We start from the raw sequence: 70,441 nt of genomic DNA on the forward strand, positions 1-70,441 counted from the left end.
AGCTTCAGCATCCCTGCTGCTGACGACACACACCTGGTGAGCTGCACAGCACACACACACACACGCACGCACGCACACACACACACACACACTTTAACACAGGTTCTGTCCTCTGTGTGTGTGTCTGTAGCTCGCCCAGGCTGCAGCGGCTGAAGGTCAGAGTTCGAGTCCACTCCTCGTCTGTCGCAGCCCAACAGGTTCACTTCAACACACACACACGCACGCACGCACACACACGCACACACACACACACACACACACACACACACGCACACACACACACACACACACACAAACACTGCACTGACTTGTTTTAATAAAAAACACATAATGTTTAAAGCTTCAAATCACAGCAGCAAACAACGCCTCATGTTGTATGTTGCTATGGCAACACCAGTGGTAGAATGTAACTAAGTACATTTAACCTCCTCAGGTTGGATACCTGTTGTGTGTGGGTTTAGGTTATTGATTGATTATTGATGGATTAGTAAAGAACATGATTATATTTCATATCTTGTTTGTTTCATTTAATACATATATTTTTGTTCAGCTTTAGAAATAAATCAGGTATTAGTAAAATTATTAGTAATAAAATAGTATATAATAAATAAATAAAATACATTCATTATATTGTGAGCCAACTTTCTTCTGATTGGTCAACTTCTGCAGCACACAGGACTCTCTGATCACTGTACAAAAACACAACTTTGTGACTTAATTCACTGCTCTTGCTGAAACTGGATTATTATTTATAGAGAAAATAAATCAGCGAGTTTCCTGACGGACAGCTAACTGCTGCTAACTGTAGCTGCTGTTAGCTCAGATAGCTGTGCAGCTACAGGTCATATTAGCTGGCTCTGCTTGGAGCACTGGTGTTTACACCGCGAGCACAGGCTGCTTCCTCCATCGCCATGTTCATAAGTTTAGTAGCTCCGCCTCTTTTGCTACCTAGCCAAGATTGAGGACCGTTGAGGGTGAGTGTGTGTCCAGCGTTCCATGCTCAACTTTTGTGACCATTTTGAGTTCAATATCCAGGTACTCACAGTGCAGTCAGACAGGAAGTGTGAGTACAGAAGTATGTGAATTTTGTTGCTTCATGTCAGAATGAGAAGTTTTGTTTGTTTGTTTCTTCTTTCAGAGTTGAAGAATAAAAACTCTCCCAGATCAAACCTCAAGTTTCGCTTCGACAAGGTGAGTCACTCTGCTGCAGTAAGTCTGGACTGTTCACTGATATGAGATTATTGAGATGATATGACAGATTTTAGTGAAGGAAAATTCACTGATTACTGATGTGATGGCTGATACAGTTTTATCATGTTTGAGCAGGAATGAAAATTCACCTTTTTAATGTGGATTTTGCACCAATTTAATTATTTTAATTATTTAATTATTTTATTTAAAGGTATTTTCTGTTGTGTGCGTCTTCCTGTAGTTCAGTTATAAAATCAGCAGCATCACCTGCGCTGCACGCTGCGCGCTCTTTTACTCCGTGAATTAAGGATTTATTTGGACCGAACCAGAGTTGGTGATTGTTGGACAGTGGAAAGATGAACCAAGATGTTTCTGTTGAGTTGTCTGAAGTTTCTGTAAAGTTTGAATGAAGCTGACGATGATGCAGAAGGATTCTGGTGAGTTTGTTGAGATCAATAAATCAGCTGTTTCTGTTTAAACCAAACGTCTCTTCCTCTTTAAAAAAATCTCTCTGACTGTAGTGATCCTTTCCATAACAAGAACAATCTGAGCCTGTCAGACAGAAACAAGTGTCACTGTCCTGCGCTCCGCGGTGCGCTCTGGTGAAGCGTCTGACGGCGTGTCACTGTCCTGCACTCCGCGGTGCGCTCTGGTGAAGCGTCTGACGGCGCGTCAGCTGCGCTCTGTTTCTATCACTCTTCTCTGCTTCCATCACTGTTAGTTTTGTGGTTTGTGGTGATTTAGAGACCCGGTTTGTAAAGTTTACAGTCTGTCATGATGTTGCATTGATCTGTGGACAATGATGCAGATAAAAAAACAAGAAACTTGTTTACCAACCACTCGTTTATCTTCTCTCATCAGTCAACAGACACAACATGTTTTTAATAAATGCACCAGCTAATGTAAAAATATATTTATTAATTCCTTTTAATTCCTCATTTAAATGTTCTATCTGTGCATTTTTGTATCTTCTACCTGTTTTATCTTGTAACTGTGTCGCACACTGACTGACTGGCTGCTCGATTAGAAGATTGATGACTCAAACCGTTGACTGTCAGAGAGCGGCCATAAATTTAACAAACATCACCAACCAACTGTAGAAATGAAAAAAATAAGTAAGAATATATTATAAAGCGAACTAAACATCAGTATTGTTGAGTATCAGCTGAGGTTCTCTTGAATGTTCTGGTCTCTGATGTTCTCTGACTCTGGTTCTGTCTGTGTGCAGCAGGGACACTAAGCTGTGAGGAGCAGTGGGAGGTGTGTTCACTACAAGGTTTGTGTCATAAACAGAAAAACACACCTGCAGTTTGTTCAGAGCGAAAACCAAAAGGTTTTAATTTACATGCAATACATACAAGCTGCCCTGAGCGTCTTCTTTTTTTAACATTCTGTTTATTGAATTTTGAATTAAAAAAACAATAACTCTTCATACAACAGTAACATAAGGTAATATAAATCCAACAAACAACAACACAGAGAACAGCTTATATTTTTACTCCACTTTGCTGCTGTAAGACTGAAGCTGAGAGCTTTGTTTTTATTTTTCTCTTCTCTCACTTTTCATTTTATAGAATCACAACCAGGAGTTTCAGACAAACATCAGCCTCCACACAGAGAGAGGAGGAGGAGGAAGAGGAGGAGGAGGAGGAGGACGAGGAGGAGGAGGAGGAGGAGGAGGAAGAGCAGGAGGAGCAGGAGGAGGAGGAGGAGGAAGAGCAGGAGGAGGAGACACTGATGAAGATAAAAAGGGAAAACTTCACTGCTGCAGAATCGTCAGAGGGAATCAGACCTGCAGGACTGTGTTCATGTCAAGACACACACACTCACACACACACACACACACACACACACACACACACACACACACACACAGACACACACACACACACACACACACACACACACACACACACACACTCACACACACACACACGGAGGCTGAAGCTTTTACACTGAGGAAGATTAATTCATGTCATTTAAAGGGTCACTCCATCTATTTTACATGTGACAGTTTACTGTCGTTTCAAATAACTCGGGTGATGTCACAGTGATGTCATCAGGGGCCTCTACCTTGGCGTTGGTGCAGAACGCAGAGTCACAGCAGTGATATTTCAGAATATTCTGCTCAATTCACCCAGGTTTGGTCCAGAGTTTTAGACTTTTCACTTTGATCTGAACCAGAATTGCAGCTGTGAATCTTTCAGTTTGGCCTTTCAGAACAAATTACAGGAAGTTCTGTCTGGATATCATCAGAACTGGACACGAGGAGAGGAGGAGACCAGGTGCACGACGTCTACAAACCAATCAGTGCCAAGAAAATGACAAACATTGTGTAGAACAACATGTCCCAGTCCTGGTCCTCAGGACCCGCTGACCCGCATGTTTTCCATGTTTTCCTGCTCCAACACACCTGATTCAGAGGTTTGATCATGAGCTGATCAGTCGAATCAGGGAAACATCTCAAACATGCAGGACGGCGGCCCTGAAGACCAGGACTGACAAACGGTGGAAACAAGATGTTAGACCACTTTTTAATGTGTTCGACCAATCACTGTACACTGACTCACTCGAGGTTCGTCGAGCGCTGCGAGAAGTAGAATCTAAAGAAAGTCCCTCAGATATAATGAGGTCTGAGATGGTCACAACAATCACCACTCTTAGCGTCGTGTTTCTGCTCCCACCTCGTGTTCAGGTGCACCAGGTGATCTGCACCGAGTTCACGAACGTAGAGCCCCGGACACCGAACACGCGGTCTGTTTGAAACTGAAGGTATACCAACTCATTTCGTCCTCAAACGTCCCTCAGCTGCAGTGAGACTGATGAGTTGAATCAGCTGAAGGTTGATGTTCACTAAAAACTGCTCTGATCATATTTATTCACCTGATGTTTCATTTCTGCTTTAAAGGGACAGAACATCAGAATCCAAACAAAAACTAATTTCTCCTCCGTCCTTTAAACGTGTTTATCCATCTGGACTGTTTTGGTGTGAGTTGTAGAGTTTTGGAGATTTCACCTGTAAAGACGTCTTCTCTTCGACTGATGTCTGATTTCACTGCAGCTTTTCAAAAAAATTGTGATGTGTCTTTGCAAGGTTTTTAGGCTTTTTTGTAGTCAGATTTCAGGAACGAGTGAAAATTGCAAAAACATTTATTGTAGAATTCATTTAAAGTTCTAAGTTACTTCACCAAAAAGTCTCATGATGACAAAAACTCTTTTTTTGCAGGTGAAGAAGGTCACCTGAGGCGTAATCCACAAAAAGACTCAAACTCAAAACCAGAACAAAATGATGTAAAAAATATAAGTTCACAGAGCAAAAACAATGATAAACCACAAATAATAAAACTTTGAGTTGGGACGTTTTTCTATGATTTTAACATGGTGGACTGCTGTGATTGGTCCAATTTGCAGAAAAGTTGCAGCAATTGGACAAAATTGCAGAATTCACAGGGATTGGTTGAATGTGCGTTAATTGTTGCGACGGCAGCTTCCTGGAGGGTCTGATTAATGGATCTACATGCACTGGTACAATCAGAACTAGAACCAGAACCAGAACTACTTTCTTTCTTTCTGATCGACAGAAAGTAGTTCCTCCATGAAACTGCTCACTGCAGGCTCTGTGGATTATCTTGAGTAACCAGGTCATGATTTGTGTAAAGAGTCATCACTGTTGAGTTTTTCAGATGTAGTTTTTGTCTCTTTGAGCTCCACAAACTGAGAGTCATCTCGTCCCGTTATACTGGAGAGAGAAACCCGCAGCTCAAAACTATCTGGATGGACGGACAGAACTACAGCAGGAGGAGAAATGTGTTTCTGATTTAGGGTGAACTGTCCCTTTAATCTAATTTGTATTAATACATATGAACCGATGTGAAGCTTCAGCTTGAGATCACCTGTTATTAACATCTGCAGATATTAAAACGTTTATTTTTCCTTTGGATATTCGCTCAGATTCATCTCTGCTGAAGAGTCAAGTGTTTCCTGTTTCGCTGTGATTCGCTGCTCAGAATTCTTTTGTTTGGCCAATAGAAACTCTGCTGTGTTTGGAAATGGAGACGCTGTTATCAGAGTCCCTCTTGTTATTGTCAGTCTTCTTCCTCTTCTTGTCCTCTCATGCATGAAAACTCCAGACTTTGCACACAGGTTCTGTCCTCACGTGGCTCTGTAAGAGTCCTGATGGTGGCGCTACAGCAATATCCATTTTTAATGTTAGAAGTCTTAAATAATTATCAGTCCAGACCCTCATGAATTTGTCATTTGTTTCCTCTTTCCTCTTCTTCCTCATTTTCCTGCTGCTGTGAATTCGTCTTCTTTCACTTGTTGGAGAAGTTCAGGTCTTCATCGTCGGGGAAACGGTTCCAGTCCAGATGAAACGGCATTTTCAGAGTTTCTTGATGTATTTTTGAATGGAAGTGAACGGGCGGGTGGAGTTCAGTCTTTATAAAACTGACAGCAGGGTTGTTGTTTGATCCGTTGAGTTTCAGTCAGACTCACCGCAGCAGATTCAAACGACTCGGACTTGAACTCGTCCATCTCTTCATTTTCTGCTTCTTATCTGAATTACATTCATTCGAGGAATCAGAACATGTAGAATTATTATCATTTACAGCTGAGAAATGTGATGTCGGGTCGGACTGATGGAAAAACTCTTAAAGTCAAAATATAAAGGAACAGTCCGTAGACACGCTGATCAGGACTGTGGTGAACATCTGACCTGACAGACCGCCTGCTGAATATTCTGTATTTATATTTCATATTTGTCACTGATGATCATGTCCACACACAAGTCTACACCCGCAGAACCTTTAGCCATCACATGTCCAACATTTTACTTTGTCCAGCTGAACTATTGATGAAATATAAACTCAAATCCAAAACTTCTGTTCAGATTCAGGTCTAATTAATCTAATCTAATTTATCTTTCAGCCCTGCTTGAGGTTGTTTTAGTTTACATTCTGTGGATTTTCAGTCCAGCTGCTGAAAACTGTGGAAAAAACAAAGATTCTGTTCAAGCCTCTGAATGATTCAAACATCTGGACATCGACTCACATTTACGACTGTAAACCTGCAAAACAGGAAACTTCACTGCCGTTTGATGCAAAAACCGACAGGAACCTGACAGATGTTCATTTTGCACTAAACAGACACGAAACTCTGGATGTTCCAGAACATGAATAGAAACGTGTTGTACAGTCTGAAGCAGAACACTGAATAATAACTTACTGTCTTGATTGCACTGAAAGCACAAACTCCTCTTCTCGCTCTGATTTCAGGTGTAAAATCTCTTTTTTTATGTGTTCAGATTTTTTGCAAAATAAGAATAAATAATTTATTTTAAAAGGGGGTGATGAGAAGGAGGAAGTAGCATAAATACAAAGATGTCGCTGTTTGTCTGTTTTCTGTTTTTAATGTTCTGATGAAACTGAGATTTCTGTGATTCTGACATGAAAATCTGATGTTATATAAAGTTTCTGCAGGACGACACGTTTCTACTGTGGGTTTTTTTTTGTGTGTGATCGTTTCTAATTCCTGAGAAATTATTTCTCGACTAACAGATTCAAAACAAAAGTAAAAATGAAAAAATTCAAAATTCCAAAGCAACAAACTTCAATAAAACTTTTGAGTTTGTCCAACTTTTCATTTTGTTTGTAATTGCTTGAATTGAAACAGTCACATCTGAGTCCTGCAGAGAAACAAATTAAATAAATTATGACAGTAAACTTCCTGGAAATAATTTAGTTCTGTGCATCTCACTGACTGAGATGAATCTATACACGTTCAATATGATTCACGATGTGAAACGTGTGAATCTTTACATCTAGACTGTATTGATGTGATATTTGTAGGGTTTTATCAGTTTGAAGAAGAAATCCAGATAGATTTACTGAATCCAGTGACAAGATATCAAGATTCAGTTTCAGTTTTGATGTTTCATATTTTATGATTACCTAAAAACTTGATTTTAAGAAGACAAGTATTTCTTTTAAAAAGTTTGGGCTGCAAGTAAGAAAGCCATGACGCCTCCGCGCAGGAAGCCGCACATCGATCAACCAGTCTCTCTGAATTCTGCACGACTTTCCTTTTGTCAAATCTTTTCTGCAAATTCCAGCGATCGTCGCCGCTCCTCACGAGTTCCATCGAACAGTGAAACCACCTCAAACATGAACATTTCACCGTCTGTCAGTCATCAGTGTTTCTCTGAGGAACAGATTTTTACAGATAAAACACGATAAAGTTTCAGTGATCTGAGACTTTACGGTGACGTCACTCAGAACACTGAGAACACAGTGAGGTTTTATTCTCCCTGGAACAAGCTGCCTTTAATTTGAATGAATTGTAATTAAAAAACAAAAACAAAATTCAACTTTCTTTGCATCTTTCTCTTCCTCCTGCAATTTTATTGTAAAAAGATGCCTAACGCACTTTTTCTGACAAGCTGCTGTGAAATCAGACAACAATCCTGAAGACAGGCAGTAAAATCAGATGTTCACAGCCAGAACCACCGATGTTACAAGAATTTATTGTAATTATTAAGGATATTAATGTTTATAGAGAAACTGACATTTTCTTTAAAGTCGAAAGTCAGTAGATTCCAGGGTCCAGAACTGAAACACCACAGAACCTGGAGGTTTTATTTTCTAATTTATTTCTTGAATGTGAACATTAGACAAAATCATTTCCGTGTTCGAGGTCTAAGTGAAGTGCTTTGCAGCTGTGATGTCATCATTTATCCAGAGCTGCTTTCTTGCTCAGGACTTCGACCTAACATGAAGACGTGTGATGGTCCTGCAGGTCCAGAGGTTCTGGGTGTAGCTGTACTGATGATCCACTGTGGTCTGACAGTCATATTTCTACACCCAGAGAAAAACAAGGTCCGAGTTTTCCCAGAAACTTACTGACTGAAGTTAAAAGAAGAGGTGATGTTTAAAAAATCTGTAGTGTAAATATTAATGGCTCTTAAACATGAATGTTGAAATCAACACAAAGAAAAACTCTGTCAAAATTTAAAACGAGGTTGGATAAAAATTCAGAATATTCTGTTAAAAAGCTGCCAGGTGGTTTTGGGGGCAATAAATTATAGCAAAGATGATCAGATGGAGAAAATTTCAAAGTGAGAACTTCAAAGGAAGAGAAATCCTCACAAGTTACCTGAAAACATTTTGACACTGACTGAACCACCACGACCAGTGCTGTGCCTGAACCGGTTCATCAAAACTGAACTGGTTCATCAAAACTGAACCGGTTCATGAACCGGTTCCTGTTCTGGTAGAACATGAACTGAACGTACAGTATTTTTGTATTTTTGTATGTAGCTAGTATTTTCTTTCTGCCTGATGAACGTTACTGTGAACGACACGCTCTCAGGGCGCCAGATTTTCACAGAGCCTTCCGGGCAAATCCCGGATAAAACACACCGTAAACAGGCCTTAATGTGTTAACGGAAAAAACACCCAATCTGGCAACACGAGCCACCACAGTGTCGCACCGCCGCATGCGTCATCAAAACACAAAGCAGCATGGAGGCGCCAACAACAGCAGCGTGTAGCAGCAGCGCTACGTCAGACTCTTCATATGAACATTTATAACAGTTTTATGAAGTCGTGAGGATTCCACTGGAAAAATCTTATATTTTTGTTCAAACTTCGGCCGCCGGGTTTCAAAAAGCAACTCCGCATCATCAGTTACGTCATCAACAAACCTGAACCTGCACGTTGAACTGAAGTCTGTCAAGGTATGTGCAAGCCAATAAAAAATCAAAAGACACTCCAACGTCAAAACTGATCAAATCATTTCTGTCTGTGGTTCTTTATGGACTGTGGCAATAATTTAGAAAAATAATAGCAACATATTGAAAAAAAAATATGAACTAGTTCATTTTTGGAACTGAACTGAGTTCAGAAAATTAGAATTATGAACTATGAACTGAACTAGTTCATTTTAAAATTTGTGAAGTGAACTTTGAACTAGTTGAGTTCAACAAGACGCCTGCGATCATTAGATGACAGCCAGTGAAGCGACATGAATGTGTTAGTGAGACATGTTGAGGATGTTCAGAGTCATGAAGGTGTCTCTCCTTTAACCTGCTAGATCACCATGGTAACTGATGCTAAACTCATAACCTGGTCAGGAGCAGGTTATGTTCAGAGTTTATGATTAAATCGTCTGTAAAAAGCGCCGTTCTTTAACTAATTATTGTTCTAACAAGGTTGTTTATGAGCGATATAACTTTTAAACTGAGTGAGGAGGTTAAAATGAAAAATGACTGATCTGTATGTTCATAATATCACTGAACGAATCCACATAATGTAAAAATGAAACAGCGGCACAAACTGTGTGCATCACGTTGTCATGGTAACCTCTGTTTGGTGATGCAGAGTCATTTTCCCCGTTTGCTCCAGATCATATTAACTCTTTAAACTGACATGGTTTATAATCCACACAGTAAAATAATGATGAAGCAACTACAGACACTTTGAAGACTTTTTACTGTTTTCTGTTTTGTCTGTGATTTTGCAGCTCAGATCACTGATTAGAAAATTGATCATCATTGATCACAGACAATCTTAAATCAGTTCCACTCATTTTACGTTGGTTTGGTGAAAAACTTCAGTGATGTCCTCGTCTCTGTCATCATAGGACAGAGTCAGACAGACTTCATCATGTTTAAATCTGCTGGATGGACTTTTATTGTTTAATGTTTTCATGTTAGAATAAACGGCAGCATTAAGACCACATTTAGTCCATCAGTCATTTTCTGACATCATTCTTCTTCTCCTGCTTTATTTGTCATGTATTTGTTTATTTTCCACAGTTCATAATTATAACAACTTGATGGTTTTGACTTCAGTAAGACGCTCGATCGCTTCATTTCATGAGGAAGAAGAGTCAAATGAAACAAACGTCCCTTTTATGTGAAACGAAAGCCTGGATTAACAAAGAGAGCTGATAACCACCATCGTGATCCCCGTTATCTCTGATCCAGGTTTTAGGTTTTGTCGATCCAGATCACACACAGAAAGCCTGGCTGTGTTGAGCTTGCTTCGTAGTATTACCCCTCTGGATTCTGCTAACAACATAAAGTCTAGGTTTGCAGATGAGATAAAATCATTTAAGATAAAAGACTTATTGGAAATGAATCTCACATTGAAAAATACAATTTAAAAACTGTTCAGTCTGAGAGCCAACGTTGGTTCAACTGTCTGAATCTTTAATGGATTGTTAATATTTCTGTGCGAGTTGTTTGTGGTTCTGTTGGGAGTTCTATGTGTTACAATAACAGGAACATGAGAACTGTGATGGATTTATAGGCCGAGTCTTCGCCCCTAAACCGTGGAACAGTTTATCATCAGATCTGTCCTCGTCTCTTCTCGTTGGCTTCTGACTCATGTTGAGCTGAACGTTGCTGATTTATGGACTGTTTTATTGAATTTTGTTCTTATTGTGCATTTTATTTTGTTTTCTATTGCTACATTTTTTGTGTACTGTGCACTCCAATATTGTACTTTCCATTACTATAGTTGTATTTTAATACTTTAGTGCTTTCTAGATTGTACAGCACTTTGGCAAACCTCGGTTGTTTTAAATGTGCTATATAAATAAAGTTGACCTCGACCACCTCAGAGTGTCTCTCACACAATTTCATGGAAGTCTCATGTAGACTTTCAAAATTAAAGCAGTCTAAGATGTCATATTTTTCCTGTTTTTGCTGCCAAACTAGACTGATATTCTAGTTTTAGTCTAAATTCAGCATTCTTTTATTAATGGTACTGCAAGATAGAAATAGGTAGAAATACTGAAAATACTGGACTTTTCCTCAGGGCTTTTATTTTGAAAGTCCACATCAGACTTTCATGAAATTGAGAGACACACTGAGGTGGTGTACGATCGATCTGCATTGAAATTTGTCTGTGGAAACAGGTGGTTTCTTTTTAATATCAGTCTGAATTTAGGTAGAAATGTTGGTGTGTAAGAGAATCAGGTCGACTGCGATACTTCGCACGTCTAACAACTTTATGACTTTGTTCACCGATTTTGGTGAAACTGGGTCACAGTTACTGTTCCATGTTGGTTTTGTTTTGTTGTTGTTAACTTTGATGAAAGTACCTTCATTACTTCAGTCCATTTTGACTGATTGATGTAAAACATGAGTGAAAAGTGAATCATGAGAATCAAACTGGATACAAAAACAGAAGAAGTCTTTATTTTGTGGTGATGTTTCCTGATCTGATCCGTCAGGACAAACACTGCAGACGTGACATTTTAATTCAGATTAACTGCTGTTTCATATGTGACACCGGGACGTGGACTGACAGAGCATCAGATGTCCACCGGTGTCCCCACGTGTCCAGTCACAGAGTCCAACCATTTAATGAAGAATGAGACGTACACGTGTTCACTCAAGATGATATTTTTAAAAAAAAAACTAAACAGGAGCTGATCAGAGGTTTTTAAGCATAAATCTGTTTGATCAGAACCTTTGACATCAGTTTGTTACAGAACTGATGACCAGGACACGTTTTACAGCGTAAAAATAAAGTGATGAAAAAGTCCCGTCAGTGACGACTGAAGTCAAACCAACCGAAAACTCAACAGAGACGCTTTAGTTCACACGACTGTCAAGTTTTTAAATCGTCCAGTTTGGTTCCAGTCACACAGAAAACAGGAAATTCTTTGAAAAAAAGAAAAAGTTAAATCAGAGCCCCAAAAATTCATCTGAATCTCAAAAACAAACAAACAAACAAACAAACAAACCCCTCTGCTGCTGCTTCTCTGCGTCCAGCTGCTGTTTTTCTTTAATATCTCACAAAACCTCTGAGGACATCACCGGGACACTGACAGACATTTTTCACTCCTTTTGACATTTTATACAGAAAATATCGAAGACAGATTAACAGTTAATTTACTACAGTTTTAACAGAATTAACAGATTATTCTGAGCTCTTCCTGTGCTGCAGGATTTTGACTTAACGAGACGGTTTAGATACAAAACAATCCAAAAAATATGAATTCATCATAAATACAGTTGTTTTATTTCATTCATCCAGGTGTGACTGCAGCGTCTGAGACTCTGGTCAACAACACACAACAAAACAAAAACAGGAAATGCTCAAATCTCAGATGATGGAGCTACTGAAGATGAATTAATAATGAAAATAATAATTATTTGCAGCTCTGATTTCAGACCTCAGAAATTATTCTTATTTTATCAGTGACTTTTTTGTCATGAAATTTTTTTTTTCATGTGTTCAGCTGATCCACTTTCCACTGAGTTTATGATTTAAGAACAGGTGAGAAAAAAAAAAGTTTGGCAGGTGAATTTATTTTTTTGTTGTTGAAATATTCTTTGTGGCCACAAGAGGCTGAAACAATTTTTTTTTTAAATTATATTCCATTAATTGATTAGTTGTTTGGTCCATAAAATATCAGGAAATTATGAAAAATTAATCCTGTCACAATCTTGTCAGTTGAAAAATAAGTCCAGACCTATTTTTAAACTAGTGATCAATCTGGCAATAATTCTTCTGCTAATCAATCAGTTGTTTGGTCCATAAAATGTCAGAAAATGTCTCTTAAAGTCCAAGATGACGTCCTCAAATGTCTTGTTTTGTCCACAACTCACAGATCATCAGTTTACTGTCAGAGAGGAAAGAAAACAGAAAATATTCACATTTAAGAAGCTGAAATCAGAGAATCTGGACTTTTTTCCAGAATAGTTGTCGATTAATTTAATAGTTGAAAACTTGCAGACGTGTAAAACTGAAGCGTCGGACAAAATTTCAGCAAATTCATGAGCAGCAGTGACGTCAGCTGACTCGTGTGGCCCCGAAAGTTTATATTAAAAAAAAACAAAAAACAAACAAACGATGTGAGTGGATGAAGTGTCCACGCAGAGACAGACAGACAGACAGACAGACAGACAGACAGACAGACGGACAGACAGACAGACGGTCATTTAAAAAAACGTAGGAAAACGTCCCTCAGTTCAGGTATTTCCCATCAGTTCTGTCTCAGAGTTTCTTCAGTTCTTTTTCACGACATGAAGAGACGCTACAGAAAAGTTGGAGTTCGTCAATCTGTCCTGCGGATGTTCGGGTCGATCCTCTCGTGTCTTTTTCCGTCCACAGAGAAGACATGACCGAACGTCACAGCTCCGCTCAGACGGGACCGAGTTAAAAACACATACATGAAGTTTGGATTTGATGAGGAGGAGCTCGAAGCGTTGGTCCCAAGACGAGACGCCGATATGACCAGCAGTGAGGAGGGGGAGGGGTTCAGTTCAGAGGACGCCGCGGCCTCGTGATGTCACACAGTCCAACAGGAATGATTTACTGATGATGGAGACGAGTTCCCATGATATTAATATATCATATTTAATATTGATGACCAGGAGCCTGGACGCGTTAGGAGACAGTTGAGACGCAGACAGGTGAGGCAGAGTTCTCAGGTGTTCCGCTTCATGAAACCTCAACAGAACGTACGATTCTGTAGAACCTGAGCTGCGACGATTTGCTGATCAGGAGTTACATATTTCACTGTCGCAAGAAAACGAGATAATCGACCTGTTTTCTTCTGATTAATGATCTCAATACTTATTAAATCATTATTACAAGAAAGCAAACTTTGTTTTTGAAATTTAATTATTTACTTGTGATTGAAAAATAATAAAAATAATTAAAATAATGAACCCTTGATCTCAAGACAAAGTGATTATTTCGTTTTCTCGATCTTGAGTTAATCGTTTTGTTATTTTATCTTTCAGATCACAAAGTAATGAATTACTTTGTGATCTGAAAGATAAAATAATTGATAATGCAGTAATTAACTAGTGATGTTGAGAAAATATTTATGAGATAATTAAATAATTAACACAAGATAACAATGAATAATTCATGATGTCGAGGTGAAGCAATAATTACTTTATGATCTTCAGATGATTATTATTATTAACTCAAGATAACGAAAAGATTAACTCGAGCAGAATAATGAATTAATAACCTCGCGATCAAGACAACAAAATGTTCGACTTGTGATGTTGAGAAAACAAAACGATAAACTTCACGTCATTAGAGATCTAACTGAACACCGACGCTCTCAGATTCTGGACTGCAGAGATGTTCTGATACCCGCCATCAGAAACGCCTCCGATAAAAGGTTGGATCAGGTTTCAACCATCTGATATGACGTCTGTCCTGTGTGTCACTCAGACCAGCGATCACATGACGTCCATACAGGCTTAGTGGCACACAGTAACTCGGTGACAATCATCTCCAGCTGCTGAGTAAAGTTCAGGTATCAGAACATCTGTGCAGGTGTTGGTTTGTGGTTTCAGTGGCGGCGAGCAGGTGCAGCCGAACGTCAGAGAAATTCATGCTGCTTCATCACATTTAGAACCAGACTCTGATCAGAACGTCTCAGGGAACCCGTGACCCGTTTGGGCCCCTGGACCTGTGAGCGGTGGACCCCTCCAGTGCCCCATCCACAGGTGGACAGTGTGAAACAGTAACAGAAAACGCAGCACACTGGCCTCAGATCGCATCCGTCTGTGATTGGACAGAGCCGTGTGACGTTCAGGTTCATATTCAGGCGTCCGAGTCGTCGCTGCTGTCACGGCTGATTTCGATCTGCAGCGACGGCAGGTTGTCCAGCCGGCTCTTCTTCATCTTGTGGGTCAGACGCTCCTGTTTCTGTTTGATCATGGCGCCCCACATCTTTTGCAGCGTCGAGTCGTCTTCCTCCTCCACCTCCTCTTCCTCCTCTCCGTCGCCTCGTCTACGCCGGCTGCTGCTGCCGCCGCCGCCGCCATTCCGGCCCGACGAGGAGGAAGAGGAGAAGAGGCCCGACGACCGGCTACTTGATCTGCGCTCGTGATGTCCGGCGCCGCTGTCGTCATCAGGGGCACCGAGTCTGCTCCACAGACCGCCTGCAGAGAGGAGGGAGGGGGCGGGGTTAAACACAACGTTCACACTGAGCGAGAGAGGAGCTGCAGCACCGACTAGTGGTGAGCAGCTGCATTACATCTCACAGGAAACAGTTAACTGACAGTCTACATGAATAAAATATCAACAGTTTGACTCGTAGTTCTGGTGACGACTGGAGACGAGCGATGACAGGTTGGTGCAGTTTATTTGCATACTTGTCTTTCTGTCTTTGGATGAGTTGGAGAAGACACCTCTGTTGTCTTGGCTGGCCACACCCAGTCTGCGGTGCACGTCTCTGATTGGTTCTCTGGCTGGAGGCGTGTCTCTGGGGGAGACGGGGGAGGGCGAGCGCCGTCTGTCTGGAGAGTAGCGTCTCTTCCCGAGTCGCTGCCGCACGTCTGCAAACACACGGTGACGGAGGAGTGACTGAGTGACAAACAGCAGCAGCTGGAATCGTGTGAACATCTGGCCTGAGCGCACACACACCTGTCTTTCCACTGGAGACCACCGGGGGGGGCTGTCTGCTGTGCTGAGACAGTCCCTGTCTCTTCTCCTCCAGCAGCTGCCGCACGTCCGTCACCTTGGTGGGAGATGTGGATTTGGGTCTGCTCTGTGATCCGGAACTCCCGATCCGGTTCCTGCTCACAGAACAAAGAGAACATGAGAAACAAACAAAACAACACAACGTTCTAACTGCTCTCTGCACACACAGCTAACAGTAACCACACTGGTGATGTCACAGTGATGTCACATATAACATGATAAAAAACATGAAGTCGATATTCTGTTAAAATGTCTCATTCACAAAATCAGTTTTCTAAGATTTTTGTCTGCAAAGTGGATTTTTTGGATGCAACCAACCAATCTGACGGCCTTGCTGCCTTTGGCCTTTGTGTCATTAAAAAACTGACCAACCAAAAGGCAGCGCCTCCAGGTGACTCTGACCTGATGCTCTTCAGGTGACTGTCCAGCTCGTCGGCGTACATCGTCATCTTCTTGCTCTTCTTTGGTGACGGCGTGGAGATCATCTTCAGCTCCAGGTCGTAGTCCATCTCGTCCGACTCCGACCACGGAGACGGAGAGCGCTCCGTCCGGCTGCGAAGCCCCGCCCCCAGCGACCGGGAGCCACTGCCGCCCCTTTCTCCTCCTCCTCTCTCCCTGTCTCCTCCTCCTCCTCGCTCTCTGTACTCCACCACCCTGTCGTCCGAGTCCATGTCCTCGTCACCCTCCTCCTCCTCCTCTTCCTCCTCTTCCTCCTCCTTGATTGGCTCCTCGGGCAGGTTGACCAGGTCAGCTGAACAGAAACCGTCAGATTAATAATCTGGTTTTCTTTGACCACATCGATCCTGATTTACATATTTTTTAGAACTTTGGTTTCTTTTATTCAGCAAAAATTTGTTCTGTGGAATAAAAACTGTTGATATTTGTCACAGTGAAGTTTCTGCTCGCTGCTGTCAGACCTGACATCATTTAAATAAAGTTTTCATTAATTGATAGTTTTTACCGGAGTGTCGGTGTGTGTACGGAGGTGTGTGTCCCATGCTGTCTCCAATCAGAGGCTTCTTGCTCTTGATGACGTCTCTCTGGATCCTCCGGTTGTGATACCTCCTCTTCCTGAAGAAAAACACCAGATTTAATCATCAGGCTGCACATCGTCTACTGGAGGCGAAGGGAAGAAATTAGATTATTAAATTTATCACAACACAGACGAGGACAATTCTGCATCGACTCACAAAACCCGATTTTCTAAATGGTAGAAGGGCTGGTTGACTGGAGGAACATATCGCCTCTCAATGATGGGCTGAAGCCATCGCTGGCTGTTTTTTAAAATTAATTGTTAATTTTTTTATTTAGCTAATGTGCTGGTCTGCAGAGAGACGGCTGTGTTTGAGATTTCATCACTGCATGATACCAAAGTAAAAAAACAAAACAGTCAAATCTCTTGATTAAACTGATCAGAGGACAGCGTCCGAGTCTCACCAGGAGTTGCTGAGGATTCCCTTCATGCCTCCATAATTGGGGTTTCCGTACTTCATGTAGTATCTGCTGCGGCGAGCCGCGCCCAGCTCCTTCTTATCATCTGCACACAAACACAGAGTCAAACCTTCGTTCACTCGTCTCGTCTCCACGAGCTGCCGTTAGCTTAGCTGTGTTTAACCCTGCGCTGTCTGAGTCAGAGTCACATGACCACTTCAACCGCAGCTGCTGAAGGTTTTACCTGCACAGGTCGCTGTGAGATTTAACTCACCGTATGAAAAACACAGACCTCCTGCAGGCGACCCCTGAACCTGCTTGAAGCCATTAACATAAAAATCAGAAATGTTACAGCTCCCTTCTTTTTTCTTTAATGTCATCACGCTGTTCGCTCATCATGATGTCATTACGGCACAATACTTTACTACAGAAACAGAACCGAGGCTGTAGTTTTGAGTTCAGGTTGCACAGATTTTACAGGTATGAATCATTTGAAATAATCCAGGAAATTACATCACAATAAAAAATGTAAAAATGCAAATGTGAAAATGCATCTAAGAACAAAGTGAAGTGCAGAGAGAGAATCCTGTTACTGAGCTACATGAGCAGGCAGCAGAACTACAGGAAGGAAGATTAACATTCATACTTTCACAATATAATTTCAAAATAAAAGTATCTGAATAAAAATGAAGAATTCATTTAAATCAATGGTAAAGAAAATGGTTAATGTAACTGCTTTGGTAAATTCTTAATATAAACATAAATATTTTTAATAATGCACCAGATCAGAGGTCAGTCTGAGCTGAACTGGTCCAGTGACTCAAATATCCCTAATCGAATAAATATTGAATTGAATTGATTTGGGAAATCTGAATCAATACCCCACCCTGTTACCTATGACTGTGTTTTATTGAGTGACCTAATATGTGTGTGTGTGTGTGTGTGTGTGTGTGTGTGTGTGTGTGTGTGTGAGAGACCTTGTGTGGCGAAGCGCAGGAACAGTTTGTTTCCTTTGAAGGCTTTGATGGCTGGTCGCAGGTCGTTCCTCAGCAGAGACGCTCTCTCCGCCCCTGACAGGTCGTCCATCTGAAGCACACCGAACATCGATCAGTTATTGGAGGCGATCGATAAACCCAATCAGTTTGTGTTTGAGGTATCGAACCCTACCTGTCTGCCCTCAGCCTTCGTCTTCTGCTCTGCCTCTCCATCGCTGTCCTTCGCCTCAATTTCCTCGCTGCTCTTCTTCACCTCCTCGTCGTCCTCGTCCACCTCACCCTCCTCCTCTTCATCGTCCTCATCATCGTCTGACCTTTGACCCCGACGACCTGCCAGGTGAAAAAAACATCAGTTTTCCACACATTCTGTTCACACACTGTTCCTCCCTGTTGGAACCCGCTGAGCTTCTTTCTGTGTACACACACACACACACACACACACACACACACAGAGACACAGAGACACACACACACACACACACACACACACACACACACACACACACACACACACACACAGAGACACACACACACACACACACACACACGCACACACACGCACACACATGCACACACACACGCACACACACGCACACAGAGACACACACACACACAGTATGCACACACACACAGAGACACACACAGACACACACACACAGACGCGCACACACACACACACACACACAGAGACACACACACACAGACGCACACACAGAGACACACACACACAGACGCACACACAGAGACACACACACAGAGACACACACACAGAGACACACACACACACACACACACACACCTTTGCTCTGTTCTCCAGGCTGGTTGGCGCCGCTCGTCTCTGTGGTTACCGTCTCTGGGTCAGGCATACGGCTGCTGTTGACGAGGGCTCGGACGGATGTGTTGTCATCGAGCCACACCACGTTACCTAGGAAACGACCAGAAGGAGTTCAGACACACAGGAGCTGTGTCTGACCTGCTCCTTCAGACGGTACGGAGACGTCCAGCCAATCACGAGGGTCAGTATGACGGCTGATTTCTTTAATAACCCATAACTCTGCTGCGTTCCTTTCCTCCACTGAGTTTTGTCTCAGGCTCTACAATTAATTGAATTTTTAGCAAAATTGCAACGTCTTTCAGCAATTTTCACATTGCAGAAGGTGCAATATTTGATAAAGGCGTTATATTTTAAATGAATGAATGTTGTGAGGCAGAGACGTCCTGTCCTACACATCAGATTCTACAAACTTTAACAAAAAATCATTTTATACAGACTTCTGTTTTAAAAAAATCACATCATTTTAACATGTTTTTCAATCAAAATAAGAAAAATTATGTCAAATTGATCATCACCTCTAATATCACAAATTCTATCACAACTTCAATATCAGTCAAAATAATTGCAATGAAATATTTTTTCAAAATCCTTCAGCCCTAGTGTGTGTGTGTGTGTGTGTGCGTGTGTGTCACACTCACAGGACGTGTCATCGATCCACTCGATGTGTGCTGGAGGATACTCCTTAAAATATCCAAAGACGTCCTGCGTGCTCATGTCATCCACGCCCGTCACGTGGATCGCCTCCAGACGAAGTCTGGGGATCGCTGAGCACCACAGAAGAAGACGAAGACAAACACACACAGTGAGTACAAACAGCAGCTGTAAACACCTGTAAACAGGTCAGGTGGGTGTCGGGGGATGACTCACCTTTCTTCATGACGTCTTTATCCAGGAAAAAGTTCCTCTGAGCGACGCTTTCCTCGCCACAGAAATGGAAACGTCTCGCTCGCTTCTCTTTTCTCTCGATTGCCTCCTGATGAAAACACACACACACACACAAACACACACTTTGAACACACTGTGATCCATTCAGCCCGTCAACTCACAGCATCCTCAATGTTTCTCTACATGTAGAGCTGCAACAATTTATCAATTATTAACTGACTTTGGAAAACACTTCATTTATAGTTTACAGACTGAACAATTAATTGATTAATTGAGAAAATGACTGACAGATTAATTGATAATGAAAATGATCAGTACAGGAAAGACTTGAAAAATAGGTCCAAACATGTGAAGCACACAGACGTAGTTTTCAGTTCTTTGCTGTACAGATTATTTTCAAAGGAAAAAAGGAAAATCTTTGGGTTGTGGACAAATCAAGACACTAGAGGACGTCATCTTGGACTTTTGGGAAACATTCACCATTTTCTGACATTTTATGAATCAAACAATTATTCAGTTAATTGAGAAACAACTTGACAGATTAATTGACAATAAAAATAATTGTTAGTTGCAGCTCCATCTACATGTAAACATCTGTGCTTTCCTCTGCTGTCAGTCTCACTTTCTGTCTGAAATCTTTATAAACTCACAAGATGCAGGAAAACGATTTTGTATCAGTTAAAAAAAAAATCTCACATCAGTTATTTAAATGTTAGTTAATAATGTGATGTTGATAAAAAAGAAAGAAGGTGGAGCTAAACTGTGAGGGCAGGACAGACAGACAGACAGACAGACAGACAGACAGTCAGACAGACAGTCAGACAGACAGTCAGACAAACAGTCAGACAGACAGTCAGACAGACAGTTAGACAGACAGGCAGTCACACAGGCAGTCAGACAGTTAGTTACACAGACAGACAGACAGACAGACAGACAGTCAGACAGACAGACAGACAGACAAGACAGTCAGTCACACAGACAGACAGTCAGACAGACAGACAGTTAGACAGACAGGCAGTCAGACAGTCAGTCACACAGACAGACAGACAGTCAGTCACACAGACAGACAGTCAGACAGACAGACAGACAGACAAGACAGTCAGTCAGACAGACAGACAGACAGACAGACAGACAGACAGACAAGACAGTCAGTCACACAGACAGACAGTCAGACAGACAGACAGTTAGACAGACAGACAGTCAGACAGTCAGTCACACAGACAGACAGACAGACAGTCACACAGACAGACAGACATTCAGACAGACAGACGATCTGGCACTCTGTAAACTGCAACAAGAGACTGGAAGCTGTGCCCTCCTTTTTTCATTCAATCAAGAATCGATTTGGATTCACAAGATTTCCCAAAGATTCCCACCCTGAAAAATTAGAAATCAGTTTATAAAATTTCTCCAGGAAAGTCAGATTTCCAGCTGAAATGATGTTTAGAAGACAACCTGCAGAAATTATGTTAAATATTTTTCATTTTGAAGTTTACCAGTCTCCTACTTCAGTGTAAAGACACCTGTCTTGTATCGTCCTGTGTTGTCATGTAATTTGTCATTAGTATGTAAAATTTGATGTACAGTGAGCAGATCATTATTGTGAAATAAATCCCAACACGCTGATGCAGGATTTATTTAACAACAAGACAAACTTCAATAAATCAGTTTTCCACGAGACCCGAAGTCTTTTTAATGCACTAACTTTACATCTTCAAACGTAAAACCTCATGAGACATCTCGTCTGGAAGACATCTGAGTGTGCATGTGTGTCAGTGTTGGTGTCCTACCTTCGAGTTGACGTCAATCCCAGTGATGAACGCTCCCGCCTTGTTCTCATACCGCCGACTCGTATCCTAAGAAACAGCAGCACAAACGCTTTTCAGTGTCGTTTCTCAGGATGTCATTTCTGTTCCCGTCCTCACTCATCATCCACCTGACTCTTTCTGACTCTCAGGGGACAAATATATCACTGGAGACCAATCTGTCAATAACTGGTAATTACCTGATTTTCATGGATGGTCCTGATAAGAGAATTGAGAATTTTCAATTTTTGTCCTTTAAGAAGCAGTTCATATAACCTACAGTTTATGTACAGCTGAGACAGGCTCAGATGTTTTTACCAAAGAATTCATATTAAATACTTTGACATAATTTGTCAAATCATAAATTATAATAGCTGAATTTAACCAGAAATATTTTTATTATTAAGATGATGAGTAATAATACAGATTTCCCCATTATCTGCAGATAATTTATAGCTCCATTATTTCTTGTCCATCCCTTTTTTAAGTTGGATAGTTGTCAAAATAAAAGCATGTGTGAACACAACAACTCCAGAGACATTTATTCAAAAATAAGGTTTAAAAGTAAATTTTGACACGTTTAAATCACATGAGTGAAGAGAGACTGAGGCTGACTAATTGATAATGTCACACCAAACTCCTATTCAAATAACTGCTATTTCAGTTCTAATTTGACAAAGCAATGTAGTGATTATACATACCCTGGCGAAAATAAATGAAGTATCAGACGAGTAACAGCAGAGGAATTAACTACATCTACAATCTGATTTTATTTATAACTTTTGTGTGATGAGGATCAGGCCGAACTGACCACTGACTGGTCAGGTATCAGAATAATCAACAATTGTTAATCGTTTTTAACCTCCTGCCTTCCTTTGCCCGTAAAAACATTCACTTTCCATTTTTTTAACTGGAATTTGGTGGCACGATCACTGCATACAAAGACAGCAGTAACGTTAAGAAGCTTCCAGCAACAAGTGACTGAAATAAACAAACAAACACCAGCTACTGAACAAACATGTCATTAATAGAAACCAGTCCGTGATAAAGGCAGTTAAACGTTTTTAACCGTCAGTCTGAAACGGCCACAGTGCAACCGACCAGCTCCCGGATAGAGATCCGGGAGTCCAAGTTACCACACGCCGACACTTCGCGCTGTTCTCTGACCCGCGAGAGACGCCAATCCCCGGTCTAATGAGGCCTCGTCGGGACACTTACCGGCAGCAGCTCCTTCAGGGAGCGGTTCACCGAGATGTCCTCCGCCTCCAGCTCTCCCTCCTCCACCTCCATCGGTTCGGCTTCGCGGGCATCTCTGTCCGACTCGGAGTCCGAGTCCGAGCGCTCCGACCCGCTGTCTGATTTCACCGACACCCGCAAGCTGCGCACTGCCGCCATGATGGCGCTAACGTTAGCTGCTAACAGGCTAACAGGATGCTAACAACGCCTGCTGCTGTTGCGGTTGTTTTCGTAACCCGGCTGTAATTCTCTTCTTCCTACTTCTTCTTCGTCGGTGTAATGGCGGTTACGTTACACCAGAGCGTCACCTGGTGAATGTTTTGTGAGCGTTTTTATCATTTTGACGTGCCTCAATACTTGTGGAAATTCATAAGTCAATAATTAATACACAAACAAACAAAACACAATCATAGTAACTTTATAGTATATTAAAATATATGAGTAAAGGTAAATATAAAAATATAAATTAGTCAGTATATTTAAATATAAAATAAATAATTAAATAAATACATTCATACAAAAATATGCCAATTAAAAAATAGGCACAAATTTAGGAATAAATATAAATATATAAATTAGTCAGTGTACTTAAATAAAATAAATAAATATGTTGAGAAAAATGTGTAAAAAAAAAAGTTCATATTATTTGAGGGGACTTGTTATGTTATAACAAGTTGTAATTTTGTATTTATTTATTTATATTTAAATCTTCACAAAAATATGAAATTATTTCAGATCATTTCCTATTTTTCTGCCTTTGTTGGGAGAAAAAGTTTTTTGGGTGAATTTGTTTTGCAGAGACTGAGTGGATCAATAACTGGCTTCATGTGTGACATCAGAAACACAAAAGTCACTAAAACTTTTATGAAAAGCTCCTTTATGTGCTGAGATGATGGAACATTTACAATTAACTGATTATCTGTGTAACTTGATGAACAACAAAATAAACTGGCAAAAGTTAAAATAACATTTGTTAATCTTATTTGTTTGAAGTTTATTGGTTTGAATTTTATGTTTGTTTTTTTTTTGTTTGGTTTTTTTTTTTTAAGTTTTACTTGTATTTTAAATAGGTGAAAAATGATTTTGTCTGGAATAAGAAACAGTCACAGCGTGGCAAACACACATGGCATTTCTCACTATTTTCTGAATTTTTATAACAAACCAAACACTCGTTGATTATTGGAGGAAATAATCAGCAGAAAATACTAAAACAAAACTCTGAGCTTTGGCTCTGCTGACTGCTAATTAGTCAGATAATTGGTTTTAAATTTAATTTTTAATCAATCATCAGTCGCTGTCAGTCCATTAATTTCCATCTTGCATTAGTTCAGAGTTGTAATCAGTAACTGGTACAAGTCCTGTACTTGTTTTGTACTTTTCTTGAGTTCTGTTTTATTCAACTTTATGCTTCTACTCTACATCCCAGAAACAAATACTGAACTTTTTAATCCACAAAGCTGAAAAAAGGCTGTTTTCTGACACTTTACAGACACATGGTTCTCACAGGACAGTGATGCTACAGATATTTGATGGTCCTCAGCAGATTAATCCATAAAGAAAATAATCATTAGCTGAATACTTTCAGTACTTTTCCCTGAAGGATCTGAGGTCTGTCTCCACCTCTGCATGCTGGATTGGATGACAGTGAGGCAACATGTCCTCCACCCAGTGTGGTGTTTGATTACTGTGTCTAATAATATCTGAGCAGTCTGAGCCTTACATGGCAGCTGTGACACTGACAGGGTTAACTCTCACCAACACAAAAACCTGACGCAACATTCCTGCAACTTTAAATCTGGTTCTTTGTCAAAAGCACACTTGAGTGTAAAAGAAAAAATACTTCAAACTTCAGACATATTTTTGTCATTGTGTGAGTTTGACAACCAGGTGGTGGATCACAGTTCAGGTGAAATCTGTCTCCTTTGTTCCTCAGAGCCCCACAGGCTGAACACAGGGGCTGGAAATCCTTGAAAACATTTTCAAGGTTTGAAAAGTGCTTGGATTTTGAATAAATTGCCTGAAACTCCTTGAAATTGTAATCAGATTACTTTCATAATTAATTGCTGCCTTACTGAATTAACTAATTAAATGTTTAGATTAAAAAAAAAAAAGAGTCTGACTTTGGTGAGCCAGATTGTACAGGATGTCAATGATTAATCATTAATCAATTAATTAGCAAATAAGAATTTAACCGATTAAACACGTATTAATTGATAATTAATCAATAATCTAGAAATGGCACAAACTTCACAACCTAAACAGGAAGTTGTCGTATTTACCTTTAATTTGTCTCTTGTCTGCACAGTTGTGTCACAAAGATAATTCTGATTGATAACAGCATAGTAACATCTGATTTAATGTGATGAAGAGGAGAAATCATCATTTTGTGTATAAAGATGTGATTCACTAAAGCTGGAAGGAGCTGGAACAGATTGAAAATGATCGAAAAGTGCTTGAGTTTGACTTTGGTAAAGGTGTACGAACCCTGACATTGTGATTTTAGTTGACATATGCAAATCTGATTTTGAGGACCTCAGAACAGACAGATTTCTGCCCCCTCCCTCCTCCAAGGGGGGGCAGGACCCCAGGTTGGGAAAACCAACATCCTAAAGGACTTACAGTTGGCTCCTTTTAAAATGTTGTCTCTTAGAAACCTGATTAAACCTAAAATAGGTTCTAACTTAATGTGTTAAAGCAGATTTCAGTCAGACAAATGTCCCTTAAAAAAGCTTCAAAATATAAATTCTGACTCCCTTAAATCTCTGAATCTGATACTTGAATACTTTATAAATGAGCTTAACATAAATATCTTTCTTAAAGTCTTCATTGTGAATGTCAGAGCCGAGGTGACGTGTTCAGAATCAAATTTTGCAAAACTTTTTTATATTCTTACCAGCTCAAGTGGCACTGGTGGTCTTTAGGTTTTGCTCATTTGCATACATGCGTATCGATCATTTACACTTAATACTTTTAATATATTTTAATATTCCTAAGGCCATTGTGTTTTTTTTAATCTGAATGACTGAGGTTTTTGAGAATACTCTCTGGGCTGGTTTTCAGATTTTAATGTGGAGATTTAATATAACATATTTCGTGATAATTTAATCAGAAAATCAAAATGCAGTCATTTTTTACATTAAAAAATCATCTTAATTTAGTTCATATCAGGAATACACAATACCATAAGTTCTGACTCTTTAAATGTTCATTATTTTTTTCTCGGAAACTTGAACTTAAATGTTTTGACATAATCTGTCAAATCAGATTTGGTTTATTTTTATCCATCAGCTATAATTTCACGATCAGAATATTAAATAATTACACAAAGTTCCTGTTATCAGCTGATTATGTATGGTGCATTCCTTGTTCATATGGGGCTCTTACAGACACTGGAGGCCATCATTTTTGTGTAACTGCATTCACATGTTACATAAATGCACATTGGTCGTATGTGTCCCTATTATTGTATGTCACGTTTACTCGTTTATTTTCATATATTTTAACATATCCCATCAAATAGTTGGAATTGATATTTATTCCATACAATAGATTTGTCAGAATAGTAATATTAATGTTGAGAAACTACATTTTAAGACTAAAGCTGGTGTCTAGAGCGAGCCGCCATGTTCCGGCCTCATGTTGTTGTGTCTTTCGTTATGTAATAATAAGCTCACACTGCTCCAAGTTGATTGGCTCATTTGTGTGACTGTTATTTTATCGAACCAATGAAAATCAAAAGCACGGCCCAGAGGACCCGAGACGGGCCAATGAGGCTGCGCTGACGCCGCGTCACATATTAGATTCTGGGTGTGACGTATGAGGCCTTCAGTTACAGTCGCCATCTTGTCGTCGTCGAACGCGGGCAGAGAAGGACGACAGGCGGCAGCTGAAAAGAAACCACGAACCTGGCGTTATTTTTTCACTGAGTCCGGCCTGACCGTTAGGTACATGAGTTGATGGACTGCCTGCTGATCAGTGGTTATGGTATTGATCAGGCTGCTGTAGGTTTTCCCGGGTCGCGCAGCTCAAAGATGGACGACAAAGCGGCGAGAGAAGACGCCTGCCGAGAGTACCAGTCCTCTCTGGAAGACCTGACGTTCAACAGCAAGCCGCATATCAACATGCTGACCATCCTGGCCGAGGAAAACCTCCACTTCGCCAAGGATATCGTCGCTATTATTGAAGCGCAAATAAGCAAGGTTTTTATACATATAGAATACTTTACATTTCAGATGCTGTATGTCCATGTATGTAATGTTAGGGGGCTGTTAGAGGCCCAGTCAGTCTGTTGGCTGTTAGCTTCCAGCTCAACATGGCGGCCTGCGGTGTGTTCACACCACATGACTAACAGTAATAAGCTCCGGTGCACTCGTCACACTCACACCGCTGTTTCTTCACTTCAGTTCACTCAGTTAATGTCCATCCAACGAAAACTAAGCTTATTTATTCGTATATTTAGTAGCAGTAACTTTCGACATTAGCAGTTAGCAGCTAGCTCTGTTCTGAGGCCCAGTGAGAGTGAAAATCCACCGTAACACAGTTTAAAGTTGCGATAATTGCGTCGGCTAAATACTGATAAGATGTGATGAAATGGATGAAACGGATCAAAAATTACCTAATTGGCAAGGCTACACAAGTGCCATAAACTGTTTATGCCGTCTAAAAGCAGGGTTGCCAGGTCTGTGCAACACAACCAGTCCAATTTAAGAACTCAAACTATGCATATACAGAAACATATATACTGTTTTTACAATTCAAGATCATAGCTGTCATTAATCTTTACTTCCTTAGATATTATTCATGTAAAAAGCAGACAAAACAGATCCGTAGAACTTCGAAAGTAGTCCAGTTCCACAGGGAAACCATTAACCTGGCAACCCTGACTGAAAGCAACTGAACTGCAGAGTGTAAGTAAGTGCAAGTAGACAAACGATTAGAGAGAGATGAAAACAGAAAAATTGTGCATGACTGATTTAAAAATATCTAGCTATGTAGAGCTGCAACAAGTAATAGAATTTTAAATTAATTGCCAACTATCTTGTTATTGATTTATCAGTGTGATAAGTTTATTTAGTTAGATTCTCCCATTTCGCTGTCTTACATGTGAATATATTTTGGTTTCTTTATTCCTCTCTGACAGTAATTTGAATATCTGATATTTGATGTTAACAGTTACTCAATTACTGAAGAAAAAGTATTCTAGAGAAAAATCTGTAGGTGCAGCCCCAATTGATTGATCAAACAAAAAATCACACTAAGACACATTTATTCATCAAGATAATAATTGACTGATCAATCGACTGAAAATAATCACTAGTTGCCAACCTATAGCTTTTATGTTAAAATGTACTTATTTATTTGTCCATTCTGAGACGTTTGGAGAGTCCCAGAGCTTTTTAGTTTGCAGTTAACAGCAGACACTTAAAAAGCTAAATTAAACCAGAATCGGAGGTCATCACTTTTTTCTCAGACAAGGACCACTATAAGACAGAATACACCGAGGACGTTCTCATGCAAGAAATATTAAATGTATAAACATATTTGCACCATTTCAACACAAACCTCCCACTTAAAGAGCTTGTTTTACTCGTGGTTACATTAAAGATAAAGAAAATACAGATTTTGAGTATTTTATATTCACTAAATTATATATATAAAGAATACAAATAATAGAAAAATATAAAATAGGCCTAAAACTGTACAAAAAGAAATAAGTTCATAAATATATTTGCTTGTACAAAGGAAACGGTGTAAATGAGTAATGACAAAATTTAATCCTGGCACAAATTTTCAGTTGAAAAATCGGTACGCCAAGCAAGTTAAGTTTACAACTAATGGATTATATCAACAAATCATTGCAATTCTACATTGTTTGAAACATATCACTGCAAAATTTAATGAAAGTTTTCATGTTTTTCAATAGAAATGAGAACAATTATGTAAAAACGATAATTTCTTCTAATATTGCAACTGCAATATCAGTTAAAATAATCACATTTAGATATTACAATCATTCGTCCCTATTTTGTAGTAAATGATAACGCTAGGATCACTTTAAGTTACTATCAATTAGAACAGCCAACTTTATTTCTTCCCTTGTGATTCCAACTTTCAAAAAATTGTTTAGTTCCTCCTTTTGCTAGAGGCTCTCTGCACTCCACTCAAGGACTCCTGATGGTCCCCGAACCCAAGTTTTAAAACCACTGCAGTAGATCACAGCTATCTGCAGAAGGAATACTTAAAAAAAAAGCTATTTAGTTACGGTGGATTTTAATTTGACTCCTCACAGCCACACATCCATTCGTCTGTGTTCTCCTGCACGCATTCAAGGCCACACTGATGTTTTTAAATGGTTTTCAGTTTAATCTATTGTTAATAAACATGTCAGTTAGCTGTTGTTCCACACCGGAGACGTGGCCTCTTTAAAGTCCCACCAGCTTCTATGGAAATGGTTCTAGTCAGCAGATTGCCTCAGTTTTAACCTCTGTGCTCAGTGTTTCACTATTTAACGCCTGGCCATAACAAAAGCTTTGCTCACTTGATCAGATCAGAACAGAAGTTTCTCTGCATTAATTCACTAGTGGATTTTTGAATTACTGAAATGTCATTGAATGGTTAAAATGTTTATAATAAAAAATGTGAAATGTGCTTTTTGTCATTTTTTATTTCCCAGTGTAATTTATTGGTATGACTCTGGTTTACATTGACACAGCTGAGTGTGACTCAGTATCACCTGACGCTGCAGTTTGCAGACAATAGACTCCTGCTTAAAGTTTAAATGCAGCTTCTTTAACTTAAACATATGACTTCTGTGTTCTAATGGGGTTATTGATGTTTTTTAACAACTGAAGGGAGAAAAAACATTTTGAGGGGTAAAACTTTGAAAGAACGAGTGAATAAAACTCACCTGGTGTTCAGTTAAAGAGAAAAACTGATGTCTCGTCTGGGTAAAGTACAAAGAGTGGTTTTCAAGGAAGAAAAACCCTCTTTGGAGGTAAAACAGCTCCTGAGGACTTCTGGACTCCTTTTTTGACTTTGTCGGACAGTTTTTTTGTCCTCCTCTGACTCTGAGGCAGGATCATTGTCACCAACCCTGAACTTGACTGATCATTACTGAAGATTTCTCTGCATATTTTCTAATTTTTTGGATCAATCAGATCTTCACTGTGGTTTTGAAGGAGTCCATTGGGAGTATTTTTCCTCAGATTTTGATGATTATTTTGATTCTGGAATGAAGAGAAAACCTTTGGACTGCTTTTTTTTCCCCATTCTGTCTGACACTTTTTCCCTGTTTGGCACCAACTTAATTTTTTTGTTTAAGAAGGTTTTTTTTTTTTTTTTTTTTTTTTGTAAGATTTTTCACAGAGCGGGTGGCGAGTGGGAGGCCATTTGGCCGTGTTAATCCTGTTGTCCAAGTTGTAATTTGAGCATTTGTTCTGAAATGTTGGTTTTTCACCCCTGTTGTTTTCTAAACTTGTTGAGTTCTCTATTGCTCCAGGCCCCATCTACCGAGAAGCTTCCAGTTTTGTACTTAGTGGATTCCATAGTGAAGAATGTTGGAGGAGAATACCTTGCAGTGTTTGCTAAAAACCTAATCACTTCATTTATATGTGTCTTTGAAAAGGTACAGTTCTCTTTGCTGCTGTTTAGCATATTTAAGAATTTAAGCACTAAAACATCTTTAGCAGCCACCTTCACTTCCCTCCTGTTTGTTGTGTTGCTTGCTTTTTATGTGTGATCTTGTGCACTCTGCTCCTGTGTACTTAAAGCCATCATGTAGCCCTGCTAATAAAAGTAAAGTTTACAGTTTTTTATCCTGTCTAGAAAGTGTTAAACCAGTAGCTTTAGCAGTAGTTTTAGTGCTAACGGTTGTATTAGCCTGTGCTGTGATGCTGCTGAAGTGTGCTGTAGGTTTTTGTTGGTAGCTGTGGACCAAGTCCTGTCCTCTGTTTGTAGGTGGATGAAAACACTAGAAAGAGTCTGTTCAAGTTACGATCGACGTGGGACGATGTGTTCCCCCTCAAGAAACTGTACTCGCTGGACGTCCGGGTCAACTCCGTGGACCCGGCCTGGCCCATCAAGCCTCTGCCGCCCACCATCAACGCCAGCATTCACGTCAACCCCAAGTTCTTAAAACAGGTGTGTATGTTCTGCAGACACCACATCCATCAGACTGGGGCGCAGCCTCTGCTTTGTTGTTGCACATACAATATTTATTGGGTGTAATTTATTCCAAACTGTACGGCAAAGTTTAGAAAGGTTGAGATGAAACCAAAAGTATCTGCTTCTGCATCAGTTTTTTTTTTTTAAGTAAGTTTAGGAAAATGACGAAATATGTGCATTGAAATATCAACCAGCAGTGTGCACCCACAGTCTTGAAAGTTTGGAAAATGCTTAATGTTAATTATGTTTTTAGGATTGAAGTGTCACAATTTGAATATGCTTCTTGAAAAATGTTTTATCTCAACATAATGTGTGTCATTGACACAGTAACTCATGTAAACAGCTGCTTATCATGTCTTCAGTTCACATTTATTAACAAAAGGCCTTAAAATATGAAATGATCTTAGATTCTGTTTGGGAACGTCTTAAATATTTATTTATTGAATGCTGTAATTGTGATCTAAAATTAATTCCAGGCACTAGAGTTGAATGCTTCTATAATCCCGATAGTGTTTTAGGTTTTTGCTGATAAACATCTGGGCAGATGTTCTTTTATTGTCATTTTGCCTCATAATTTTGACAATCACTGCCTACATTTTCACATTTGATTTTTACTTTTACTACAAAATGACCTTGAAATTTCATTAAACTTCATGAAAATGTTTTAGTTTTAGTGAGCTGATAAACTGAGACGCCCTGTGAAACAATTTTATCATATTTGTCTGGTGGTGTCAGTTAGCAAGGATTAATAAAACATGCAATCAGCTAAGATAAACTAATAGTCTTCACTGGTTGCTGTGGGTATAAAGGAACTCTGAACTTTACTTTTGCAATTACAGTCATAGTAAAACTTTAGATGTGTAGATAAAGACTTAGGGTCTGGAAGTTTGTGGTTTTAGTACCTTGAAAATGCTTGAATTTTACTTTTAAAACTGCTCAAACTGTTCAAAGCAGGTCTGCGCTGCTTTAGTCCCCTGGGTCTTTTTACTGTTATTTTTGTCTCTTTTTCTACTCAAAAACTATTAAAATGTTGAAACAACGTAGTTGGAGACTAAATATGTCAGTTTTTTCCTTTGCAAAGCTGAATTTGCAAAGGAAAAAAATGTCTCTAGAGCTGAAGTGATTACTCAGAATGGCTTGTCAGGAAATTAAATGACAACTGTCTTAATCATTGGTTATTTATTTGAGTCATTTTTCCAACACAGATGTCATTTTTTCTGGTTCCAGCTTTGTAAAATGTCAGGACTTTGTAATTTTCTTTGTCATATGTGACAGAGTTGAATGTCTTTGGGTTCTGCACTGATTTTTAGAGAAAACAATGTTGAAGGTGTCACGTTTTGCCTCTGAGAAACTAACAGCATATTATCACAAAGACTTGACAATTTATTGAGAAAATAATCAGAACAGCGTAGAATAGCGCTTGATCATTTTCTCTAATGAATATCAGAAAAATGCAAGTTGAAACTGATGCCTTTAAATTTCTTGTTGTGTGATGACATTTTTGCTCCAAAAGAAACATATTGATGATCTTTCTGTTTACTAATTGATTGGTCATCTTATTATTGCTGCTGTAGGTGAGTCAATAATCAAAATAGTCGCCTATTATTGAGCTTGAGTGAAAGTCGGTCTTAAGTCACAAGCAGGCAGGCAGACATCCCTTTAACCAATTGTTCATAATTTTGTATTCACTGCTGTCCTTCATGTGAATTGGAAGGAACCAAATCGGTATTGATTAATCTGACTTTTTATAGATTCATTATCTCCTGTTGAATCTTAATCTGTAAATAACCAGCTGACAGATACAGTCTGTTTGTCATTGTGTTCTGACTTCGAACCCTTTCGTTGTCCTCTGACCCTCTATGACCTTAATGTGTCTCCAGTCTGAGGAGGTGACCTCTCCTCAGCCGGCCCTCGCACCACCGCCGCTGACACCACCACCAGCAGCAGCGGCGGCGCCCCCTCCACCGCCGGTCCCAGTCGTCAGTCAGTGCAGTCTGACCCAGGAGCAGCTGATCAGGCAGCAGCTGTTGGCCAAACAGAAACAACTCCTGGAGCTTCAGCAGAAGAAGATCGAGTTGGAACTGGAGCAGACCAAAGCTCAGCTGGTACTTGTTTTGAATTGATGTTCATGTGTCAGCTGATTTTGAGTCATGAGAACCACGACTGTGAGCGTGAACATCGTCGTCCTGCAGTTCTTTTCTTTTAGTGCAGTGATCATACTTGAGTGAATCACTAAAAGTCCAAAGCTTAGCCACACTTAAATCGATCATATTGTTGTCTGACTCACCAGATGCACGCTGCAGGTATAAGTCCTCTCGTTGGTCACTTACTTCAAGCAGCATCACAGAATCGGCTGTGTACATTTTCAAAGTCCCCAGGAAACCAGAATGACCTCCTTGCTGCCACCTACGTGCTGAAAACTGTAAATTAGTACCTGAGAAGCTAATGACATGAACATTAGCAAGCTAACACCTGTTAGCGTTTCTTTCGCAGTGATTTTGTTATTGTCATGCCAAAGTTCACCACCTGATGTGCAAATGTTCCACCAAAACAAGTTCCCCCTCAACACTTTTTTGCAGCAGCACTGTTGTTGCATCCTGAGCTTAGCTCCGCCCACGATGTTTGTGATTGGTTTAAAGAAATGCAAACAAGGCAGAGTGTTTTTTTTCCCTAAAGCAGAAAGTGTATGTGTGGAGCCAGACCTTAAAACCACTGGAATGTAAAGTTCTCGGTAGAACTTCGTGGGTGGATTCTTGTTAGCACCCTTACCTCCAGAGAGGGTTCTAGGTGGAACTATTGCACAGTAAAAGAGTTTTCTGACAAAATTTTAAAATGGAAATTGTTGGAACCGTGTTGTGGTGAGAAAACTCGTCTGACTCTGTTTCCTGTTAGTCGTGATTTATCTGCCTCATAGCTGCTCCGTCTGTTTTTCTGTCCATCTTTCTGGTTCAGATGTAAAATTGTCTCCTGTCTGTGAAACAAAAGCACTAACAGCTGTTTCCTGTCTGCAGGCCGGTGGATTCGTCTTACCAACATCCACTCCTGTCTCCACTGCAGCAACGACGGTGAGCACGGCGCCAAAGCCCGTGACCCAGACTGCTCCTGTGGTTCGACCCTGGATTCCTCCTCAGACTCAGGCAGACACCAAGACGTCCACCAGAGACCCCCGTCTGAACCGCACCGGCCCCCCAGCCGCCTCCCAGACCAAAGAACAGCCTGCTGGGAAGAAATCAGACACAACGACATCGGGAGGTCCTGCTGTGACGCCCGAGAAACACGCCCGCCCCGACAAGGCTAAGACCCTGAGGAAAGAGCTGCCGGAGGAGAAGACCAAGTCCAAGTCTCCGTCCCCGATGGCAAAGAGTGTCCCGAGTAAAAACAAGCAGGTGGAGGCGGAGATGCAGAAGTCAGCTGATGGCGCCAAGAAGGATCCGCGGCTGAGGAAACGTACGCAAGACAAGAGCGGCGAGGCCAAAGATGGTGAGGTGAAGGAGAAGAAACGATGCACTGACAAGAAGGAGCGAGAGGAGGTGGCACGGGGAACGGAGCCTCCAAGGTCCAACAAAGGGAAGTTGGTCAACGGGTCTGTGACCAAACATGACCGTGACGAGGCCACAGACAAGCTTGAGTTCAAGGCGGGAGGCAACGCCCGGACACACGCCAGGAAACGCACTCGCTCGCGCTCCAGGTCGCGCTCCCCCAACGCCTCCCCGAAGAGGAAAGACAGGCGCTCGCCCAAGAGCCGAGCCAGGAGCAGCTCCCTGTCCCCGTCGCCGTCGTCTCACAAAGCCGGCAAACCCAGGAGGGTCCGTGCAGACGAACCCGAGCACGGCAAGCCCAGCAGAGAGGACCGCCTCACTCCCAAAAAGAACCAGCCGGAGAGCAGGAGGTCCAAGAGGCCTGCGGAGGACCGCCACTCCGAAACCAGAGACTCTCACTCACCACGGAGCCACGACGGAGGAGCCAAGGAGATGAAGGACGCTCCTCACCGCTGGAGGAGCGGCTGGGAGGAGAACAAACAGTGAGTCCAGCTTCATCATGTCAGCTTGTACTCATCTGATCAGAGAGAATATTTCACTGCTGGCTGCACCTCAGACTCTAAAGAGAGAAGAAAACATCTCTGTAGGGCTGCAACTACTGATTATTTTCATTATCAATCTGTCATTATTATTCATTGTTATGAATAATTGATTGGTTGTTTGGTCCATAAGATGTCAGAAAATGGTGAAAAATTAATCCTTGTCAATAACTCGTCAAGTGAAAAATGGGTCCAAACTTCGTACGTCATCATGTCTGTAGACCTATTTTTCTACTAGGGATCAATCTGGCGATCATTTTTCCTTTAATTGTTCAGTTGTTTGGTCCATAAAATGCTGATCAGAGTCTTGTTTTGTCCACAACTCAAAGCTTCAGTTTACAGAGAGGAGTAAAGAAAAATCATTTCATTTCTGTTCTGTGTTGTTTCTTCTTCTTCAGCCTGAAGCTGCAGGAGGATTCTCACCCAAAGCCCGGACCTCCGAGACACAAACAGTATGGCACGCCGACTCGGCCCGCCACCCCCCGGACCCCGAAGCACCGCCTCAGCGTGGACGCCAACCTGCAGATACCTGAAGTCCTCAACTCGGCCTCTAAGAAGGACCTGCTCAGGAGGGTACGCCACAAAACAACCGCTCCCTCAGATTCACACGTTCTAGAAATGTAGAAAGAGAACCTGCCACACTCACAACTTTACCCACTCAATTATTTGTTCATCCACAGTATTTCAATCTGTCTTTTAAATCAGAATTAAATCTGTTGTTATAGCATTATCCAGAACCTTTTAAGCTCTGATGATTACAGAAACTGGCTAATTTTAAAATAATAATAATGTGGAGCGACTGAAGAGAAAATCAAACCACAAATACACTTTTTACAACCAAAATTAGTGCATATATTTCTCACACACAAGTCAAAATTTGTGATCGACTCCTTTGACAGTAGACCAGTTTTCCTTGGGTTTTCCCAGATGTTGGTGGGGGTTTTTTTGTTCGGTGTCAAAGGGACTTAAATGTGAATTTATGTGGCGCTTCATGCCACAAGATGGTGCCAAACATCACTTCTTAAAGTCCATTTTATAGACCTGCTTTTATGTGATGTCTTCTTTTTTTAATATATATATATATAAATTATTAGTTAATCTTTGTAATTATTCATACTGACATAACGACAGCATCATGTGGTGTCTCCTCATGTGCACTTTCTCTTCTTATTATCTCTTATCCTATTGTCTTGGTTTTACTTCAGTTTTAGCTGGATTTCTTTCTTGCCCTCTTTGGCCGTATTGTGTTATATGTATTGATTTGTCTGTCAAAGCACTTTGTAAAGTCTGTTTTAAAAGGTGCTATATAAATGAAGTTATTATCACTGAGCAGAATATTTTCAGGTGTGGCTGAAGGTGTTTTGATTTGATTGATCCTGTAAAAAAATCTTAATGTGTTTTCTCAATTTTAATGATTGATTAAATTCTAAAAGTTATTAGACATGGTTAAAAACACATTAGCGACACTCTGCTTTAAATTACTGTCAGACTGCCGACATTAAATGGATCTCGTGTCCACTTGTCTCCCATTGTACAACCCAGAACCTGAATTAAAATATTCTTCTTCTTCGAACTTGGAACACTGGAAAGCAGGGCTGTCCTGAATACTTCACTGCTCTGTGTAATTCCAAAAATGTTATAAGGCATTAGAGAAAATATAACTTTTTTTTTAAGCAGACAGGTATTGAAAGTAGTTTTTCCTCTGGATATTTGTCTAAAAGTCATTTTCTGTGTCTCTGCAGGCCAGTAAGCGTCTGGAGAGCGGTGAGATTTCCCAGGAGGACTTCCTGAACATTGCCCACCAGCTCAATCATTTGTTTCAGTATCAGAAGGAGAGGGAGCAGCAGCACTCTGAAAACTGGATCGACTCTGGCAACAGCTTCCCCGCCAAGAAGCAGCCGCTGCTGACCACACCTCCCTCCGTTCAGCCCCGCCCTCACGAGGCCATGGATGCGGCCGAGCTGTCCTACTACGAGCACAAGTCCAAACTGAGGAAGACCCAGGTCACCCACCGAGCCACCGGAGAGGACTGGGAGGCCGAGGAGAGTCCGGATGAAGCTGAGGAAGGGACGCAGGGTGAGAAGACGGGCGGCGGCCGGAGCACTGGACACCCACCGTCACATAAATACAACCGGGCTCCACGGGACAGACAAGGTGAGCTGTTTTATCTGTTTATCTATGACTTAAATAATTGGCAGCTGTTTTGAAAGTTTCCCTGGTAACAAATCTGTGAGCTCATGTTTGATTTGCTCTGGCAGGTGAGAGGCGGAGTAAAGAGCGTGAGGAGCCCCGCCCTCCGCTCGGGCCCATGATCGAGGAGTACAACCACGGCAAAGAGTTTCCCACCCTGAAGTCTCTCCAAGGCCTTCGCTTCAGGAGGAGAGCCGACCCCCGAGAGTCGAGTGAGTGTGCCCCTCTGAACGTCTCCATGACGACGTGTTAATGTGATAAAACTGACCTGTGAAGCCAAAATATTATCTGTTATCTGTCGTTTTTATCCACAGAGAGGTCAGAGGTCAGGTTCTGGAGCTGCGGGGTGTCAGGGTCTCGATCAGTGATACTTCAGCAGGGTTAGAGACTCTTCTAAAGAGATCACAGTTTACACATTTAATCAGAGGTCAAGCTCACAATCACAACAGATAACAGCAGTGTCTGTGGAAGCAGTGAAATAAAAAAAATCATCATCAAAAAGTCACCATTACAGCGGGAAGAGGCGAAATTATCAGATTAGAATAGAAAGTAAAAAATAATGATTAAATGATCAACATTGAGATTAAAAATCACAATTATAAGATAAGTCAGAGTTATGAGATAAAATAATGTTGAAATGGTCATTAATAAAGTGGAATTTGTGTAATAAAAAAAATCAAATGTAAGAACATAGATATGAAGTCGAAATTCTGAGAAAAAGTAAAAATTATTTGAGGGAAAGAACAATGAGATTAAAAAAAATTGTGGTGAGAAAAAGGGCTAAATTAAAAAATCATCATTATGTGTTCACATTGAGATATCAGGTCGAAATTATGATATGAAAAATTTCATATCTGATGAAAAAACCTCTAAATTATAATAAAATGTTGAAATTGAGATAAATGCTTGTAATTATGATAAAAAGTTCAAATTTTCAGATAAGTTGAAATAATTTGTCATAATTTTTGTCGTAGTTTGGACTTTTCATCTTATAATTGTTTTAAAAAAAAAAACCTGATTGATAGTTGTATTTTGTAATTATGACTGACCATGGGGCCTTTGATTGGTGAAAATAGGCTTCCATTAGAGTCCAGATGTAGTTCACCACAGTAGATCTCAGGGAATCATGGGAGTCGTAGTCAGTAATAATTTAGAGGGGAGAGGAGTTTGGAAGGAGAAATTAGATTTATTTTCTGTAAAACTGTAAGTGAGATGAAGCTCAGACTGTTCAGAACATTAAAAACATGGCTGACAGGAAGTGACACGTACACAGATAGGAGCAGTCGATGTCGGACAACATTTTGATGAGTTTGTTTCTGTTTCCAGCTGAGCGTGAGTGGAACTCCCCGCTGACAGAGCGCCAGCGCTATGATGAGCGTGATGAGCAGAAGAGTGGCTACGACGCCCCGCGCAGGTACGGCCCACCTGCCGACTCCAGACATGCGGACCCTCGCAGGCCGGAGGGAGCGCCGCCCTCTGGGACCGTGGTCCACAGGAACTGTCCAAGTCCAGCTGGTCTGGACCCACCGGCGCCTCGCTTCGAGCGTGAGCGTCTGTCGCCTCTGCACCAGAAAGAGACAGGAGAGGCGAGCCCGGTCCCACGATTCGAGAGCCCAAACAGCGAGCACTCGGACGACGGGCCCCTCAACATGGACGTCCCTCCTTCCCACCCTCATCCTCCTCCTCCTCCCCCAAAATCCATCCTGAAGGCACCGAGCCGTGGGGGGCCTCTGTCATCCGTCCGACACAGCGACTCCCCGGGACACACGCCGCCCCATGATGGAGGACATGCCCCCACCCGGTATGAGGGGCCCGGTCACATGGCCCCCTCCAGACCACATCCTCCAGGCTGGTACGAAGGCGGCGGCGGCGGCGGCGGCGGCGGCGGCGGCGGCGGTGGCGGTGGTGGCGGCCCCGGGCGCTACGAGGACTCATCACGGTTTGATGGGCCTCACCACCCACCGGGGCCCGGGAGGTTTGATGGCGGCGGTCCCCCTCCTCACAACCTGCCAGAGAGGTTCGATGGACCCGGGCCCCACATGTCTCATGGTCCAATGAGACCAGGCAGGTTTGAAGGTCCACCTCACCCTCAGGGCCCCGTGAGGTTTGATGGCCCTATCGGTCAGCAGCCCCCCGTCAGGTTCGAGGGACAGGGGCCTGGACCGGGACACTTTGAAGGCCCCATGCAGGGCTTCAACAACATGGCTCCTGGTCCTGGATCTGGACCAATGGGCTTCCAGCAGCAGCGGCCCCTGCGCTTCGAGGGCCCTCCAAACCAGATGGGCCCCATGAGGTTTGAGGGCCCGGGCCCGATGCGCTTCGATGGGCCCCTCCAGCCTGGACCCGGACCCAGGTTTGACTTACCCAACATGCATCAGGGCGGGCCTCCGATCTATGAGTCGGCCCCTGGGCAGCAGGGCCCAATGAGGTTCGCTCCACAACACAACCTGCAGCCCCCTATGAGGCCGATGGCCCCACCGATGTACGAGAACCCCATGGCCCCCCAGCAGAACTTCAACATGGCCCCCCAGCGTTTCCCGGAGCCCATGAACCCTCAGTTCCCTGCTGCGCCGATGGCGTTCCCATCTCAGCCCAACATGCAGCAGCCCGCAAACTTCAACATGCAGCCCGCCCCGCCCTTCAGCCAGCCAGGCCCCGCCCCCTTCTACAACCCTGCTGCCCCCGCTGTCACCATGCAGCAGCCGGTGAGTCACACACCTGTCGACCAATCACTGACGCACCTGTTACTTAGCGAAAGGAGAAAAAAAATCAGTTTACAGCAGTTTGATTTTAGTTTTCATTCCTTTTTCATGAAAAAGTTTTAATGCGACACACTTGAGAATAATGATCGTATAAATAAAGTTGATGATCAAAGAGTAAAATAACAGTAAATATAAATGTACAGAAAAACATTATTGTGGTTTTATTTCAGCAGCTGCTGCTCAGACAGGACTTGAGTTAAACCTTTGAATTTGAAACTTGAATCTGTTTGTGTAAATGTTCTCTTGTTGTTTCAGGTGAACATGATGGGGAACCTGAACCAGCAGTTCCTGCCACAGAACCCTGTGCCTTTCAGACAGCAGAGTAAGACCCTCCTCATCCTCTTAAGTACTCAGACAGGAAGGAGTGTGTGTTTCCAACAGGAAGAACTGCAGCCTGTTGAATGTGTAGATTTTTAGTAGACTTGCACCGATTTCAACTTTCTTAGCCGATTCCGATTTCTGATTTTTGAGGGGTCTGACCTACCGATTCCGATTTTGGCCGGTTCCGATTTTCAGTCTTTCTAAGAACTGTGATTGACAGCATTCACAAACATTTTTGCAACTTTTCTTGTAAATATGTTCATAATAAGACACTGACTATTAAATATTAATGTGCTACTTTCTCCAAAATCATCCAGATTACAACCAGGCCTTTTTATAATTTTATATTAAGATTATGAATTGGGTGAATGTGATCTCGCGATATCATCTTGCGGGATTTCGTGGGACGCGATTTCACGTGATCTTTTGTGGAAGCGGATGTAAACAAACCGGAGACTAACGCGGTGCAACAGTTTGAAGTAAAACTTTGCCGTGAGAAAAACAAACACAGAAGTTAAAGGAGTCTGGATGAGAAAATGTTTGAGGAGACACATCAACACAGGTTGTTTATTCTTCTGCCAGAACAGGAAGTGAGATTTTAACTGTCCCTCTGTGAACAGCAGTCTGCTGCTAGCTTGCTAGCATTAGCCTGAAGTGCGAGAGAGTTTACGGCTGTTCGACGACGTTGTCAGCTGCTCTGTCTCGTTGTAGACTGTCTGTCTTCTCTTTATCCTGTTCTTGGAATCTGTCTCTGACACCATCTTCAAGCAGACGTGTGTCAGAGTGTGTAGCTTTTATCAGCGCTGTGTTGACGTCACGGTCAGTTTGTCTGCTGCGCGCATGACGTGACCATCGTGCAGAACATGTGTGAGACAATGACGGGCACAGAACCGGATTTGTGACGCTGACCGGCCGGTCACCGGTCAGGGCCGGTCACGTGAAAACCGGCCCGATTCCGAGCACTGCCGATTAATCGGTGCAAGTCTAATTTTTAGAGTTGGTGAAGAATCCTGAAAGTGAAGAGAGCTGCAGACTTTAAAATTAAAGAGTAAATATATTAAAGTTTGTTTTAAATGTCATAAATTCTAAAAAAAAAAAATAGATGCTGTCAGTTTAATCTTGATAAACACATGAAGTCTTTGACTGTTTGTGTCTGCAGCTCCGCAGGTCGTCCCTCCAGAGAACCACTTTGGTCAGGTTGACGTCAACGACCTTCTGTCCAAACTCATCTCCAATGGCATCATCAAACCCTCGCAGCCCGACGCCGCCGCCGTGCCAGCTACAGGCACCGGTCAGTGAATCCTGCTGCTGCTGCCATCTTCATCAGGGCCTTTAATCTAATAAAAAAAACTGTCATTATTTGTTTGTTCTAACATTTTTTTCTTTGTTTTTTTCCCAGAAGCAACCACGGCGGCTCCAGCACCTCCTGTGGAGGAGGAGGAGGAGGAGGAGCCTGAGGTGGAGGAGGAGGACGTCCCTGACCTCACCAGTTTCTCCATTGATGACATGAAACAGTGAGTTTAGGAATTTAAAAACAACATTGAACATTATTCTTTATGTAGAATATAAATTAACATCACTCATTCTTGAGAGTTGGAACAAAACTGTATTATGCTCTTATTATTCTGAAAAATATATTTTAAATGTCTGTTAACCCGTGAAACGAGCCGACCTTATTAAATGTTTTATTAAATGTAGAATTTGACTCTGTTGGATGGAAAAATCTGATGGAGGTCATTGGTCTTTTTTGTTTTCTTGAACCAACATGCCTCAAAATAATGAATCAATTATTAATTAGTTTATAACTAATGGAACGATCCTTGCAGCTCTAGAAGTGTCTTGTGTACTTGTGACTCATCGTGACCTGCTCCCTGTCTGTCAGGCGTTATGAGAGCGTGGTGACGAAGCTGTACTCGGGGAACCAGTGCTGTCTGTGCAGCATGAGGTTCACCGCCGCTCAGACAGACATGTACGCCGACCACCTGGACTGGCACTTCAGACAGAACCACGCCGGGAAGGTCGCCAGCAAGAAGGTCACACACCGCCGCTGGTACTACAGCCTCAGGGTGAGAACACACACACTTCCTGCTGACTGACCTCAAAACAACTGAAGGGCTCACAGGAGATCTGCAGCTCGTAAACTCTGTGTGTGTCTGTCTCTGTGTGTGTGTGTGTGTGTGTGTGTGTGTGTGTGTGTGTGTGTGTGTGTGTGTGTGTGTGTGTGTGTGTGTGTGTGTGTGTGTCTCAGGACTGGATCGAGTTCGAGGAGATCGCCGACCTGGAGGAGCGAGCCAAGAGTCAGTTCTTTGAGAAGGAGAACGAGGAGGAGGTTCAGAAGAACCAGGCGGCTGCCAAAGAGAAAGAGTTCCAGAGTGTGAGGGCCACTAAGGATCAAGTGGGAGAGGTGAGACGGACGCAGTCACATGATCATCAGCCAATCAGGAGCCTCGTTCATGTAGAAATACTCAAGTAGAAGTCCTGTACTCAAATTTGATGGAAAAATACAAAATGATCAGCAGCAAATAAAGTTAAAGTCCACATGACACAGAGTGGCCTTTTTCAGAATCATATTTTATTTATTATCTTTTATTTTTTATTATCTTTTTGTTTTACTGATGAAAGGAAAAAACACGAGCCAAGGTTTGTTTATGCACAGATGAAGATTTATTGATAAGGCCTGTTGTGATTTGGGTTGCAGTGAATAATTCTTCTTAAAAAGTGAGTCCCCATAAAAATAAAGTTGGAGGAACACAGCAGTAGGTAGAAATTAATAAATTAAGTCTGACACTGTCACATGAATGTAGTGAAGTAAAAGTAGAATATTTCCTCTAGGATGTAGTGTAAAATGGAAATACTTGGGAGTACAAGTACCTCAGACTATCGCTTAAGCACAGTGCTTGAGTAAATGTACTTAGTTACCTTCCACCACCCGACATGAAGAGTAAATAAAGAGTGATGTCAGACTATGGCAGCCTGAAGGGACAAATCAAAGCTGAACAGAAAAGCAGAAAGCAAAAATTACTGAAGGTGATCTGAGGATTTCCTTAATAACAATAATAAGAAGAAAAATACAAATGGCATGTTTTTTTTTCCTGCAGTCGTGTGAAATCTGTCAGGAGCCGTTTGAGACGTACTGGGTGGAGGAGGAGGAGGACTGGTTCTTGAAGAACGCCATCAGGGTCGACGACAAGGTACGAAACAGAAAAATGTGAAAACGAGAGCTGAGCAGCTCATTCTTCCCTCTTTTTTTGTTTCATGAAAAATCATCAGCTAGAAATGAGAAGCTGCTTTACTTTAAGAATCACAGACGTCGTGTTTCAGCAAGTTGAATCTGCAGCTGGTATCACTGTAAACTGCAGAAATGCAGTGCGAGAATGTAGCGTTTAGTACGCATAGCAACAGTAACTAAGGAAGGCGGTGCTTAGCAAAGGGTCAGTTTACTGTAATATTACTTTTAGCGAGTGACGTTGAAGTGAATTGCAGCCCACATCCTGTCGGTACCGACAGCAGCTGCTGACTGATGGTGAATAAACTGGGCTGTGAACCTCGCCGGTCCAGACGTCACAGCTGACTGTGTCTTTTACTAAAGTGGCTGGATGACTTCATTTTTTGCTGATTTTAAAGTTTGAATCAGTTTGAAAATGAGTTTCCTGAGTTTTTCTCTGCTGTATGTTTGTGATGCTTCATTTGTCGACGCTGATGGTTCTGATGTTTGATCTGTTTTTCTCTCTGCAGATCTTCCATCCTTCCTGCTTTGAGGATTATAAAAATGTAAGTAACCGAAGAATAGACTGATCAATAAACAGATGATCATCACCCTTCAGTCATCTGACCTGCTGCCGTTTGTCTCCACAGTCGTCGTACCTCGATGTCACGCCGTCGCCCAACAAGCTGCTCGCCGACCACCCGCTGAGCGCCTTCATTAAAGCAGAAGAAGAAGAGGAGGAGTCTTCTTCGTGTGTGATCGCCACCACTGCAATCAAACAGGAAGTGGAGACTGTTGAGCCTCCTGAAGTGAAGAAGGAGGAGGAGGAGGAGGTTTTAACAGAAGAAGTGCAATCGGATCAGAGTAAACTGTAACGCTGCTGCTGCCTCACCGTCACTTTTTCTGTGTTTTTGGAAGAAAAGGTGTTTTTTAGCGTGCGGAGGCCGAGTCCTCAGCAACATAACCTTCAATACATTTTTGTATTTGGATTCTGCACGACCATTTCAGGTCTCTGTTTCTGTGAATCAAATCAAAGTGAACTGAAAATGTTTATTTAAAAAGAGGAAATGTTTCGTTTGTTTGGGTAAAAACTGTAAATGATTTAATTTATAAATTAAAGTATTTTTTGTATCTCTGGTGTAACAGTGATTGAATCTGACAGCTGCTGTCTGCTGCCTGTTACTGTCTGTAAATAGTTGAATTTGATTGGTTGGTTGGTTTGTTGATGACGGGTAGTTGCAGGTGTTGACTTGTTTCAGGTAAGCATCATCTGATTGGACGACTGAAGACTCCAGCTGCTCTTCGGGAGGCGCGTCTGGAGGATCCGAGTCAACTTTTCGTTAGTTTTTTCTTTTGGTCTCGAGTTGATCTTCAATAAAAGAGTCTGAAACTTGTTTGTGTGAACAGTGATTGATCTTTGACTCTGCTCTCAGTTTTATTGTCATTTAGGTTCCAAATTTAAATAAAGGTTCAGTGGATTTAAATTTTGCTCTTCTGTTTTTATTTCTTTTACCTGAAAAGTCTGGACAAGTTCAAGTGTTCGGAAAATGGAGAGTGAGGTTCTCTGTGATCTGAGAACTTTTTACTTTACAAAACATCTGCATATGACGACATACTGATGGTCAATGATGTTCTAGTTTCAGTAAACAGGAAGCTTCAAATGTAACTTTATTCTGAAAAAATCTCCAACTTTTTACATTCAGATTCAACATTATTTATTAAATCAAGTAAACATTCAAAATTGTAAAAAGATCTTGATCTGCTCTGAATAAAGCATGTTTCCATGGCAACACAATGAACATAATGCACATAGAAATATTAAATATAAAAGTGTGTTCTTGTAATCATTCGATTCACCAAAACGAAAAGGCAATCTTTAGTCACTTTGCTAAAATGACTAAAAAGATAATGTTAAGGTCAGTTCACCAAAATAAAAAGCAATTGTTAATCAATTCAACAAAATAAAATACAAAACATTAGGGTCAATTCATCAGAATAAAAGACAAAATAAAGAGAAACAGGGAGTTAAAATGAAAATCAGGAGCTCTTCAATCAGGGCCAGTAGTTAAAACTAAAAAACAACATACTACTAAGGAACTGAAAAGTCATTCTCAATTTCAAGTTAAAATTTGTTTTTTTTAAATTATATATATATGTGTATATATTTGGGTCTGATCACCAAAATAAAAGACAAAATGTTTGCCAGTTTATTTAAGTGAAAAACAAAATATTTTCTTTAGCAGCGTCTCTTCATCTACTTCAACTAAATACATTTTTGAGGTACTTTAATTATACTTAAATTAAGTATTTCCATTATGTTCTACTTTCTATTTCTATTCAATTGAAACCAGTACTCGGATCCTTTACTTAAGTAAAACTACAAATACCACAATTATTATCAGTTGATACTTTCACTACGTTAAGCTGAGAGTATATATGTGTATATGTGTACTTTCACTCAAGTATGTTGATATGTAACAGAGTATTTTTTTTTCACATTGTTATACTGGTACTTGTACTCAAGTAAATAATCTACTTCTTCCTCTGAATTTATTTATGTAAAATATAAAGGAGCATAAAATAGAAACACTCAGATAAAGTACAAACACTTCAGGCCTCTATTTATGATACAGTACTTGAGTAAAGGTGCTGAAGTACTTTACACCCTCTGGTACTTCAACTTCCATGAATAATGAGCACATGAGTACAGTTTGAAAATTAAAGCCTCTGGGAACCAAAAACAGATTTGAAATCCTCGTTACTCCTGCAAGTACGCCTGTGCATCAGTTTGAAGCAGCGAGGGGCGTGGCAAAGCGCCGTCAGAGTTTGACGTCCTGTGTCCGTGTTCGTCAGTCTGTGGCTCCTTCACCTCCACAGTCTGTACACTCCCAGAGCGATGGCGAGGCAGGAGAACACTGTCGCTGAGGAGGAACACAGGAAAGAACACCTGAAACATCATAACACTTCTGTTCACTAGACCCCGCCCCTTTACACTGATGCTCCAATCAGATTTCTCTCAGTGACCCGTTGCGTTCATGGTGCTCCATGTCACGTGTTTTACCTGCAAGGTAGCGGATCGTCTCCAGTTTGAGGGACTCCAGGATGGTTTTTAGCGACGCCACCTGCAGGTCCATCTTTTTATTGATCTCCATGCTGTCGTGTTCCAGGTCGGCTTTCTGGTGATGTCATCAGAAACAACCAATCAGTAAACACAGAGGTGAAACTACCTGAACACAGTCGGCCAAAGTTCCTTCAGTCAGGACAGATTTTACTCACACGTTGACTTTTATACTGTGGTATTATAGTAGTCTGACACATAGTGTAGTATTAGTGTAGGCTCACAGTAGTCTCACAGTAGTATTACAGTAGTCTTACAGTAGTCTCACAGTAGTCTTAGTGTAGTATTAGTGTAGTATTTTTACCTTCTGATGAAACTCTGTACTGGCCTCCAACAGTTTCTTCTCCTGTTCAGTGAACTGACAGAAAATACAAAATACACAGAATTTATCTGAGTACTGTTACAGAAGCAGAACCTCCAGGGCTGGGAGGGTTACTTTAAAAATGTATTAATAGTATTATAATAGTAATCCGAGTATCACAATATTAAAGTCATGTAACTTGATTACTCTGTTACTTTTGGATTACCTCAGTATCAAGTATGGTGATGTTTAACCTAATTTCTCAATCTTGTCAATTGAATTGAAAAATAGGTCCAAACTAGTGATCAATATTTTTTCCACTAATCAAAGTCCAAGATCACGTCAACAAACGTCTTTTTGTCCACAAAACTCAGATGTTCAGTTTACTGTCAGAGTAAAGAAACCAGAAAAAATTCACATTTAAGAAGCTGGAATCAGAATCATTATCAAAATGATTCATTAAATGAAATTAAATATCGCTGTCAAATGTCACACACACACACACACACACACACACACACACACACACACACACACACACCATGTCAGAGATCCTGCTTCTCTCCAGGTTGATGTCCAGTTTGGTTTCTGCTCGGACTTTCTGACTCTCCTCCTGAAGAGAAACAAACACAAACTGTTTAGGTTTATTTTCTATAAAAAGCTAAAAGTTGTTTATGTTCCATTAACTCTGCAGTGATGAGCAGAACACTGACATGCTGACACATTTGAATGTTTTACGTTCGGTGGAACCGATCGGTGGAACTCGAGGGAAGCCATGATAAGTGGTCAAATTTGCAGAAAAGTTGCGTTCGTACAGAATCCGTGGTAATTGGTTGAATTTGCGTGAATTGTTGTGATTGCAGCTTCCTGTCACCTTCAGTCTGTCCTGCAGCTGCTCCAGCTCTCGCTTCATCTTCTACAGACACAGAGAGAGAAACCAGGTTTATTATTCAGCATCATCACTGTTATATTTATGAACGTGTCGCCGTATTTCATATTTCTGTGTCGTCTTTTTATGACGATGTGGTTTGTGTTCAGTGTGTGAGTTCATGGAGCCTCTGACGGAAACTGCTATCAAATGTCTGTGTTCAGGTGTGATTATAAGAACAGACTGATCAGTGATGTATTGATCATGTGATTAAAGATCTCAAAGGACAGACTGAACGTGTCATCGTGGTCGTACCGTGTTTTCAGATCGCAGGTTGGCGAACTCGCTCTTCTCCAGGATCACCATGTCCTTCCTGATGGAGTCCAGGTGAGCCACGATCTGCTGCAGCGCGATCTCCTGAGACAGATTACACCAGGTACCTGAGTAAATTTACTCAAGTACTGAGCTAAACTACAAATCTGAGGTACTACTGCTACTACTTTGTTGTTGTTGTTTAAACTTCAGATGCTCTGAGGTTGAAAATAAAACGTGTAAAACCACCTGATGAGCTTTGGTCACCATGTCTTTATAAACGATGTCCATGTTGGCCGTCGTCAAGGTAACCAGAGCTGAAACGATCAGCTCCGCCTGACGCTTCTCGAAACCTGAACAACACAAACAAAAAACAAGAGGAAGAAGAAAAAGTTGAAACTGAAAAAAATCTTCTGTGGTATTTTTCCTTTTTGTCGAATGTGTTGATTGAAGGTTTGTGTGTTCATGACGTTTCTCACCGCTGCTCTCCAGCTCCGTCACCATGGCGTGGGAGTCAAAGGTGAGTTTTCGCTGCTCCAGAGGCGTCAGTTCAATTTTCCTCAGGTCAAAGGTCGCCGCAGGCGCGGACACATGGAGATCTGATACACACAAAACACACAAGACATACACACACAGATTAATTAATTAAATGTATTTATTTGCTTCTTCTCTGTCAAACTGATTCCACTCTCATCAAGAGCAGCCGGTTAGCTTAGCTTAGCATAAAGAAGCTGTAAAACTCACTGTTAGATCTGCTTTGTTTCATCTGTACAAAAACTAAAGTGTAAAAATAATGATTAACTGTTTCCAGGGTCACAGTGTGTCAGACTGTTGCTGGTTGCCTGGCAACTGGTCCAGTCCAGGAAGTATAATAATGCACTCTTCTGGTAAAGTTTTCACATCTTTGGTGACATTTAACATTGAAGTTTTTTTTGTGTCTTCACTGTATAACTTGTGTTGTAAAGTAACTAATTATTTTCTGTTACCTTATTCTTCTACATTTATTGAATAACTAAGGTTTATAGAGTTAGATTATTAACACAAAGTGAAATCAACAAATCAATTAAAACGTGTTATTACAGATTTAAAAGTATTTCTATCACGTAATATTACTACGTTTACTGAGGTAAAGTACTTTCACCTCCTCTAGACCCAGCATGCATTGCGGTTAGTAATATGTGACAGGCTGTCAAACCAAATTCTTCTTCTTCTTCTTCTCACCTCTCCATGATCCGACAAGCCGCACGTGACACCTCCGCAGCAGCGCGTTCATTCCGGAAACTGCTGCGATTAAAAGTTTAAATAAAGTTTAATAAAACAGTAAAAACTACTGAAAGTGTAACAGAGTGTTTACAGGGAGAGAACAGCCAGCTGAAAGAGCGGAAACTGTCTGACAGGACGAGGACGTCCAACCAGGACGAGACTGTCCTCCTGATGCATTCAGGGACCGACGGAATTCTCAACGTCACTGTGGTCGAGATCAAACAACACGAGCACATTCCATTGATCTATGAAGATGATAATTATTGTATAAGTCCGTGGTGCATCAGTAACACCCTTTTAATAATAAATAAAATAATTTAACAGTTATCATAATTTAATAATACAGTCTAATAATATTATTATTAATTACTAATAATATTATATCTAAACATATTTTAGCAATGCGTTATTGTTTAGCAACAACAACAACAATAATAATAATAATTTAACAATATAGTAATGTAACTTTTGTTTTAATTTTGCACATCTTATCTTATTGTTTGTTTGTTTTTTATCTTCTTTATTATTGTCGTTCTGTGTTTTATTACTTACTTACTGTTATTTGGTTTTTTTTTTTACACTGTTGTACTTGTATAACCGGTGTAACAATAAACATATTGAATCGTATAATGGAGTATCTGACAAACTGTGACATTTTAACCTTTGCTTAAATAAAAGATCCGAGAAATGATCCAGTCTAAGAAAACTCAGTTTTAGAGGCTCCACATAATTACAACAGAAGTATTTCATTTTACAAAGGAAGTTCAGAAATCCTGAGTTTATGATTTGACATCAAATATATCTGAATGGTTACCCCCAACAGTGTCAGCACCGCAGTTGTCAATAAAGTTTTGTTTATAGGCGTCAGAGACGTGGGTGTCATGGCGGCGGCCGTGGTGGACAGTTGGAGCTGGTTTCCAGTGTTAGCTCTGGGAGTCTCTGTCTTCAAATGTCTCTTTATCAACGCATAGTGAGTAAAAATTCTTTGATGGGATTTATTTACACTGAGCGTTCAGCTTCTTACGACAGTTTGAGCTGATTTACGATCATTGAACAGCTGCCTGTTAGCATCATGCTAACAAACCGAGTATTAACGTTACAAGCCAGGAAAGATTTAAGACTTTAAATGAAATATGAACACGAAAGCAGCAGTTTATGGGTGGAACTTCTGGGTTTGGTAGAGGACAGAATGTGTGCGTAGCTGTTTGTTATATGAAGTTCATATGAGGTGACACAGATTGTTTGTTGTTGTAACTTTAACTTGACGTGTTATTAACCTCCCGCTCATGTCGACAAACAGCCACAAGATGGCGCCGTTTGTCATCAGAAGCTCGTTTTGAGGCTGAGTTGTAGTCGTGTCCAGAAGGAAACTTCTCTCGCGAGATTTGTGCGCGTTGTTTTTTCATTGTGCAGCTTATACAAACCAATGATGTTTTATAATGTGACAACACTGTTGTTATCATCTGTGCAGGTTTAGGAACCGAAAAGAGTTGTTTAGGTTCAGAGAAAGATCATAGTTTGGGTGAAAATTGTCACTCTCGCGATATTTCGTGGTCCTGGGATTCCCTTCCAAACGAGCCTGAGCTGTTAAATCACATACAGATTAATTATACTAAGGTACTTCTGGCTCAAGTGTTTAAATTATTTAATAAATAAATACATTTTAAAACATGTCAAAATATGAGGAGCAATAAATGAAATAATAAATAAATGAGAGAATGTAAGGATGTATAACATAATAATAAATAAGTGTAAAATAATAATTATAAGCATTTTATTTTCACATTATTTGTTCATTTATTTCCGTACGCATTTATCTGTTTACAAGAATATACGTTTTATTTTTGCATATAAACTTCTCTTTTTTTCTGTATCAGGCATTATTCTTTTTGAAGTTCATTTATTTTTTAATAATCATTTATTTTTACCCTGCCTGTCAAAGCCAGTTGATTGACAGCTTGGCTCCTCTAGAAATAGCAACAGGGAAAACCATAAGGAAAAATAAATTAAAAACAAAATAATTTATATAGAAACATAAACATGTGATTTAAATTTGAAGCAAACATATACAAATAAATAAACTCTTATTTTTTGTATATATTTTTCTTTATATTTCCAAATTTATTTTATTCTATTATTTATTATTCTACACTCCTGTGACTCCATCACATGGAAGGTTAAAGGGATAGATGTCATACTTATCCACAGGAGTACCGGTGTAGGAAGCTAATCAGTGTCCCTCTGTGGACAGGGTCAGCACATGTGTACACTTTAGAATATTTTCACCACTTTACCTTTCTGTCAGACAGTCCTTTCTGACAGGAAGTCACTGTTATATAAGACAAATATCACTCTCTGCCAACCAACCAAACTCCACTGATAAAATCAGTAATTTTAGCTCACAGAATACAGGAGCTGTTGGTCTGCTGCTGCATCCATCTGTTAGTGTGTTTGAGGTACTGTGACACTTCAGTGAGTCTGAACTAACCCTTTAAAACACCAAAGTCTCTCAATAACACAAGCAAGCAAACAGAACTCCTGTGTTCTGTGAGCTAAAATTGCTGATTTTGTCAACTGAGTTTGGTTGATTTGGAAAAGTCAGGGCATACTGACCCAGTTCAAAAAAATCAAAACTGTCACTTTAAAGGAATGAAAACTGATTTATTTTTCAATCGGTATCAGTTTAAGTGTACACTACTTTTTTAAGAATATTTTCACCATTTTATCTTTCTGTCAGACAGGCCTTTCTGACTAGAAACCATTCTTATATGAGAATTATCACTTTCCACAAACCAACCAAACTTCATTGATTAAAAACAGTAAATGATCTGCAGGGCTTTGTCACATAAAACCAGACTTCTTGCACATATACTGACATGTAGTACAGAACATAGTTTTTTTTTTAAAGGGGTTTGGTGTGACTTTGCCTCCAGGGGGAGCTGTTGTTAATCTTCTGTCTGTCTGTCTGTCTGTCTGTCTGTCTGTCTGTCAGTCATTCCACAGACTTCGAGGTTCACAGGAACTGGTTGGCCATCACACACAGTCTGCCTGTGTCCAGGTGGTACTATGAGGTCAGTGTGACGTGTGGCATCGTGTTTATTCCTAAATCTAACTGACTAACATCAGCGGCTTCGCCTGGAGTCTCCTGAGCTGAGACAGGCAGGTCTGCATTTTGCAGTTAAACCTTAATGTTAGCTCGAAAGGTCAACATGTCCAGTTTGCATGAAGAGCATGTTGAAAATTGTAAAAATTATCTGATTTCAGTTTCTTAAATGTGAATATTTTCTGGTTTCTTTACTCCTCTCTGACAGTAAACTGAATATCTTTGAGTTGTGGACAAAACAAGACATTTGAGGACGTCATCTTGGACTTTGATCAACATTTTATGACATTTCTGGATCAAACAACTAATCATTAATGGAAAAATTATTGCCAGATTGATCACTTGTTGAAAAATGGGTTCAAACATGTGAAAACAGGTGGAGCGCAGAGCGGACCTATTTTTCAATTGATAAGATTGCGACAGGATTAATTTTTCAACATTTTCTGATATTTTATGGACCAAACAACTAATCGATTGGTCACAAAAATGATTGCCAGATTGATCACTAGCTGAAAAGGTTTGTCTCCCTGCAGAACACGTCAGAGTGGACTCTGGACTACCCTCCTCTGTTCGCCTGGTTCGAGTTCGGTCTGTCTCAGGTGGCTCAGCACTTCGACAGAAACATGCTGCAGGTGGAGAATCTGAACTACGACAGTCCGGCGACGGTCCTGTTCCAGAGGCTGTCGGTCGTCTTCACTGACGTGGTTTTCATCTTCTCTGTCAGAGAGTGAGTCCACAGTCTCGACTCAGAGTTGAACCTCTTCTCATCAGACACAGCTGATTCCCTAAAGTCACGTTAACACACTGTCACAGTTTCTCTCAGTGAACGGCGCCTGTTTCCAGCAGCTTGATCCTCTTCTCTCCTTCCAGGTGCTGCAGGTGCGTTCAGGAGCAGAAAGGCTCTCGGGATGTTTTGAACCGGCCGTCCTTTGTCCTGGCTGTTCTGCTGCTGTGGAACTTTGGCCTCCTCATTGTCGACCGTATCCTTCAGCAGCTGAGAGAGAACATCGAACCTGAAACAGCTCGACAGTTTATCATTTAAAAAACAGGATACCTGCACCGTTAAAAATTTAAACATTTTTTGTCTTTAAAATAAATTTTGCACAACAAAGGAAGGAACAGCTGGACAAACTAATTAACCGAAATGAAACGAAAAACATAAAACACTCCAACCATTAATCTGCTGTGTGTGAAGTTTTGATCACCTGTCGTCGTTGTTTGGTGTCGCTGACCTTCAGGATCCTTCACATCCTCCCTCAGATATTCACTTCCAGTATAACGGCTTCCTGTTTGGTTTCCTGCTGCTGTCGGTGGCAAAACACCTGCAGGTACGAACCTGAGACCACCGACCGCTCGCTGTTAATGAGTCCATGTGGTGTTAAACAGAAACAGCTGTGTCAATAAAGATTGATCTTATGTGATATATACCTTTATTATGACATACAAATGATGTTTGTGTTGTTTGTGTTGAACAGTCTCAACACCTGCAGGGGGCGCTGCTGTTCGCCATCCTACTCAACCTGAAGCACATTTACCTGTATGTGGCTCCGGCCTACGGCATCTACCTGCTGAGGAGTTACTGCTTCACTCAGGACAACAAAGGTAACACACACACACACACACACACACACACACACACACACACACACACACACACACACCACAAGTTATAAAACAAGTTAATAAAGTTAAGGTTCCTTTATTTGTCTCCTGTAGGAGACATTTGTCTCAGATAAAGGAAAAGCTGCATCAAACCAGACATTACAGTACAAAAAAGAATAAATAAGGACATTAAATGGGTCACATGTTCAGGTTGTTAGCTAATGGTGATAGAAGACTGTAAAATCAGTTTCCCACATTCCTCACATTCATGCTGGGACAGAGTACAGGGACATACTGCTGCTCCCCAGGTACTCATACACACATACACTCACATTAGTACACACTATTACACAGTATTACACAGTATTACACACTCAGACACAAGAGCAACACTCCGTCTTCATTACCTACAGCAGATAGGCAGATGGTGGGACTCCAGCTGTCCACAAGGCATCCTAACTGAAAGAGGGATGGATGAGTGTTTGTACCGGTTGTGTTTAAATGAAGGAAACCTGTACCTCTTATCAGAGTTAATAAGAGTCACATGAGAGGTGTCAGACTGAATCCTGTTGCTCTGCCTAATGGTGGACTCTTCAGAACGATCCTGGGGGTGAGGGGCCGTGGGCCTGCTGTCATGACCAGACTGAAAACCTGGGCTTCAGATTTGACCCAAACCAGCTGCTGATACTGTAACGTAAAACTGTCGCTCTAAAATCTACATAATATTCTTGCAGACTCCAAAAACTCTGAGTCTTTGAAGGAAATGGAGGCGCTGATGGATTCTCTCACAGACACTCACCAGCTCTGTATGCCAGCTAAACTCATTATCAGTATGGACCCTTAAGTCTTTGTACGAAGTGACCTGTTTGATGTCGTGATCATGTACGACAGCAGGACTCTGGTCCTCGACTGATCTGGAGTCTGTCAGCATTTCTACAGTTTTGCTTGTAGTGAGACACAGCTGATGCTGATGGTTGGACCCTAAGAATCAAAATCAGAGTTCATCCAACTTGACAACATCCAAACATAAGATCTTTCTGAGCAATGTGAACTTTTCTGTCCTTAAGTTCTGTGAAGTCACAGTGTGAGTTGTTTTTCGTGCAGACGGTTCTGTCAGCTGGAGGAGTTTCAGTCCACTCCGTCTGCTCGCTCTGGGCGGCATCGTGGTGTCTGTCTGTGCTCTGTCCTTCGGCCCTTTCATCGCCATGGTGAGTCTGTACGGAGACAAATCAGGGTCATAAAGACTTTGAGCTCTTAAAATGATGTTTGCAAATATTTTCACGGCCAGCAGTTGGATATCACATGTCCAAAAAAGTTTTACAGCTGTAGAATTATTATGTGCATGTGTGAAAAAGTTTTGTGCACACAGATATCATTTAGACACACACACACACACACACACACACACACACACACACACACACACACACACACACAGTAACTGTAGAAATATCTGAATCTGATTTGGCTTCCTCTGCTGAAGAGTCGCCGAACACCAAAACTTTAACAACAGAAAACCTCAGAATAACACACTGAAATGAGTCTGAAGTGTTAAGCTGGGACACACAGCGTGTGCAGAAGTGTTACAAAGGATTGTGGGAAGGCAAAAACCACTGCCGTTTCTGAGAGCTGATGAGTTTGTGTTCATTTATTTCAGGGTCAGCTCCCTCAGGTCCTGTCCCGTCTCTTCCCCTTTAAGCGGGGCCTCTGTCACGCCTACTGGGCCCCCAACATCTGGGCCCTCTACAACGTGCTGGACAAAGGCCTGGCGGTGCTCGGTGAGACTCCGCCTCCTCACAAGCACTCTCTGATCAGTTTTATTAGTTTAGTTTTTCTCTGTTCAGCTCTGAATGTTTGAAGTGTCAGACACTGAGAAGCAAATCTAAAAATCCTCAACACAACAGCTGTCTGTGATCCATCTACCTGTTCAGGTGTTCGTCTGAGGCTGCTGGAGGAGGCGGAGCTTCCTCGAGCCTCCATGACAGGTGGGTTGGTTCAGGAGTTTCAGCACTCGGTCCTGCCTTCGGTCTCTCCCTCGGTCACGCTCGTCTGCACTCTGCTGTCCATCCTGGTGAGTCACAACAAACTTTTAACCTTTAGTTTATTTTGGACGTCCTCATCAAGTTTATTTATGAATGGATACCTGTCGATCACAGTAGATTTCAGTAAACAAACCCAGTAGACTGCAGTAAAGAAACCTGTCTAACTGTCTCTTCTCTCCTCTGACTCTGCGTCTCTGAAGCCGGCGGTGGCGTCCATCTGGCGGCGTCCTCGTGGTGCTCGGGGTTTCCTGCGCTGCCTGCTGCTCTGCGCTCTGGGCTCCTTCATGTTCGGCTGGCACGTCCATGAGAAAGCCGTCCTCATCGCCATCCTGCCTCTCACGTCAGTGTCACGTTCACTCGTACCACAGTACCCAGTAGATCGCAGTAAAGAACCCCATGTTCCCTGTTGGAACGTCTGAAGTGATCTGTCTGTTTTTCTTCCTGCAGCATCCTGGCAGTGGAGAGCAGAGAGGATGCTGGGATGTTCCTGGTTCTGACCACCACAGGTCATTACTCACTGTTCCCGCTGATCTTCACCCCCGCAGGTAAACGACAGACAGACAGACAGACAGAGACAGACAGAGACAGACAGAGACAGACAGACAGACAGACAGACAGACAGACAGACAGACAGACAGACAGGGACAGACAGGGACAGACAGACAGACAGACAGACAGACAGACAGACAGACAGACAGACAGGACAGAGTTTTGACCTGAAGAGGACAGGAACATGTCTGTTAGATATCAGGCTGGTTTTATATTTCATTTCTGTTGTGAAATCTAAGTTATTTATTCAGATTCAGAGCATCTAAGTCAGAGAAACTGTCAGTTAGTAGTTAAATTTAACATTTTCAGAAATCCTTTTTGGCCCTTTTAGTGTCCTGACTGTCTTTGACTCCTTTCAGTCACGTGTTTGAACCTGAACGTAACAAAGTGAGTCTGTGTGTCAAATGTGTTTTGCAGAGTTTCCCATCAAAGTGGTTTTGATGCTGATGTTTGTGATCTACTCTTTCACTGCTCTGAGGAAACTTCACAGGTAAACAAACACTGAAATAAACTCTGAATGCTGGAAAATAAACTATAATCATATTCAGAATAACGTTACTGTCTGTAATGTTTCTGTATTTTATTTGGATCAGTGACTCCATGATGCTAACAGGTTTAACATTTGTAAATTACTTTCTACACGCCCTGCAGCCACACAGCCAGCTGGCTAACACTAGCTCATCATTTATTGTTGCCAACATTAACACAGTTTGTCTTCATACAGAAGTTACTATCGTGGATCACGTTAGCTTGTAACTTTAGCTAACATTAGCCAGCTAAAACCAGAATATGAAAATGTATTCCTCATGTTTTGCAGTAATATTAGTTTTGACTTTGGACTGTGTGTTGTGCTGGTTGTCGACTGTTTGTTGACGTTAGTCGACATTTCTAAGCTAACGTTAGCTCGTGTTGCTCACTGTTGGTGCTACAGGGGAGCTGAAGAGAGGCGGGACACAGAAATCAGTCCACATGCTGTCAGAGACAACTGAGAAATTCAAGGAAGGTCTCATTTTTAGTTACGTGACATCAGCAACACAAAGGGATTAAAACTATAATCATCTTTAATATAAAATTGTATGAAAACTACCATGAGCAGCTGTTTTGAAAATTTACTGAACTTTTATATCAGTGAGGTGTTTTTAAAGATTTATGTCTCCAGTAGGAATGAACCAATGAGCTGAGAGCCACAAACAGGAAGTCAGACAGAGATTTGTTGACCATAATACAGACAGACAATAACAATTCCTGATGAGATTCAGATTAAAAAATTGTTGTAACTTGTGTTGTTTTGTGTCAATAACAAAGACTTCAATACCCAGAGTGCTTCCATTTTGAGTGAGTCCATTTTGTACCCTTATAGTAATCAGATTACTGCCTCTCTCCTCTCAGTGGACAGGGCTCTCTGCTCCAGCCTCTGGAGATCGTCTACCTGCTGGGACTGGTCGCCGTGGCGATCGCCTGTGAGATCGTCTTCCCTCTGTCTCCATGGCAACAGAAGCTGCCCTTCCTCCCCCTGCTGGTGACCTCGGTGTACTGCTCCCTGGGAGTCAGTTACTCCTTCCTGCGTCTGTACGTCAGCCTGCTGAGGGAGGAGAAGCCCAAACAGCTGTGAGACGCACCGCCCCGTACCTGACAGGTCACAGGTTAGATCCCTGACACACCTGAACCTGACAGGTTACACACACCTGAACCTGACAGGTTACACACACCTGAACCTGACAGGTCACACACCTGAACCTGACAGGTCACACACACCTGAACCTGACAGGTTACACACACACACCTGAACCTGACAGGTTACACACACCTGAACCTGACAGGTCACACACCTGAACCTGACAGGTTACACACACACCTGAACCTGACAGGTTACACACCTGTACACTCAGACTCTGACTGGTCTCTGTGCAGACTGACAGGTGAACATGTTCTGTGTGTTTCTGACTACATTTTTAGTTTTTTAGTTCATGTTTCTTCTTCTTCTTCTTCTTCTTCTTCCGGGATACTGGCCAATCACAGACCAGATGACATTACAGACTGACACTTTCAGCCGCCGCAGTGACGGAGCAGAAAATGTTTTTGACATCAACGGGAAACTTCAGCGTTTGATTTCAGAATCGGTGTGATCGCTCTGATGTCACATCGGTCTGAATTGAACCCTGTCAGAGTGCACCGTGATCAATAATTGTGATCAATAACTGTGATCAATAAGAGACAAAAACAAGTTCACTCTGAAAGTTTTCAAAATAAAACCAGTTTTAGTACACAACTTTTTTTTACCACATCGAGTTACAAGTCACAGTTGGCACCACGACTTGCTTCTTAAATGACCCCTGATGATGTCACCATGATGTCATCAATACAACCACAATAATGAATGTTTGCAGACGGACTCGACGTTACGTGCTGCGCTTCATCACATTTGATTGTTTTCTTCTCTTAATAGAAACAAACAAGCAGCTGCTTCACATGAGACAACATGCGAGTCGGTGAAACAAATACTCTTTCAAAATAAAAGCTTTAAGTTTCCAGATGAGAAGAATAATTTTCAGGTTTTAAGGTTAACAGGTGCAGATAGATTGTAATTAAAAATCAGTATGTACCTTTAAAACTCGTCACCGCTCCGCTTCAGTCTTTGTTTCCAAACAGTCAAACGTGCAACAACTTTAAAGAGATGAAACTGATACAATATTATTATTTTTTGTTGTTGTTTGTGATCAGCTGTTAACTGTTTATATATTAAGTAGGAGAGACAACAATACAGTCACAGATGTGGTGCAGTGAAAGGTAGGACAAAGTGTAACATGATGGTTCCTTTGTCCCCCGTTTCCCTCGTTTCCTTTCCCCCATCCCGACCCTCTAACCATGACGTGGTGAACCAAAGCAGTGGAGCTGACGCTGTTAGTTACTTCGTCAAACACTTGATTAGGAAAGAATTGAATGCCGTCCACCCAGACAACTGACCGTTCACTTCCCTTCACCTGTGAACCACTGCATGCTGGGAAACACTTGACTTTGTGTGGTACATAACTGGAATGATGCAAGTAGTTTTAACTTTTTGTGGTGACGCAGGATGAAAACCCGTCCTCCCACTTTGTTCATCCCGGTCAGTGGTGTCAAAATTTCATCCGCTCATCATAGAATCAACATACTGAATTGACCCTTCATTAAGCCCCGCCCCTCTTAGATACTGTTGCTGAGCCTGTCAAGCTTTCTATTGTCACACCACATTTACGCTGTTTACAGTGATAACAGCAGCAGATTTAACATCAAAACTGTGAATAATTGTTGAAACACGAGGTCTGTGATAATTGAGAGAAGTTAAGCAAAACTAGATTCTCATTTCCAGCTGACGATGGTGGATTTTGTGGCTAAAATAAAGTCTCACAAGCAGATTTCATAAGTGTAGCTGACTGATGTAAGCTAATGCTAATGCTAATGCTAACTGGACTTGAGTCAGCTGAGAGTCCAGCTGATGTTTTAATGTTTCCATCTGACACGTTTTAAAACAGGAACCCTGTGAAAGTGTTTATGTAAAGTTAGCTAACAGCTGCATACATGATATAACATTAATGCTAACAGACTGAGGCTAAAGCTAGCTTACATCTCAGCTAACATGCTGACATTTGCAGCTTATGTCGGAGCAGATGAAGAGTTTAATCCTTTCACCACATGTGTGCTCCTGTGTTTCATGACAAATAAAGACGTCTCCTGCACACCTTCAACATGGAGACAAATGAAAAGGTTGACAGCCCGAGTTAAGGTTGTTGAGCTATGACTGGACAGTTGCTGATTGTAGGCGGGGCTTAGTGAAGGGTCGTGTCTGTGATTTCACCTGAAATGTGAAAATCTACTTCCTGTTGTTTAGTAAAACATGAGGACCAAATAAGAACTGAACGATGGAAGATATTTGTTTGTTTTTGTATATTTTTAAATAAAAATAAATATTAATTTATCTTGTTTGTGTATGTGGTGATGTTTACTGTGGCTGACTCTTCAATAATCATTTAAAAAACATATCATCTTTTTTACTGGTTGATGTCAGAGTTGAAATAAAAGACACGACATTAGTTTAAAAACTTTTTTTATTGATAAGGCAACACAAAACATGATTGGTTAAAATGAATTCACAGTGTTCTACAGGACTGTAAAAATCTCTCTTGCACTATCAGAAGAGGTGTTAGCATCGACGCTAACCTGTACGACTATCAGTTAGCAGCTTTAAGGACAAAACGGCCTCTTCTCCTCGACTCTAACGCCTCACCTGAGTTCATCGTCAGTTTCCACTCTGCCGTCCTGATCTTGTCTCACACATCATCATCATCATCATTGTATAAAAGTAAAAAGGTTACAGCACTCGCATCATTCAGTAGTTTCCTGTGAACTTCAAAATAAGAGACCAGTCACACAAACCAACAGCTAACACAGTGGAGTAACAGTGTTCACGTGTTCTTACATCCAAACATCGTCGCTGCAGCTTTAAAAGCTTACAGAGACGACACCTGAACTCTTATCAAGTTAAACAGAATAAAACAAATCTAATTGTGACTATTTTGACTGATACTGCAATTGTGATGATAGAGGTAATGATCATTTCTACATCTTTATTCTTAATTTGATTGAAAAACGTTGAAATGACTATAATTGATGGGTTTTTTTTATCTTTTGTTTGGCAGGGATCTGATCCAAATGATGTTTTTTTTTTAAAGTGGAATCAGGACGTCTCTGTCCTCCACATTCATTCATCTAAAAGTTTTTTGACACATATTGCGCCTCTTGCAGTTCGAAAATTGCAGAAAGCCATATTGCGTTTTGTTAAAATGTCAAAGTGTGCAGCACTAAATTAAACCCAGATGAATGTCAGGAAAGCTCTCTGTAGTTGGATAGGTGCCCCGGTGGCCTGGGTCGACCTGGGTGAGTCTCTGTCCTGGCCTGGTGCCGGAGGAGCTGATGATCAGGTTATCGAGGATTATTCTGTCCTTGAAAGCACGACTCTGCTCTGTGCTGGAGGCCAGAAAGACAAAGTGGATTCCCTGGACTTTAATAGAGATTTAGAAAAGTCACGCAACAGTTTGAGTCTGCCTTTGTGTTAAAATCAAGACTTTTTTCGAGGCTTTGAGTCGACGTTTCTGCCGACCTCGTTCCTGCAGAGGAACAAACCTGTGTGGCGCCGCTGAAGCCTGAGGTCTGTAAATCTGCTCCATTACGGCTCAGGCTGCTGAACCTTTTACAGCATTAAGAGGATCAGCAGCTTCAGAGCAACGACCAGCTGAGTGCAGAACAAGACTCCCAGCATGCTCTGCTGCTCGCAAGAGACAGAACCTCACCGACCTCTGACCTCACAGTGTTCAGAAAGACGTTCTCAGATATGTACGAGTACCACAATATGGCAAATACCTGCCAAATAAAATGTAAAAAAATAAACTGTGTTTAGCTCTTCTGCTTTAACTGTGATTAATTGATTAGTTGTCAACGATTTAATCAATCAGTTACTATTTTGATCATCTTTTCAAGACATTTTTAAAGAAAAAAAGTTAAAATTCTCTGATTTCAGCTTCTTAAATGTGAATATTTTCTGGTTTCTTTACTCGTCTCTGACAGTAAACTGAAAATCTTTGTTCTGGACCAAAGAAGACATTTAAGGACGTCACGTTTGGAAACGGTGATAAACATTTTCTGAAATTTTATGTTAACAACCAGTTGATTAATTGAAAAAATGATTGACAGATAAATCACTAAAGAAAATAATCTTTAGGAATAATAATCAGCGATTTTGTGAGAATTTGTTGTTTTTCTTCTTTGACTGTAAACTGAATCTTGTCTGGACTGTTGGACAAAACGAGAAATCTGAAGAAAAATGTCCAACACAGTTTCAAACATTTCATGGACAGACGAGACAGTTGATCAGTTAATTGTAAAAGTAATCAGCAGATGACTTGATGATTAATTGACAGTAAAAAAATAGTCGTAATAAAAACAAAACTTCAGTAATTAATTTTGTTTACAGTTTGCTCGTTCATTTCAACAGTAGAAACTGATCAGCAGATCAAATAATCACATGAGATCGTATCACATTGAGTTCATAATTAATAATGTGTAGATAATATTGAACTATGTTGCACCCAGACTTTCTGGAAGATGTTTACTGGAACCTGTTTCATCTGTCCTTCATGCCAACGTGGTTCTTTACTTTCTTCATTGAATCTCATGAGCCTTGAATTTTCAGTAAATCAAAAAAAAAAAAAAAATAAAAATTCTGAGAGAGATATCCGAACTCAGGGCTCTGCAGCTTTTATGGCTGCAAAATATTCTAGATGTCTTGTGTTTCATTTCAGTTCCCCAAAATCCAGCCTTGAAGATTCAGGACTGGGTGCCGACACCATTTAAATAATATAAACATGTTTCTCTACAGAACCTTTGGTTTTCTTAAAAGCTAAGGTAACAATTTTAGTTTAAAACATTCAAAAATGGGCTAAAATTATCAATAGAATGTGAAGAATTAGCACTTTTGATGTTATGTCAAAGACGTCTATGTGTTGTACTGCAGAGAGATCTGTTCAAATTAGCATGCTAACCAGCTAGCCTGCCCATCCTTTCTCATAATACTATTTTGTAACTCAAGACGGGACAGTAGCATCCAGTCTGTCCTCAATCCAACAACATCTAGGTGGTTTTCTTGCTGGATTTGGTTCCTGGTAGCCCACGTTGGACCCCCTGCTCAGGTCTCCAGAGGTGGGTGCTGACTGATGCCCCCGACCTCCAACTTGTTCCACTCCTGCTTTACGCCTCTCCCGTCCCTGGCTGAACCTGCCAATCTCTTCTTCATTCCCGGCGTCTGAGTCTTGGTCTTGGTCTGTAAATCACCTCGGTCCTGTATTCCCTCTCATCAAACTGTTCTAACAATCACTGACTCTGATTTGGTTGAAGTTGGATGTGAAAATATTCTGTTCCTTGCTGCCTGTCTGATGCCTGACCTCCCTCTTGCTCCTCCCTCCTTCACGCCTCTCCGGTTCCTGTCTTCCATCTGTGTCATCTCTGGAGTGTGAGTCCTGGTCGGAGCTGCTGTAAATCCCTTCCACTGTGTTCCCTGTTGTCAAACTGGCTTCCACTGGTCTCAGAGTGTTCAGTCCTGGTCCAACAGCGTTCGCTGGTCAGCATTTTCTACCAACATGGAGTCAGCATTTAAAAATAAACTGGTTTGGAATCCAAAAACTTGATTTCTCTGCTGGAACCCACAGATTTTCCGTGGAATCCCAGGGAGCCGTGTTATATTCTACAGGCATTGTGTAAAACCGTCTATTGATGATGGTTCTGCTTAAAACTGGTGGAGTGTGGGCTGGTTCACTAGATAGCACCAAGGTTTGAAGACTCTTGAATGGAACCAGTTCAAGAACCAGAGCTAGTTTGGAGAGAGGACTTTTTCCTTTCCTGAAAACCTTCTCCTCCCATCTGTCCAAAGCTCCTGTGTAAAGACACTAACACCCCCGACTGCTAGCTTCATGGCTAACTGAGCTCACTCCCAGTGGCAGCTACAGTTACATGTTACTCCCACTATTTGTTTGGACTGTGAACTCAACAGGTGGCCACTTCTTAAATATTTCATCTATAAACGTCTCAACAGAAACAGACGCACAAAAACTTTGTGAAATTGGCAAAAGTTTCAGTGAAATCAGATTCTATCTGATCAAAGAATAATTAAAGAAGATTATCAACTGGAGAATCATTCAGTAACAACCTTTGGTACTTTGGGCAATTTGGATACTCTGAGTTTCAGACACAATTCATCAGGTACCAAAAGGTGTTGAGGTTCGACACCCAGCCATGACGTGTTTGGTGTCTTTGCAAATGAGACTCATCACTGAAGTTCAAGTTCTGTGGGTTTGAAGGTTTTTTTGAACATCGATCTTTGTGGCGGTGGATCTTGTTGGATTCCTGAAGGATCAAGGATATCTTTAGATATCTTTGTCAAAAAAAGTTTGTCCTTCAACCTGAAACCCGGAGATGAGGAGGGGAAGAACGCCTGGAGGCTCAGAGGCTGGACGGCCAATCACCGTCCATCGCATAGTTTTACATTTTCAGCGTCCGTTATTTCCCACTGCCTCAGAACAAGTCTTTTCTCGTTTTTTGAAGAGGGTGAGGGATGATTAATAATATAAGATTTATGTATATAACTAGAATAGTAAAGTCTTTGTTGTGCTCTGTGCTCTCATCCCGCCCGGCCCTCTACGATGATGACTAACACCGGCGTCAGATCCATCATTTTCTTCAGCATGTCCATAATGTCATCGTGGTCTTTGGCTCCCTCAATGAACTCCTCCAGGGTCATCTCACCTGAGGGGTCAAAGGTCAGCAGACAGTTTAGAGGTGAATATTGTTTAACCAGGAGAATCCACTCGGTCTTTGCCACAAAAACAATAACACAACAGTTAAAAACGTTAAACAAAACTCTGCTGATCAGTTGTTCTGATGTCTGGATTTCATTTCACATTTAAAACCTCAGGGCGGTTACACCAACAGGGTTTAGGCCTGGACTTAAGCTAACTCGGTTGTAACATGGCGTTCTAAATCTGACCTAAGTTACACCAGTTGCAGCATTTAAGCTTTCCTCCCGTTAAGACTGGACATGAATCTTGCACCTCGGCAGGACCAGATGTGAAGGCAAACTCTGGGCCCTTTCTTTGCGTTGCTGTGGAGGAATTCCCAGTTTTTTTGTACATCATTTTCTGACTGAAGGCTGCCTGAGTCTGAACAATCATTCACGGCCTACAATATTTCTCTCCAAGTTGACTGCTCTTTCTTTTTTGAGATTAAATTGCAGGCTTTTCTTGTGCAGCCTCTTTTATCTTAATGTCCATGAAACTGCCTTCTCTCTCTTTTATGCTCCATAAGGTCAAACTGAGAAATGATTCCCTACAAATAAACAAAGCAGTGGGAGATTGTTAATAATGTATTCTAGCAACGCTCACTGCTAGGCAATAGCCATAGTTGCATGGTCATTCACATGGTCATGCATTCCTAAGACTGGGCAACCATCTTAGTGCTCAGTCAGCATCCTCCTCTCTCCGCTGTCTGCATGCTTTCAGATTCCCAGTCACTACATGTGAAACCAGGAAGCTCTGTATCAGCAACTGATGAAAATCCCAAGTTAATTTAATGTACAAATGTAAACAAGCTTGCAGCTGTTACCTTTTCTTTTTCTGGTATTTAGCCATTTTAATGGCCTCGGCACAAATGTTCCACGAAAACAAATTTCCCTGGCACTATTTTGCAGAAACACGATCACTGCATCCTGAAGATGATTGTGATTGGTTTAAAGAAATGCAAAGGAGCCCGAGTGTTTTTCCCCAGAATGTTAATGCGTGGAGCCGGACTTTTCTCCAGCACTGGCACAGCGCAGAGGTCTAGATATGCAAGACAAGGACCAGTCTTAGCAAAGACCAGTTGGTGCAGCCCATTCCTGTAAACTGTTTGTTTCAACGTGTGTCCAGTTTCTGTGAGGCCCAAAAACATGGTTTTGAAGGTTTAGTGACAGTTTAAGTGTCTCTTTGAAGAGCCTCCGTTGAGGCTGATTGACTTTTCCTCTGTAGTTTTTTTTCCCAGTAAAGACCTTAATCATCTGCATACATGTGGATTCTGCATTTCATCAGCTGAATTGAATCAATCTCAAACCAAACTCTGATGCTTTTCTCAGTTCAGTTCAACATTGTTAAACGTACTCAACAAAACATTATGAAAGGCTAATGCTAAGCTAATGATAGCATTAGCCTCATGAGGCTGTAATGTTCATTAGAAGCTGTTTGGAACTTTTGAATTTTTGAAACCCTTACCACTAGTTGTGTAAATAATGTAAAATAGTTCCTGCAGAGGGCGCCAGAGGAAAGTTTCCATCTCTATAAATGAAACTGTTGATTTTTTTAGCTTGTTAGCCATATACAGCATCTATCTATTTAGCTTGTTAGCATGCTAAGAAGCTAACAAGCCCCACAGGTATGACTTTAGCATGTTATTACATGAGCTGGTAGCATTTTAAGAGACCTGTCAGTCGATTTGAGACTTGATTTGATGATGACACCATGGCTATACTAATGCTAATTAGCATTAGTATAGCCATGATGTCATCATCGGATGCACGTTGTTCTTTACCTTCTCCCTTCACGTCGATCCTCTCAAATATGAGTGAGACGATTTCCTCGGGGTCGATGTCTCTGTTCCGAGTGATGTCCTGGATGGCCTGCAGGGGGCGACACACAGAGTCAGAGGCTAAGAAACCACAAGAGCAGGAGAAAAAAATGAGGACAGCGTCTCTACTTGATGTAGAGATTTTTGATTTAACTTTAAAGGAGAAAGTAGTAAGAGAAAGTATTATTTAATGTTGTAATTTTCCTTTAATATTAAACATTTTAGTTTCAGCTTTCACATTTAAAGCTTTTCTGTTATTGAATTTCAGTATTTTAAGTTTCACTTTTCAGTTTGCCATTTTACAGTATCCATTTGTTATTTATATATTCATTTTTCTTTGTCAGTTTCTTCTTTCTTTTCTCTAAGATTTATTTATGTCTCCTTTACCCTGAGCTCTAAAATATAATTATAGTTTCCATTTTCTCTTAATTTTCCATAAGATAGGAGAGAGGAATTTATTCTTACTGACTTGTCTGGTTGAATAAAAGTTAAATAAACTAAAACTAAAAGTTGAAGCTGCAGAGGGTTGAATGCTCCACAGCAGACTGGACTCTGACGTCTTTCAGACTGGTTTGAGGTCCAGACTAACTGTGTTGCTGGAATCGTTTGACCCACTTCCAGCAGCTTCCTGTCGGCTGATAGATTTAGCTCATTCAGCAGATTAACACTCATCTAATTTCAGAGTTAATCCAGCCCAGTTTTCTTTGGGCTGCCTGAGCAGAGCAGCAGCTTCGACACGGCTGATTCAGCCTGTTCGCTCACAGCAACACAGCTTCTGTACCGTCGGTCGGTTCACAGCTGAATGTCAGAGCTTCTGGTTTTAATGATCGGCCTCTAGAAACATTTATTTAAAGTTCATTAAAATGCATTTTGCACCTTTCCATCCAGATGTCATGAGCATCAATTTTAATACATTTCCTCTAAGTTCAGCCTGAAATAGTTGGTATCTTTGGAAAATCTAAGAATGAATGAATGAAGTCATACATACAGCTACGCTCTGCCTGCATGGAGACACTGAGACACCATTAATTCATAAACTGAATCTGTCAGCTCTTGTTTTCTTTTGCTGTGCAGATCCGTCTGGCCAACCTCCCGTTTTTTTTCACCCGTCCTGGATATTGTCGGGTCAGTCATAACCGTTTATTTAATATGGGGCTGATTTGATGCAGCCGCTGACAGAGGAGGGTCACTGGTCCAGATTTGAAAAGTTTTGAGAGCAACTCACAGGGTCACCAAACCCAAACTGTCAAATATAGATTCAGATTTGGTGACTGCGCTGATTTTTTCTCACCTTGCATATTTTCAGAAACATTTCCTTCACTCATGTGAATGTGTGTCATGTTTTTTCAGTCACTGCCCAAACATTCAGAGCTACATCACAGGTTTCATTGCTCTCACTGGCTGCACGTGAAGCTGATTGCTTCCAGAGGCATTTTGGTTTGCATCCTTCATAACCTCCCTTGAAAATAAAAAAAATGAACTGAGAGCTAAAGAGCCGTCCACACCAAGGACGGTAACGATAAGAATAACTATAAAGAGAACGAAGTGAGCCTCCGCGCTCCAGCTGTGTCAGCTGCTCAGGAAAATGGACGTCGCTGAGCCGTTCCTTCTGCGCTTAGAAACATGATGGAGTTCAGAAGGATTTTGATTGGCTGTCAATGATTCATCAAATCACTCTGGAAGTGATCCAACTAGAGATGGCGTGTATTTAAGCACCGCCTCCACCGGAGCAGAAATAATCCATGGCTCTCCATCGACTTGTGTTCTGTGTCGGTGCCTCTTGTCACTTTCTGTCTGCTAGCAAACAGAAAAATGTGTAAAAGCTGCTGTGTGCTGGGACATTAAGTCTTTATGAGCTGAGACAGTGGACAGACGTGGGACGTCAGCAGGATGAATGTTATGACCAGATTAAAGCTGATAATTTGTGCCAACAAACTGTAGAAATTTAAGATAAGTCGGCTACAAAAGGCCTGATTTTGACCTTGATGATCTGAACGACACCGTTTACACCGTAAACATGAAGAAGTCGGCAGCACTCAAAAACAATCAACCAATCAGTCGCCACAGTTTTCTATAGTTCATAAACTTAAAGGTTGGAGGCTGAAATATTTTGAGTTTGTGTTCATGCAGTATTTAACAGCAGCGGAAAGAGTACTGAAGATCTGTACTCAGATACAAGTACTGTTACCTAAAGATATTACTCAATTACCGTTGATGTCACAGTCACCTCTCCAAACTAGGGCTGCAAATTCTATTTTGTTTGTTTTTTGAAGTTTAATTTTCTTTATTCACCAAATAAAACAGTTTCAGAGGAGCTGCAGTCACCTGCCATGACTACTGATTAAATATGCATTTTTAACTGGTTGAATTTTTAACAGCAATGAAATTACAATTAACAATTCAATTAAAATTATTAATGAAACCAACTCAAATATTTTCAGTAAATGCAAATTCACCCTTTTCATTCAGTAAGTTAAAGGAAGTAAAGACATTTGAAGCATAAAACCCCACTAGTTCATGTTCAGTAAAATCAATAAAGTGAAAAATGTTTGTTTTCCTCATTAATCAAAAACTATGATTTTAATAAAGACAAAGGAAAGAAATGTGTACTGGCTCTCAACATGTTTTTAACAAATTAGATTTTTTCATTGTAAAAATAAAAAAAGTTGAGGAAACTCAAAACTTCAAGACAACAGACTGCAGACTGAGTTTTGAGCTCCACTCAAATTCTTAAGTTTAGAAAAACTACTGATCTTTGGTTGAAATAATTTACTTTTAGGTCAGAAAAACGGTTAAAACAGAAGAGTTTGAGTTGGGATCAAAACTCAGAAATCTGTTACAGTTCGCTCTTCATCTGAACGAGGCTTCGGTCTGGTTTCTCTGCTCGTTTTCTGTCTGTGTGATCGTTACCGAGAAGATGGTCTCCAGCTCGTCTCTGTCGATCTTTCCGTTGCCGTCCTGGTCGAACAGTTTGAAGTACCACTTTAGTTTCTGGTTGATTTCTCCCTTCAGCATCAGACTGATGGCTGCGATGTACTCCACGAAGTCGATGTAACCGTCCTGCAGACAGAAGACAGGGAGAATAAAACCCCTGAGGAGGCTGCTGAGATCACTTCCTCTACACGTAAATCTGTTTCGAGTTCAGGCCTGTCAATGACTTGAATCACCAAGTCTGGGGTGTCAGAGTCGGGAAGAAAAGCTGGACAAAAAACCTGCAGAGACAAACTGTCAAAGCATCAAATATCTCAACAGATTCAGTTTTTTTTTTTACTGATTTCTGGTTGTAAATTATAACGTCTCCAGTTTTAGTTTGTATTTTATTCAGTCAAAGTTCTTGTGCGGCTGCTTGCGTTCAGACAGGTCGGGTCTCTACGCTTCACCTGAGTCAAACAACACATCAGGGTTCTTCTTCTTCTTCTTCTCTCCTGTAGCTCTTCAGTGGTGAAACGAGTCACCAAACTCTGTTCGGTCTGCAGAGTCACCCTCAGTCCAAGAAAAGACAAAACCACCCGGCTCTTGATTGAGTGCAAAAAAAAAAAAAAAAA

The 70,441-nt window shown here is 41.1% G+C and overlaps 6 protein-coding genes across 7 annotated transcripts in view; 3 read left to right on the forward strand and 3 right to left on the reverse strand.

Annotated features, from left to right (window-relative positions):
• LOC146319608 (rap1 GTPase-activating protein 2-like) overlaps window positions 1-2,486 on the forward strand; it is a 35,563-nt gene extending 33,077 nt beyond the window's left edge. Inside the window, exons 21-24 of the mRNA XM_084730203.1 lie at window positions 1-36; window positions 131-197; window positions 1,139-1,209; window positions 2,420-2,486. The exon at window positions 1-36 is cut by the window's left edge and continues 46 nt beyond it. Coding sequence (XP_084586329.1) covers window positions 1-36; window positions 131-197; window positions 1,139-1,209; window positions 2,420-2,431 — 186 coding nt within the window. The 3' untranslated portion in view covers window positions 2,432-2,486. The remainder of the gene's footprint in view (window positions 37-130; window positions 198-1,138; window positions 1,210-2,419) is intronic.
• Window positions 2,487-14,491: 12,005 nt separating this feature from the next.
• On the reverse strand, window positions 14,492-23,231 carry ncbp3 (nuclear cap binding subunit 3). The gene is made up of 13 exons (XM_084730133.1): window positions 22,823-23,231; window positions 21,590-21,655; window positions 19,782-19,887; window positions 19,553-19,678; window positions 18,879-19,004; window positions 18,252-18,409; window positions 18,062-18,170; window positions 17,091-17,190; window positions 16,615-16,724; window positions 16,056-16,404; window positions 15,597-15,748; window positions 15,326-15,508; window positions 14,492-15,112 (listed from the first exon to the last, which is right to left on the reverse strand). Exons 1-13 carry the CDS (start codon window positions 22,997-22,999, stop codon window positions 14,772-14,774), a joined length of 2,103 nt encoding a protein of 700 aa, XP_084586259.1. The 5' UTR covers window positions 23,000-23,231; the 3' UTR covers window positions 14,492-14,771.
• A 3,424-nt stretch (window positions 23,232-26,655) lies between these two features.
• Window positions 26,656-44,953, forward strand: pcf11 (PCF11 cleavage and polyadenylation factor subunit). 2 transcript variants are annotated; one of them, XM_084730200.1, is made up of 18 exons: window positions 26,656-27,039; window positions 30,339-30,464; window positions 30,797-30,979; window positions 32,884-33,108; window positions 34,015-35,024; window positions 35,480-35,654; window positions 36,824-37,235; window positions 37,340-37,483; window positions 37,586-37,651; window positions 38,598-39,976; window positions 40,289-40,355; window positions 41,514-41,645; window positions 41,754-41,868; window positions 42,237-42,420; window positions 42,603-42,758; window positions 43,453-43,545; window positions 44,090-44,125; window positions 44,210-44,953. In XM_084730200.1, the coding sequence occupies exons 1-18, from the start codon at window positions 26,797-26,799 to the stop codon at window positions 44,432-44,434; spliced, it is 4,971 nt and encodes a 1,656-aa protein (XP_084586326.1). In that variant the 5' UTR covers window positions 26,656-26,796; the 3' UTR covers window positions 44,435-44,953. The 2 variants fall into 2 exon arrangements, with proteins under 2 accessions (XP_084586326.1, XP_084586327.1); XM_084730201.1 differs by lacking the exon at window positions 37,586-37,651.
• Window positions 44,954-46,101: 1,148 nt separating this feature from the next.
• Window positions 46,102-49,566, reverse strand: ccdc90b (coiled-coil domain containing 90B). The gene is made up of 9 exons (XM_084730178.1): window positions 49,380-49,566; window positions 48,638-48,757; window positions 48,408-48,511; window positions 48,162-48,263; window positions 47,853-47,894; window positions 47,520-47,591; window positions 46,982-47,035; window positions 46,621-46,735; window positions 46,102-46,480 (listed from the first exon to the last, which is right to left on the reverse strand). The coding sequence occupies exons 1-9, from the start codon at window positions 49,429-49,431 to the stop codon at window positions 46,425-46,427; spliced, it is 717 nt and encodes a 238-aa protein (XP_084586304.1). The 5' UTR covers window positions 49,432-49,566; the 3' UTR covers window positions 46,102-46,424.
• A 681-nt stretch (window positions 49,567-50,247) lies between these two features.
• alg8 (ALG8 alpha-1,3-glucosyltransferase) lies at window positions 50,248-58,909 on the forward strand. Its single transcript, XM_084730204.1, has 14 exons — window positions 50,248-50,391; window positions 52,414-52,492; window positions 53,058-53,251; window positions 53,395-53,504; window positions 53,785-53,852; window positions 54,000-54,126; window positions 55,231-55,334; window positions 55,784-55,904; window positions 56,058-56,197; window positions 56,369-56,508; window positions 56,616-56,713; window positions 57,135-57,207; window positions 58,107-58,360; window positions 58,737-58,909. The coding sequence occupies exons 1-13, from the start codon at window positions 50,303-50,305 to the stop codon at window positions 58,327-58,329; spliced, it is 1,566 nt and encodes a 521-aa protein (XP_084586330.1). The 5' UTR covers window positions 50,248-50,302; the 3' UTR covers window positions 58,330-58,360; window positions 58,737-58,909.
• Window positions 58,910-64,002: 5,093 nt separating this feature from the next.
• The window catches only part of guca1d (guanylate cyclase activator 1d), an 11,377-nt gene continuing 4,938 nt past the window's right edge, over window positions 64,003-70,441 (reverse strand). Inside the window, exons 2-4 of the mRNA XM_084730186.1 lie at window positions 69,807-69,956; window positions 66,861-66,948; window positions 64,003-65,048 (exon numbers count right to left, since the gene is read on the reverse strand). Coding sequence (XP_084586312.1) covers window positions 64,924-65,048; window positions 66,861-66,948; window positions 69,807-69,956 — 363 coding nt within the window. The 3' untranslated portion in view covers window positions 64,003-64,923. The remainder of the gene's footprint in view (window positions 65,049-66,860; window positions 66,949-69,806; window positions 69,957-70,441) is intronic.

The sequence above is a fragment of the Lutjanus erythropterus genome, chromosome 11 (genome assembly GCF_056507025.1).
Source record: "Lutjanus erythropterus isolate fLutEry1 chromosome 11, fLutEry1.hap2, whole genome shotgun sequence".
Taxonomy (NCBI): Eukaryota; Metazoa; Chordata; class Actinopteri; order Lutjaniformes; family Lutjanidae; genus Lutjanus; species Lutjanus erythropterus.

Bases quoted from the DNA above. Each gene is read 5' to 3' on its own strand.
- ncbp3 (XM_084730133.1), bottom strand. From the start codon at position 22,999: ATGGCGGCAGTGCGCAGCTTGCGGGTGTCGGTGAAATCAGACAGCGGG. The intron at 19,888-21,589 runs GTAGGACACCAA...TGTTTTCATCAG, and splicing joins GGATTGACGTCAACTCGAAG to GAGGCAATCGAGAGAAAAGA. The intron at 17,191-18,061 runs GTCTCTCACACA...GTTTGTGTGCAG, and splicing joins CCTGCGCTTCGCCACACAAG to ATGATAAGAAGGAGCTGGGC.
- pcf11 (XM_084730200.1), top strand. From the start codon at position 26,797: ATGGACTGCCTGCTGATCAGTGGTTATGGTATTGATCAGGCTGCTGTA. The intron at 33,109-34,014 runs GTACTTGTTTTG...TCCTGTCTGCAG, and splicing joins AGCAGACCAAAGCTCAGCTG to GCCGGTGGATTCGTCTTACC. The intron at 44,126-44,209 runs GTAAGTAACCGA...TTGTCTCCACAG, and splicing joins GCTTTGAGGATTATAAAAAT to TCGTCGTACCTCGATGTCAC.
- ccdc90b (XM_084730178.1), bottom strand. From the start codon at position 49,431: ATGAACGCGCTGCTGCGGAGGTGTCACGTGCGGCTTGTCGGATCATGG. The intron at 48,264-48,407 runs GTGGTTTTACAC...AATCTGTCTCAG, and splicing joins TGGTGACCAAAGCTCATCAG to GAGATCGCGCTGCAGCAGAT. The intron at 46,481-46,620 runs GTAAAACACGTG...GTTCCTCCTCAG, and splicing joins GACGATCCGCTACCTTGCAG to CGACAGTGTTCTCCTGCCTC.
- alg8 (XM_084730204.1), top strand. From the start codon at position 50,303: ATGGCGGCGGCCGTGGTGGACAGTTGGAGCTGGTTTCCAGTGTTAGCT. The intron at 52,493-53,057 runs GTCAGTGTGACG...GTCTCCCTGCAG, and splicing joins TGTCCAGGTGGTACTATGAG to AACACGTCAGAGTGGACTCT. The intron at 53,853-53,999 runs GTACGAACCTGA...TGTGTTGAACAG, and splicing joins CGGTGGCAAAACACCTGCAG to TCTCAACACCTGCAGGGGGC.